General features: G+C 38.4%; 2 protein-coding genes across 3 annotated transcripts in view; both read left to right on the plus strand.

Moving 5' to 3' along the window:
- The first annotated feature begins 2,454 nt into the window (after positions 1–2,454).
- Positions 2,455–38,324, plus strand: LOC139143973 (uncharacterized). 2 transcript variants are annotated; one of them, XM_070714599.1, is made up of 2 exons: positions 2,455–2,555; positions 37,383–38,324. In XM_070714599.1, exons 1-2 carry the CDS (start codon positions 2,524–2,526, stop codon positions 37,684–37,686), a joined length of 336 nt encoding a protein of 111 aa, XP_070570700.1. In that variant the 5' UTR covers positions 2,455–2,523; the 3' UTR covers positions 37,687–38,324. The 2 variants fall into 2 exon arrangements, 1 of the variants encoding a protein (XP_070570700.1); XR_011554702.1 differs by lacking the exon at positions 2,455–2,555 and adding an exon at positions 22,353–22,526.
- Positions 38,325–62,935: 24,611 nt separating this feature from the next.
- The window catches only part of LOC139143974 (uncharacterized), a 23,645-nt gene continuing 14,491 nt past the window's right edge, over positions 62,936–72,089 (plus strand). The window contains exon 1 of the mRNA XM_070714601.1: positions 62,936–63,232. The gene's annotated coding sequence lies outside the window, so the exon portion shown is untranslated. The remainder of the gene's footprint in view (positions 63,233–72,089) is intronic.

A 72,089-nucleotide genomic window follows, 5' to 3' on the forward strand; every position in this document is an offset into this window, starting at 1 on the left:
CGATACGGCCTCTTAGATGATATCATCAGACTGAGACACAAGTGCACGAATGACATTACTGACGATTATGATGACCATCTGAATACCAGTCGTTGGCATTTAGCAAGGATCTCAAATACTTAAAATACTTAAAATAACTACAAATGCTTCATGTGAACGCTTTTTACATTGTTTTCTCCTTCTGAATTAAAAAGCGCCCAAGAAATTATGATAATTGTTCCTGCTTGTGACATCGCGATTAATCATTTATAGACTATACCAGGAAACGAACATTGTTTTGATGACAAGCATATTAATTGAATGGAGTTAATTTCACCAGAGCATATATACATCGCTTCTGATGAAAATGCTATCATCAATCAACGGCTCATTTAAAATTTGATGTTCTCGGAACAATGGCGTGATGTCAGCTGATATACTGGGCTTTGTAAGTTTGTCTGATCTGCCCTTTGTACTTCAGTGTCACACTCTTCGCGGAGTCCACGCCTGTGTTACTCGGCGATATATCGGTTTTTATCAGTTATCCCAATGCTGCTACTTTGTCTTGAATCCCAAGACGCCTGCCTAAACGATGACATTAACTTTACGATCGTTCTTTTTGGACAGCCAGTGCCATTGGCATCTTCCGCGCCCTCGATAGGAAAAATGGAAATTCTGTTCAGGGTCACGTGTTCTGGGCACGTTGAACAAGCTGTGCTCTCAACGCAAGAACTGGTGTCATGCTGATGACGTAGACGACGATTATTACAACGATGGAAATAACAACGACGAAGTGTGATGATGATGACGATGATGACGATGATAATGGTGATGATGATGATGATGATGATGATGATGATGATGATGATGATAACGTTGATGATGATGATGATGATGATGATGATGATGATGATGATGATGCAGATGATCATGACGATGATGACGACGGCAACGTTGATGATGATGATGATGATGATTATGATTGTTGATGTTGTTGTTGTTGTTTATAGAGGTTTTTGCCGATGCCGATGCCATCATCATCATCATCCTCATCCTCCTCCGCCTCATCATCATCATCATCATCGTCGTCGTCGGCACAGTGTTGTATTTGTAGTTGAATTGCCATTCCCACACACGTTGCTTCTAAACTAGAAAAACTCAAACCCTACGACAAGAGTTATACCATGTGAATTTCTTTATCAAGACCTTCAACATAAATTCTACAGAGAAGACAACGCTTTGTATTTTTAATCCAGCAGATTATCGTGCCAGAGATTATAACTCTCTGTCTTATCTTTAAATGAATCAAGGTGGAACTCTTCAATCTCTTGCGCCACTAAATGGCGATCTTCGACATTTAGATGTCTGAGTTGTAGACGAATAATATTACTATTGATAGCGCTTTACGCGTAGAATTTACGGTCTACAGATGTTATTAAAAGCCCACTCGAATTTTTACAAGATTTGAAAATCGATATCGCAACAGAACAAGCGTTTGTGGCCAGTGTTAAATTAACGTATTTCCTGTCTCTTTTGAAATCTCCTCGTAGCTTTTTTCTTTGTACAGTTTAACATTTTATCTTGGTGCATCGCCACACTGTAGGGACGGAAGAATCATGAACGACAAAACTTGACAAAGAAAATCGTGGGCCTTATCTGTGAAACACTGGATTCGATATAGATAGATGTGCATTCAAGTTTGAAGTCCTACGTGTATGATACTGTCGACTACACACATGTTAATCTGCTAACATCCTCTGTAGAATTGCTGGAGCATTGAGCTACGCCATCACTCAGCCGTTACAAACTTCCCCTCCTTTGGTGTCATGAACGAGGGTTTAAGTTCCTGGGACGCTTCGGTTTAATGGACTCGCAGAGTCTGCGTACACGCGGCGTCACACGTGTACCCTGGAAATCACAACACGCATACGGCGCAATGTCAAATAACCACCTTATCACCACATCCAGATACAGAAACTTGAAAACGAACGTGCAAGACCATTCAATTTACACGATTAGCAGTCGTAACGACGATTGCCAAAGTGGCCAATAACCCATCTCAGGTATAAACCGGAAGCTGATATAAGAGCAGGCGGACCACAGTACCCCAGCGTCAGCACGATTAATACGTGGCTTTTCGCCGACAATTTGTGCCCTGCTGTAACTCATCCAGCTCGTCGCCCCCGTTCAGGACGGCCAAATGCGATTATGTATTTGCCCAAGTTACTCACTTCTCAGTGTTAGTAGGACAACTGACAAACTTAGTGAGGAATGTAATAAACTAATGTGTAATAAATGTGTCTGGATAATGTTGTCACGCATTCTTTCCGGCTTTGCCTTCATCTATCATAGTTATATTCATACTGATAATGGTGGTCATCACTCATCCGGAGCTCAGTGTGCAGTAAGATTATGAAATATTACATCCATTCTAAATAGGAAAAAAAAAACCGCCCTGTGGTGAAAATAGTACGTGAACCGACAAACACAGACTGAACCTACAATCCTTTTAGTATCATGAAGCCAACTTGAAGTAAGTTTGCGATGAACTGTCAGCAAGCCAGACCACGAAGAAGGTAAGTTCTGCTCTGTTTGTCCTCAAGAAGCATTTTTGCTTCAACCAAAGTTAGTCACTATCCACAGATATCAGATATAACCGGTAATATTTATCAGTGAATTGGGCCCAGATCCTTAACAACTCTCTTCAGCATACCGTTATTTTCTCTGAAATAGGTTTAAGTTTGTTTGGCTTGATTGAACGGATGCTTAAAAGTTGGAGTATAGATATCATAATTGCATACGTTGTAAAAATATCTACACTTCAAAAGTCCACTTCTCCTATACAAAGCGCGTGTCCCGTGATTTATTTATCATCGATTGGGCGAGGGCACCGCTCCAAGCCAAGCGACACATTTTACTGAGAAGTAACAATTTTGTAAAGTGATAAAAAAGTATATTAAGCATTGTAATAATGCCATAGTTCACAATACCCGTTATCATGATATCAAAGGGACTTCCAAACAACCCTGAGCAATTTTCACCGTACTTCATCACAAGGGCTGTTGAAGTTTCGGATCCAGCGGGGCGCCATGTGAATAACAGCTCACGAAACACTTTACCATGTCACTTAAAACGACACACTTGGACGGACAAAGATATATGGACCTCGTACTTTCTAAGAAAGCACGCAGCGGAATCAATGACTAGAATAAGACTCTCAAAGGAACGAAATGTAGAAATCAAGGTCAAAGTACTGAAACAATAGTGAATGACAAACATGTGAAAGACTGTGTAATATTGCGCTAAAATAATAGTTTCGTGGATATCTCTTTAAGTTTTGTTGTGTAACACGGCTTTACCAAAGAAGCATTTACATATAGTATACAATTATCGATCGCAGATATATTCTTTTGTTTACTACAGTCCCTGTAAGTGAAGCTCACGGTGGTACATGCCACGAAATTAAAAGACTTTAACTTTTCATGAAACCTTCCTTGTGGAAATTTTACACCATAGTTTTCTCTTTCGAAATCTTGAAAAATAATCAGGGGTCACCATGCAAACTTTGGCACCAGAGAAACAAATTACCCAATATTTACTGTCATCGGAAATTCCAAATGGTTGCCATCTCTGTGTGAATTCAATGAAGGAATATAAAATTTTCGAATTTCACAAAAAATTAGCCGGTGAAAAAGTTAGTTACTCAATAAACTTCAAAATGAGCCCCTCTCATAAACAAAAACAAAATGCAAACATCAAAATAACCAAAAGTATTGTAAACATTTTGCTAATCCGAATCTGAGTCTCATTCTACCTTTACTGAGTTCACGGCAAACAACACTGACAGAACAAAAAAGTTCTCGAAAAGCGCCTGCTGCTACATGCACAGACTTTTCACGACTTCAAAAGTCTATCTTAATTTTAGAGTAATCATTTATCTCGAGCCTTGGGATATTCCAACCCTTCTGACGCAAGTTTAACGTAAACGTTTTGGAACGTTGCAACGCAGGGGCGGCGGCCTGTGTCATTAAATGTATAAGGCACGAACGATGCCGTCATCACACCATTTATCAAAGCGTATGTCCTGCATCACGAGTTCCTCTCCGATATCGGCGTCCACGCGGGACTGGGCTTCTCAAGGAATGCAGCGAAGTGCAGTCTGCAATATTAACCCGCAGAGAGCGAGGAAAGGCCGTTCCCGATTCTACCCTCTCTGGCGGCAGACCAAATTCCAGCCTGCTTTCGAAATTTCCCGTGCTGGCGTCAGAACCATATTTTGCCTACTTCTCAGGTTGAGTTGAGCGGCAATTGTCGTTCGTAGAAGGCGTATCATCAACGACACCTACGTCATACAAAGGCTTATTCCACGATGATGGAAGATTGTAACAACACTTGAAGACAAGATTTCATTCTATAGAGTAAATTTCAAAGTGATAAAAGGTTATACCCATGAAAGGCATCAAGAGCAATCGAAACCTGTAGGACCAGGCTGCGTGGAATAGAGCAGAGACACTCAGTTTTACGATGCAATCGTCACTCAATGTTTTATTCACTTTACTATTGGCGAATAACGATTTTTTATGCCTTATAAATCATTATTTGCCGAGCTAGGCGCTTCCAATCAAGCTCAATTTTGCATTATGGGTTATGGTGTTCTTCTTTCTTGTCCTCGTCTCGTTTATCATATACATCAAGCTACTTGAACCGAGCCCCAGGAGGCGGGCGCCCTCACAGTTCTTGCATCGTATTTAGACTGCGACAGATATCTTCAGGCCAGCTTGTAACAAAGAGATCAATCTAAACCGAAGCTGTTTTTTTCATTCAACAACGTCAATACCGGCAAATGATCGCTGATTTGTCGTTTGATGAGAGGTAAATTATTCAAGGTTGTAAGCAGGCACTGAGATATTTTGAAGTGAAGAAGGGTAGAATTAGTTTGCCATATCTTCTGTACGCTTTTGTCTGTCTTTTATTAAACGCATATCGCTAAAGTGGGTGTCAATGTTTCCTCGGCCTCCCTTTCATGTTTAATCTAGATAAATTGTAGTTTAAAGATGAGATGTTTCGGCGAGAATGTTGATTTCAAATCCATAACAAATGAAATATACAACAAGGCTGGATCAAATGGTTAGATGACGTGTACATATTTAGGTTTCAGGCACGTGACCTATGACTGACTTAATGCTCGTTTTGTGGATTATTTCTTTTACGTCTTACGTCATTCATTCATTCATTCGTTAGTTAGTCGTTCGTTCTATGTCAATCAATTAATTAATCCATTATTGATGTGTGACTCTATCTGCCTATCTAATCTATCTATCTATCTATCTATCTATCTATCTATCTATCTATCTATCTATCTATCTATCTATCTATCTATCTATCTATCTATCTATCTATCTATCTATCTATCTATCTATCTATCTCTCCCTCTCTCTATCTATCTATCTATCTATCTATCTATCTATCTATCTATCTATCTATCTATCTATCTATCTATCTATCTATCTATCATTTCCAATAGAAATTGCTTCCTCTGAGTGCGATAAGATTACAGTAATGTATGTATGTATGTATGTATGTATGTATGTATGTATGTATGTATGTATGTATGTATGTATGTATGTATGTATGTATGTATGTATGTATGTATGTGTGTGTGTGTGTGTGTGTGTGTGTGTATGTATGTATGTATGTATGTATGTATGTATGTATGTATGTATGTATGTATGTATGTATGTATGTATGTATGTATGTATGTGCTTGCGTGCGTGCGTGCGTGCGTGCGTGTATGTATGTATGTATGTATGTATGTATGTATGTATGTATGTATGTATGTATGTATGTATGTATGTATGTATGTATGTATGTATGTATGTATGTATGTGTGTGTGTGTGGTGTGTGTGTGTGTGTGTGTGTATGTATGTATGTATGTATGTATGTATGTATGTATGTATGTATGTATGTATGTATGTATGTATGTATGTATGTATGTATGTATTTACGGAAACGATAGACATGGATCTCATTCTGTTCATTCTTTCCTTTCCATTTTTTGTGTATTTTTTTCGTTTTTACCTGTTAGTGTCTGTTGTGTGTATGCCCCCTTTCCCCTGCACAAACAGGAATCCTTATTAATCCTTAATTTAATTCATCTTTGCCTCACGACCGGACCCTTAGAAGAATAACCAGAAAATCACTAGGTGTCCGTATTAGCCTGTACACGAACAATAACAGGCTGGTAGTAAGGTACTTGATGCCATAGAATGTTGAGATGCAAAATTTCGACAGAAACCAAACTGAATTATGAGATAGTTTTTACGTCTGTTTCATTCACTTCTCTAGTATACTCACTCCCCCCTGTATTTAACGTGTAGCGATGTTAAATCCTATTTAAGGTTTTATTTGGCGCCAACCGCGATACTTCGAGCGTCATTGATTTGTATGAGGTCAGTCGTAAATAGTGGTGTTTCCGAATCGCAATCTATCAGTTACTGAAATAATTACAGATATCGAGCTAAATCGCCTCCCCACTAACCTGGCCATAAATTAAATAATAGTATTTCCTTGTTTGTGGGTTGCTGTTTGATATGTGGTTAGTCTATTAAAGAGTTCGAATTTTGGACATCGTTGAAGATCACACCATATACATGTAACCGCCAGTTTTCTTGACTCGAAAGCAAAGAGTTTCAAATGCCCGCATTAAGTTTAGAAGATTCGCTTACGAAATTGCTTTAAAAGAAATTCAAGACGCGAATGGTATCAACATGGACAATTTGAATCTCGTTTCAGCGTTTCCTTAATGTGATATCTGCACTATATCACTATTAAGAACCATGTATTAAAATGGAAAAGACCAGATTAATGAGAGAACATCTTGCTCATCAGCTGTGCCAACAAACCGATGAACCATCGTTAAAAAAGGCGGACAAACTGTCGCAATTAGCATGGCGGTATGACGTGAACAGCCGCATCCGCTGACCGATGCTATCCCTTAAGTATCATTTCAATTCATCGGAGATCTCAAAGTAGGTTCAACCATGACGTTCAAATCGCCTTTGTCACGTGACTTTGTTTCCGGTGGTCATTTTCCACCTGTTTAACGTTTAGATACGTGACAACATCATGGCTTATCTTAATGACGTGATATATATATATATATGTGTATATATATATATATATATATATATATATATATATATATTTATAAATAATATATATATATTTATAATTTATATATATATATTTATAATTTATGTATATAAATATATATATATACATATAAATATGTATATATATATATATATATATATATACATATATATATATATATATATATACTTTAAGAGAAGTAAAATGAACATGTTTCTATTTGAATGCACCTCTTTGTGACACTGTGTATGTGTATTCAATTTCATTGCTAACTGTGACAAATGGGTCGTACTATCTGCCATTACCCTTTTTCGTAATTTCGATTTGGTTAAAACCCTGATTCAATATTCAAGACCCTAATGTTAAATGTAAAAGGTTAGCCCTCATGTGTGCTGTTTGATATATAATCTTTCTATAGGTTTTAAACGTTTCACAGTTTCGATCGGCATGACTATATTGTTCACACCTGTAAAAAGACTAAAACTTGTCGGCTAAAGACACACTTGTTCCATTGACATTATATGGGCGGGGTGGGGCGAGGACCTGTCTATGCTTGTTCCGACTGGCATGTTTTCCGCGGAAGTCTTCTTTCACGTTGACATTCTCTCTGAAAACAGAGTGTTAAGATAGGATGTTTTATAACCGACATTTAAATGATAAGAAAGTTTAGTAGCGCGAGATTACGGGTGAATTAACGATACAAGTACGCCGTAAAGAGGGATGCGTGTGTTATGCCATTCGCCAAGTGACAGGCAGCGACCTTTCAGCAGAAAACTTCCACCAGTATAAACTCTACTCAAATCTCAGGAAATAAGATCACAAGTCTACTAATCTTCAACAGATCAAGAAAGTGGCTGTTGTGATAGAGATATAAATGCATTTGTAAGGAAATCGACATGGGAACGCTTCGACGGAACGATAATTTTTCCTGCGTCAAGATTTCGGCCAGATAAATTGCGTGAAGGGACGATAAGAACTTTAGTATCCAAAAGAGTCGGCTAAAGGCTAAGCAGATTCAAGAGTTACAAGGGCATCGACTCTCTTCATCTTGTCTGTGTAAGCACAAACAGTGACTTATCATTCATTTGAAATTTGGTACAGGATTGTATCTCATTTCAAACGTTTCCGAGCTACACTGTATCGTGACCAACTTCAATCTATTAGCGTTAAGTGTGTGCATGACATTTCACACATTTGGCGGTATTATACACTACTATACATCACTTTTTAACTTAAATGTCTTCAACCGAGACTGGGACAAGCAGCCACCATATCAAAACACCCACCAAAAATAAACCAAAACAAAAAGCTCCACAAAGACCCCATCAACCAATAACAACAATCGTCTATACTTCAGGGCCTTAGTACACCGTAGATTATTAGCCAAGGCGTGTGTTAGTTACTTGCTGTTGAATGTGTGCCTGTCTAAAACCTGATTTGTAAAATTAACACGATTTGAACTAATTTGGGAGAATTGAATCTTCACATTGTTCACATTTCTCAACAGTGTAAGTAAGGTGCCTGTCACAGGGAACTGTTTTTGACTCATATTCGGCAATTCTAAACCACGTTCCAGTTGGCTAGGGCAGTCCGTACCATCTTGTGACAGTGCCATATAGCTTAATGTTTCAATATTACAAAGTACTCTAAAACTTAAAAGCAGGTGTGTTACGTAAAAAGAAAGCAGATGAACTTAAATTTTGCAGATTAAACAGACATTACTTCACTATCCAATTATCCTAAATTAGTTCCAATCGTGTTAAATGTAAGCTTACAAATGATATAAAATGTATTTGACCTCTTCTGTTATGAAGTGTTTTCTGTGGGGGCTGCCTTTCTCAGCCAGACAACAAGTCACTTAATAATTGTTGCAAAGTCAACATTAAAGCGGAAAAGTCGTGCAATTCTCTGTAAATTCTTAAAGGTATACAGTGACCTGTAATCTAAATGTGCCCATATATGGTCAAAAGGGCGTTCCTTTGTATTCAAAATGCCCATGTGAGGACACTTTTTAAAAAGCGGCCACCACTTAAAATCTGTGATTGGTTAGATTTTCTCTTTCCATGGTAACTGTGGCAAAATTGGAGCAGGTGATAGTATACCTTTAATGTAGACGTACTTCAGAGGCTTTTAACAATATTCCGTATTTTGCATAAAGAACTTCACAGTACCAATAATCAACATAACCAGCTATTTTGTGAAAAAACTGCATGCACTATTACAGGTAAAGTAAAGTTGATCAGTTTATAATAAGCAAAACACATGAATACCGTATCAGCAAATATTATTACTTCCTAAAAATCTTTGATCCTTTGGCATAAGCCAGCTCAACCTACCATTACCAAGAGATTACCAGCGGCATGTAATTTCTGAGACAATATATATTTCTTTCCATAAAACCTGTGTAAACCGGGTCAATTGTAATTGAATATAACTATTTAACATTGGACCGAACACGGCCGGAAAAACAAACTACAACGTCCTAAAGGTAAAAGTAATCTATTGATCTATCTTTTTCTTTACATCAGAGCGGGTAATCTTGAACATCGCAGAGAAAGTAATTCGTTGAAATTTAATCACAATTTTAGGCAGTGTGCACCCAGTATATGACACCTTTGACCGGTGATGCTGCAACAGTATATTCGTAGACATCTTTGAGCACGTAAACACGCTTACCCAAGATAGAAGTTGCCTCGGGGACATTGTTTTAGACACTGACATTTACACGTCTTTCCTAGTCTTCTTCTCGTTGGTTTGCCCAATTTGACGCTCATGAAGGAAAGTAACTTTTCCCATTTTGCTTTGCTTGGTCTATCGTTTTTAAATATACAAAAACAATCAAATTTCTGCATACATTAAAAAGGATATGGTAGTCATTTAGAATTTCAAATATCAGAAAATGTTTGATAATTTAATTTTCTTAACCCAAGAGTTACACGGTGACCCCTGATTTGTATTCTTGATAAACAGAGAATAATCTATAGTTACATGTACCTTAAGGAAACTCCGAGCAAAATTTTAAAACTTTCTGTTGAGCATTTATTCGACAGGGGAACACAGCGGGGTTTATACATGAATCTGCCACAAAACCTTGATTTTCTTAAGGTAGTTCGCCCTTCGTAATTGAAAGATTTAAACTGTTACTTAAATTTTACGTAAGGCAACTGTGAAATAATTTCATTTCAAAAGAAAGAATAGAACTCAGGGGTCACCGAGCCAAATTTTGTACTAGAAAAATAAATTACCCGACAAGCAAACACAAGGCATTCAAAATGGCTGCCAACGCTGTGGTAACTCAATTGGAAAAATCATGGTGTTTATTTAACAAAACAAAATAAGCCGGTGAAAACTTTATTTACTCAATGAGCTTCAAAACGAGACCCATCAAGTGCAGACCAAAATCTGTTGTAAAATTTTGAGAATCCGATAGAATATCTGTCCCCAGGACGCATTCTGCCTTAAGAGCAAAACCAGTCAGTGTGACATGAATTGCAATTTGTTTGCTCCTGTGGAACTTAAATTTTCTGACGCTAGTGCTAATCAGCACAGACTGACATACGTTACTGACTCGAAGAAATCCCCTCGAAATGAAAATCACACTCTTTCCTGATATATATTAAGTTGATGGTACATGTAAATGATGGTCTCAAGTCGTGGTGACCTGTAGTGACGGCATCTAACTGTCATCACTATCAGTCTCACAACCATTGAGACAGAACTCACAAATGGATATGGCAAGTGCAAGAATACCTCGAGGCATTAGTAACAGTCATTCTTAATTATGCGAATAAAAAAGAATAGCGAATTATAAACCATAATTTTGAAGGAGGCTAGAGAATTGTCAATAACCAATCGTGTCTAGTCCTCTGCATGTAATAATTCCTGACATAGGGCTTTATTCAAAACATTTAGCCTGGTTGTAATAAGCTACATCAATATAGATACAGAATATCATGATGTTATGCTTGTAAGGTACAATGTACATGTCAGCTAGGTTACTTCCATAAGATTATTTATAGCATTGAAAGGAGAGCACTTGGAGTCAAGACTGAAATTCGTTAGGTCCTAAACAATATATTTTTCATACGTAGTATCTATCACAATTTCAAAATCTACACCTAACAGAGAGTGTAGAATAACCAATGTTTGTATATCCGTTATCTACATCGTCATTATTGATGCCAAATGAATTTCTGTCCCATCTATCAAGATGATTGGACAATGAGCATGCATCCCACACCATGCTGAGTGTTTGACAAGCCAACTGCTGGCGTTACTACGAAATGTCTTGGGGAGTGCAACAAGACAGCGATGGTGATACACGGGATAAAGATATGACAATTGTAACAGTTCCTGTTACTCAGTCTTTGAAGCACAACAGTTCTAATACTACAGCCGGGCAAAGTCTTACGGAAAACCAAGGAAGTCTCTCGTCTAAAGCTTTTTTTCTAAACACCCAAAAAGGATGCTTTAAATTAAAATGATCGTGTATACTAGTAGATATATCCCTTGTGTCGTAGTGGAGAAAACATGCTCACTAAATGTGCAATCCATGCTGAATAAAGAAATTCAAAAGATACGAAGCAAACGCTATTGAAACGCTATTTATCAAAAGGCACATTTTTGTCCATAAATTTCACCCTACCTTGAAACGAAGTCTATTTAATATGCTCTTAACTCAGCCAGATTGCGATTAAACCTGTCATTTAATTTACTTCCTTTATAGCAGAAATTTGTTTCTTGACGATTGGGCTGACTAATGTTCAATTTTGCAGACGGTTGGCCTTCCACCCAAAGCATATTAACAGTTTACCATGATCGTACCTTGACCCTAGTGGGCGAGTCGGCAGGCTCGGTTCGCATTATTCTGTCCGCATCCGCAATGTCGTACAGTAATCGACAGAATCAAATTTTGCCAAACACCAAGTCGTTCAATCACTTCTCGTCGCATCTGTAACAATCTGGTTATACATTGCGGGTTAATATGCTAAGCGACGGTGTACTTATTTTGTTAGAGCCGGTGCAATCCGATTTGTAGCTGAATGGACCAATTATAGTCATCTGGGCGTCGCATTCGCTACAAGAAGTGCGTATACCATCTACACTGCGGCAGTAAACATACACATGCTATTGAAAACACAAAAGTGATCAGAAAACATTACCCAGAAATACGCAGTGCAACATAATACAAATGTAGGTTCATTTTTCGATATACATGATAAGTGTATTAGGTGAAAGGTAAATAAGGTCTTTGAAAATAACATGATTAAAGTTATCATATTCGCCATACCTAGAATCGCTAAACTGAAGTAAAACTGTATTTATCAATATGATATTGAATCTTAATCAGATTCTACTTATACACTCAGCAATATTAATATGAGAGCATCCATAGACACTGGGCAAAATGCTTGATATATGTTCAGTATATTTACGTATATTGACGTATATTGAACACAACAGTTTTGGTATACGTAACGTATATCTTCGTATATGGAACATTTCGATACATATCAAAACAGAACAAGAGTACACGTAATGCATATTTGCACACCAAGTGTACAATGTACTTCTGCATTTTGTTAATATACGTTCGTGTATAATTAACGTATTTGACAAATGTGCAGAATCAGTATGTGTGTATATATTTTTGTTTATCGAGCATTTTGCCCAGTGAGATAGATACATTGATACAGCCACATTTGTTGAGCACTCGCATATGATACAGACATACATGTGTACATACATGTAGATAGACACAGAGATACGAATACTTAAAGTAGAGATTAACCATCATGTTCGTATCTCATGTTTCACTTCGAGGCGATTACGTATTTGATCTATCCCATCTCAGTTTATATTTATAGACTCTCGATCTATTTTTTTATCAAGCGTCCATACTTATTCCTACAGAGATGTGCTAGCTCGCACATTAATTTTTTTTAGCCAGTACTGTTACATGGTATCGAATTGGTATAGTTGAACCCACAGCAGTCTGCCGAAATGATGCATAATACTTGATTATTGCGGATATAATAAGCCTGTTATATTTTGTACTTGAAGATGTGTTTAAGTTTGTAGCGCTTTGCAACTTTGCAACGCGCACTTTCCTTTTCTAAGACCACACGTGGAATCGCCTCGTAAGCGCATGTGCAAGAATAGTATATCGTGACAGACATTCGTATACTCATATATTTATGCCATTTAGCATTTCTCTTCCGGTAGAAGAAACCTGGTCACTTTTTATGACAACAAGTTTGCTGAACAGTGTGGCTTCGTGCAAAAGCTCCACCTATTTTGCTCACACGCCAGCGCTTTCTCCTAAACCGCATGCAAATTTAAGTTTAACTCTGTAAGCGATGGGTAACGACGTTGATACTGTCACTCGATAGCATCTTTACCGATGACATTTCCAAAAGGCTTTGGCGTTGCTCTTTTCTTAACTGTTGGGCCGATTCCATCTTAACTGCAAACAATTTGATTTGTTTCTTAAGGGAGCCTTTACTCAGATCTTCTTACCGTGTTTTCTAATTTAATTGCTTTTGTCGCATCCCTGCTGATGAAATGGACAAAAATTGAGTTATATGCCGTTTGGCGATGCCCAGCACGTCTCTGGGATCTGTAGGAGTTGTGAGAAGGTAAATTACCGCTACAAAAGACGTGTTGAAAGCGTCGCTGAGAGCAGCCGTCCAAGCCACTGATTTAAGTGTTAGCGATAGCACAATAAAATGGGGATAAAAAACAATCTTCTTTGAAGTAGCTGTTTACCGAGAAGAAGCGTCTTCGTGGGCAGCGACGCCTTATAGCGGCGTCAGTAGCCACATAACTGTTAAATATCTTAGGTAATTTTTAGTCACGCAGCAAGATTTAGATTATCGTTGCAATTCTGTTATATTGCAGGATGAGGCCGAGTCTTGGTTTAATGTTGTGTTACGTAAGTGAACACGGGAGGGGGATTGCACGCACCTTAAGCGAACAGTTAAGAACAGCGATAGATGTAAAACATGAGGATGCTGGGAGAGTACTATACGCTGCTGGAATATATCTTGTGCTAAGGAGGCAAAACAACACACACTGGAGTTTACAGAAGAAAGCCATAAAATTACTAATCTGGCTCTGAAAACAACCACAGACAAACCTAACTGCCAACAATAGCAAAGCCTGCAACCCAGCAATTTCAGTCGTTAGAATTTCAGTCGTTAGAATTGATCTACCAAAATTATTCCCATATGATTTCTAGCAGTGAAAAGGCTTACTAAGTCACATATCTGTGTTTGGTTTGGCCTAAATAGCGTCGCCTTATTCTCGACGGATGCCCGTGCAGTACAACTCTTGTTAACGTTCGCGCGCTGCACCATACAATGGCACAAGCGCACAACGAGCAGACTATAGTCAGATTTTGGAAAAGCGCGAAGATTGCTGTTGACAGTGTTTCTTTTTGGACAAGTCTTTTATATGTAGCAAAGGACTACAATGAGAAGTTCATGCCACCGTAATGAAGTAAATAACTTTGCATATCAACAGTCCCATGACACTATCCGCAGACCCTCATTTCCTTTTCCAGTGAATTCTGAACGCCACCTGTTTCGCTCTTCGGACCGCGGATGCAGAACAGTTATACTGCTTTGTGGAGCGTCTTTGTCTGATGTCCTCGTCGGAAGTTTGAATCAACCGTGATCGTTCGTCGACGCTTAATTTCCTTTGCACTCTTTACGATTATCGTAATAGGAAAAAATCTCTTTTCCTGTGCATGCAGGCTACCTTGTGTTTATTCCTGCGTGTGTATCTTGAGGTTTCATTGCCCTTTTAATTAGAAAGTAATTGAGTAAGTAAGTAAGTGAGTGCATGTAAACGACATTATTGCGACATCAGAGGCCCATACTCGACTAAAACAACGCGAAACATATCATGCCGACTGATTTAAAAGAATCGCCATCATCAACTGATTGAATCGATGTTCACCAGCTCATCGCAGGTCCTGAAACCTTGCTAGATTGTCTGTTGGCAGTGTGGTTGGAAGCCAGTAAGTTCGTAAGAATTGACTAGCCTTACGCTTGGTGTATCTGCTGAAGAGATATGAACACTGTCCTGTGATTTCAAACGACAGTTTAAATTCTAACAAAACTACATTTTGCATCAACTCCAAATCCTCTCCGAGTAAACTAAAAATAATTCCATGTGAACCTTTGTGGTAATTTATAGGTTATGTTCCCAAGAGAAGTGTTTGTTCTTCACCGAATATGCTTGTACTTTTCTACCTATACAGTAAGCAGCAAAGAAAAAGGAACACATAATCTGGAATCTTCACGCCGCCCCTTTGCCTGTCAGGTTCAAACTTAACTCGTCTTTCCTCTCCTTGCATGTCTACGCCCATGTAACAATCATATACTTCTCTGTCTGTAATCTTAATAATATTATAAAAGTTACAAGGGAACCCTGAACATACAGACAGAATGCCATTTCTATTCCGATATGAGAAATGAGCTAAGTCAGAAAGACTAATAAATAAAAAGAAGAACAGGAACAAGAGACTCGTTGGTATGGCAGACATGTCAGCCAACAGAACTCATAAAATGTCTCATACGGACAGACAGCGTCAAAACAAAGGGGAAGACACGATAAAAGCCAATATCATAATTGATGCATCACTTATCAATGGACAAAATCTATATTGTAATACAATATTTATTTCCGCCGTGGAGAAGTACATATCCGCGTTTCCATAATGCAACAACCACGGGACTTCGTTTCAGGGGAATCCCTTTTGTATCATAGGATATCGTCGTGATCGTAAAGACCGATCATTTTCAATGAACACAATAAAGTTAAGTGTAAGCTAAGTGTGTAACGATTAAAAATACATTCATTACACCCGCTAAACTGCGATCGATGTAAAATCATTTCAAAATAAATATATTTTTACACAACTGTCTAACTCATCCCCGGTTGTTTGTGATTCATTACCATCACACAATGTGCACCTACGTGCGTTGGATCACCATCTTGTACCCAAAGGATATGCGACGCCGATTATTAATACATCATGTTATGTGTTGAGAGTAATGCCGTCGGCCATGCGAAATGCAGCGTGAACGGAGAGCTATGCGATAGAGAAGCAATTTTCCATCACGGGGAGAATATATCGACCAAGACAGAGAGGTGCGATGTAATATTTCATCATCCCAGCACCAGTGGCGCTAACATGGAGTAGTAAGATTAAATGAACGGTTAAGTATACCCGTACGGTTTTCCAGCTCAGTTCATCAGCGTTAGCTAATCGCCACAGGGCGTTTTAACAGAACAGGGTGGTATTAGGACGGAGCATTCCATAAATTCATAGGTGTTGTGTATGGGTAACCGCCATTTTATGAAATATTTCCAAGGTAATACTTTTACTTATTGGACAGGGATTCCCTAACAGCCTTTCTACGTGTAAGAATTTCTTTGAATATTTGTAAATGGCGATCCATAATTTTGTCAGACCCACATTTCCATGCTCATTGCCTACTTAACAAAAATTATTTACCTACAACGTTCAACTTACACAAACATTTTTAGCTAGTTAAATTTACACACTACGCTGCGACATGTAAACGTACTATATTCAATATACTTACATACAACATATCAATTTCACCCAAACTTGTTTACCTACTGCACTTCAACATACTTACCTTTTCAATCAACTTACTTCCTTAAACTACTGCATATCTTCTTCACAACAACTCACCCACTTCGTAAGCCAACAACATAGTTACCCACTATGCGGCAATAAGTTAAACATATATTCTACTTCGCAACTACTAATTTAACCTATAACATTGCATAACAATTTAATTGTTTGTTGTACTACTGCCACATCCAGAAGAACAGTAACTCTTGCTCTTCAGTGCTACTACTATCGCTGCAGCTAATATTCGCTAGTGACAATAGTAACTGCGCATGGTACGTGCTCCTGCTGGACACAGAATATTATCCTTGTGAACTTAAAATCACAACTATGTCGTGTCATAGAAAGAAGCTGTGTTACCGGGAACGATGCCCGGATTCTCCACCATGTTGTACCATAGAAGCTTGCACTGACGACTATTGATGATGTAGAAAGATACAAAAGTACAAATTATCACTTGCCGTGTGTGGCATCCTACAATTATGTTATTTAAAACCCACGCGATGAACAAATCAAAATGATAAAAACAGCTCAATATTACAAGTGATTGAAATACAATAGAACATGGGGTAGTAGGCAAAATACCTGCATGAGGGATAATTTACAGGGTAAATTTCTAAATATGTAAACGAGTTAGACCATGTTGTCGATACCGTGATGGTAATTCGTGGCGCCACTATTGTTTTGTCCAAATAGAGTAGATTTGCAGCTTGATTTATCGCGTCAAAGGACGCTAATGGATTGTGAGCGTGAAATATTAATTTCTTTGCACCAATTTGGAATATTATGACAATTATGTCAACTGCATGCACTACAAAAATACTCTCATTGAAATTACAGATGCCATTATTACTAATACTACTACTACTGCTACTGCTACTTCTGGTACTAAATCTCACTACCGCCACTCCGTGCCTCGCCTACTAACCGCACCAATACACTGCTGCTAAAATCACAACTGACACCTACCGCATCCACTTTATATGACCATGAAATTTACATCCCATGCGAGTGTGACCAGTGCTGGCGACGACTTCTGATACTGTTTTCTGTCCGATGATGCAATAAAATCGGCTTGTATGTCACGTCGAGGTCCGTAAATTTCCAATTTGTCGAACTGTGCAGGTAAATGAAGACGATGTGTGCGGTGAGGGGTTATGAGAAGGAGGATATGATCAGGCAAGATTAGAATAAAGTAAACATGTAGGTTCAACTTGAGACTCAATAAATTTGTGCATGGAACTACAGTTTTTTTTCCTTAACGTTACACGTATACTGTATATTCTCGTAGGAGAACAATAACCTACTTTTAACATGGAGAACAATGTTCACCAGTATTTGCAAAGTCCATGCATTTGTGAATTTCACACATTAAGGTACTTCGGGCGTCGAAAATGAAAGACTTAATTTTTATTCAAACGACCGTGCGAACCATTCTCTTTCAAAATCAAGAATGAAATTCAGGGGTCACTTTGCAAATTTGGTACTAGAGAAACAAATTACCCAATACTTACCGATATTTGATATTCAAAATGGCCGCCATCATGTCTTTTCTCTATAGGAGAAAATGTAATTCCCGATTTTTTACAAAACCAAGTCCGATAATTGTTCGGTCTATAATCTTTAAAATGATCCCCTACGAGTAGTAGGCCCAAGGAAAATAGTGAAAGTTTGACAGTCCGGTTGAATATCTGTCCCCGAGGCTAATTCTCCCTTAATCAGAGCCTTTCCCGGTACTAGTTGAAGTTCAAGATCATTACGCACTGCATATGTAATGCACCTCCTTAATGTGTAAGATGCCTAGAGAAAGGTTTGCTTCTTAATTGGTATAATGAAGACATTGCCTTGAGGGTATTTGTGAATGTCACGTTTAAGGGAATTCAGGATAATTCAAAATGGTTGATACCCATAGACCGGTGATTCAATACACATGTGGACGTATCGTTGAGATAGGTGAACGTTCCATCACGTGAGCGATTGTCGTTCAACCCCCGTCGGTAAAACTTGTCAGACTGTAAATCAGTCCCATAATCTGTGAAACAATTTCAGACAGGATATCTTTATCTGTGACTCTTATCTTTAATTAATAGCGGTGAAGCCTACCCCGGAGAACGCGTACTTTGCGGTGCCAAAAACTATTAAAAGTCGCTTGCCGCGGTATTATAGGGTCGTTGATTTTACTCCTGATAGGATCATCTAGTTTTGTCCGCAAGCAAGCTTCACTGATTCGATGCTCTATAACAGCCCCCGAAAGTATTCAGAGCACACAAGGTAAGAGGGAGTATGCCAGCATTTCATTGGAACCGTCTTGTGACGACGCGGAGGAAAGTTTTTCCACTAGATAGCCTGTGTCAGTACGTTTGCTTATGTCGTGTTGCTGAAAAGGAAGGAAAATGAATAAATTCCTGGCTTGAACGACTAACCTTCCATATGATGAGGTGCCATTTTTTCCTTCTTTGATGAAGATTTGACAAGCGTACTTTCCAGTAAAAAAAAATGCACTTCGAACTGCATCGCGTGAAGGTTATAATTTTTAAAAGAGACGCCTGAATTTTATTCGCTTTGTTGAAGTATGACCCCAAGGTAAAGGGTTGTTCATTATGATTTGATCTGCATCTTATTCACACGCCATCGTTTGTATTAGCGAAGCACGTGTTTTAGGCGGCGCACAATATGGCATCACATTCAAAGGCTATTCTTTAGGGTAGAATAGGGCTGATGGACAGATATTCTTACACTAACATTTTTCAATACTTTTTTCATCGTCGATTTGTTAGGGCTCATTTTAACACCCTTTTCATCGTCTTAGTTTTACGAAAGTCGAAAATTGTACTTTCCCCACAGAGTTAACACATTTATTGCGGCCATTTTGAATTTTACACATAGGTCAGGGATCTTCGGTAATTTGTTTTTCTATTACCGAATTTTGCACTGTGATCCCAGATTTTTATTATTGCTTCGGTAACAGAATGGTTGAAGGTTTCATTGAGGAAAGTTCGAGCAAAACGTTAAGTATTTCGATTTCGAGACGCATATCACCTTAAGAGCCTTATACCGAATTAAACATGGATTACGTCTTGGTGTTCAGTCAAGCATGCCGAGAGTCGGAATTGACGTATGTCCATACAAAGCGTGTTTTTTTCATTTTTTTCTCGTTTGATGGCGTTGTGTTTGTCGGGAGGCAAAAAAGGGTTTATTTATTAATTTCATATATAATAAACATTCTGATGCATTCAATTTTATTGGACATTGATCCTGTTTAATAACTATCTTAGTCCACTTTTAATTGGAGAATAACTTAGAGTTCTGTATTACCGCGCCCATTGCTTGACAAATGACGTCTAGTTTTCAGACATGTAAGTTTGTCTAAAACCGTTACATCAGATTAGTTAGGGAATATAAAAACATGAGTGAAAATAAAAAGATAATTCCACTTGAAATTGGCATAAAATTCCTAAACTCAGGTACTATTTTACCGGCAATTCGATACGGAATCTTTCATTTTCTCGAAATGGGAATTTAAATGAATGTTACGAGGGCGATTTGCTCCGAACTCGGTAAAGATTAACACGCTGGAAAAGCTTAAGCCACACCCACAACGGTTCAATTAAATAAAAAATGAAACCAGGCGTCTATTTTTATTTGAAAGAAGGCAAGGATACGTTACACATTTTGAACTGTTAACAAGAGCGTATTTATTCAACCTTGCGTCAATCTCGACGCCTCTATGTCCGATATAATCAGAAATCTCTGCTGAGTGTAACTGAGCGGAGGAGTGACCTATTCCGCACTCCGGAGACATGACAGCATCTCGTGGACTGTTTGCCTGTTGAAGTTTCCAATTAAGTCACAAATAATTAATGGACTTGTCTTCCTAAATTCCCTTATCAATTACAATCGGAAGAGGTAATCCAATGCTTTGCAAGACAACGAGCGTGGGTCGCGGGGGTCAACACATAATTCCTGTAGAATTCCTCAATATTGAAGCTCAGATAGCAACGTGAAGGCAGATCTGACAGATTTACGAAGGCGCTCAAAACGTCGCGAAAGATAGGTTCCTAATCAAAACCAAGAAGACGTATTGCTCTTGTTTGATTTGGAGGCTCCTGGTGGATATTAATCTAAATAAGAAGTTTAATTTGCCCTGTCATGTCCAACCAGGATAATGGTAATGCGTGTGTGAAAACGGCAGTGTGGAAACAAAAGTAGCACAACTTTACACTGCATCACTTTGATCGCATTATTTGAAGAATTCCGTTATCACATCTCGCTTTATTTTTTCTCGCTGAATTGTTTGTGTAAAATGCCATTAATGACAGATTTTGAGTATATATTTGAATATTCCAACTTGGGAATTGAAAATCGCGGTGCCATGAGTAGGAATGAGGAGGCGTGGTAGTGTGAAGACCACTCGAGAATATGGAAAAAAACCCAGATATACAAAAGTCAAAAGGGCCTGTTACCAGATACTACAAAGATACGACAAAAACATGAATTAAATATGCCACAGTAGAAATAGCGATAGTATTATTACATGTGCACGTCTCTGTAAATTTCATCAAACACCGTCCCTTTGTTGAAATCTAAGATATATGCTGGCTTTGTGCCTATTTTGTTGAACTGAAATGCCTTGAGTGAATTGCAGAAACACAGCATTGTATAAATATCATACGTTTTCCCTCACAGTTCCATAAACCGTTGCATTGTTGGGAACAGCTAGAAAGTATGATATACAAGAAGTGTAGTTTAATAGAAACATTTCCACCTGAAATGTGTTTTGAGGAAGACATATATGAAGAGATGTACCGCTTAAAATGCAAGACAGTTAAATATAATAGCCTGCTTGGCTTAAGATGGACAGTGATCATACATCTCAATCGGCACAATGGGACAAAATATGAGCAATGATATAATATGCAGACTCCAATCCCTCATGTTGTAAAATATTATTAAGAACCCTTGAGAATATGCTTAAAGAGGCATTCGATCGTATTGAGTAGGCTGGAAATTTTTTTAGACAAATGAAATTCCATAACTCAAACAAAAGAGATACGGTATTGATGTTGTAATATGAAATGCTACCTATTCTGCATGCATTGCCATACAAACTACATGAAAGTGGCAAAAACTAGCACGGATTACGTGTAGAAGGAAGGAATGTTGAATAAGGTTTTATGTATCACTACAAAACAAAACAAATGAAGTTCTAATGATATTTAACCGTCTAAAACTATGACATCTAACGTTTTGACCCAGATGACAGGCTGATCGTACTACGACATGAGATCTTTCCTAGTTGTCTCTGCAGTGATTAGCGCATTCGAATATGTAGCGTTTCACTCATTTGATATACGTCAGTAGTCGTGCTGAAAGTTAATTAATCTGCGTAACGTGGACGGCACGGGGCCTTCATTCAATCTCGGCTTCTCTTCACGCTACCCCACAATGCAACTCGCAAGACGTCATTCGGAGTCTGGCCAATCACGCAAGAGAAAACGATAGCATCTTTTAATTTCTTCCTACGTAAAAGGCGGGATTTAAATGTGTGCGATGCCATAACCGAGCCGACAATTCTGTACTGCTTCGAGGGGGAGGACGTCCAAACAGAAGTCTGTGCATTGCATTGGAACCTGAAGAAAGTTAAAGTAAATCTTGAAGAAGAGGGAGAAAAGCAGAGAAAACGCAAGGACCTCCCCGAAACTTGTACACTGCATAAGTTACAAGGTAATTTGCTGCCTGTTGTTTTTCAAGAATTAGTACTTTTGCCATCGACGGAACATTTTACAATTATAGAGAATATCATCACTAAAATACTTCAATGATGACTTATCGGTGTATGTGACAGCAGCTTTGAAATATTAACATATAAGTGTCACCTCCTCGTGTTCATGAAGTTTGCCAGAGTTTGGAGTCAGTTTCAACTCAAATTTTAACCCTTAACTTGAACCTTTGAGCATAAATAAGCGCGGAAGTTTCTTTTGAAAAGCGGTCCAAAAAGGGCAGTGAATCGGAATGTGATAATTACCTGTGTGTACCCTTAATTTTCATTTCATTCTTCTCAGCTATATTAGCACCTTTTGCAGTCCTTTCAGTCTTCAAGACAGACATTAACCTGATCTCAGAAACTCGAGCTCAGACACACTTTGATCTGCCTCTGCGTGGATGTCTCGGGAGATGTTAATTTACAGTTTAACCACATTTCAAAGTTCTGCATTTTTATCAACCCGCTGCAAACGCTTTTCTTCAGAGAGCCAACAAATATCTCTCAGATGATTTCAACCTATCCCTAGCAAACGCTGTCGCGGCGACGGTGTAGGTTCTGAATAAATTTCGAGTACCTTCTCCATGTTTTTAATCCTCGAGAGACACGCGACAAATTGTTCAATTGACAGTGAGTTTAACGATTAATCTTCCGTCTCGAGAGATCCAAGCAATTTATCTCGATAATTCCCCAACAAGGTGCACTTTAATTTGTTTGCAGAGTTTAATCTCATTACTTTAGAAGGTACACACACAGCGCTGAATGCTGGGACTCCAACAATATGCCGTAATACGCTGGTTGATTTTAAGTAGAACAGACGCCGACGCTGTATTAGCAAGATACATTGGTGATCAAAAACCAAGTGATAAAATATGTTATTATATGCGTTTACATTATCCTACATAATTAATTAACTATTCATTTTGTTAATTGCCCAAAATTGGTAATGCGATGGAGAAATTCATTGGGAACACAAGCATAAAAAAGATAAAACTTCTCATAGTTCAAGAAATGTTTGTTTGCCAGCGAAATAGTTCCTCTGTGATTTTTTCAATTGAATCAACGTCTAGATTATCTTGTAAAGTGATAGAACTGCCGTCTAACATCCATTTTCTTCTTGTTGGTGTCCTAGTTTATATAAAACGTTTTCCATAATAATTCTGAGATACATATTGAATTAGACTAACTTCCCTGACGGTCATGCAGCCGTTTCACGTCAAATGTCTCTAAGCCAGGCTTCGCTTTCACCATTGATTCCTCATTGTTTTAGTACATTTATCTTAGCTGGCCTTGGAGTCTGAAAAGAAGAGAAGAAACCCATCTTCGATAGGTTCTCGGGATATTGTCCCATAGGCATAGCTTTTTCTGCATATTACGCAAAACGAGGCATCAATATGCTGCCATCGGGGGTAGGCATGGCAACGATAAATCAAGACTTATTATCTGTACTGGGATATATGGTTTCATGGCGAAGATGATTAATAATATTGATATTAGCGATTTGCGCCGCTCCACGCTAAATTGGAACCTCGAGTGCTACTTAGTTTGTGGAGCTTATGTGGTTTGGAGTTCGTCCTGGGAACAAAACAGCTCGCTCTAAATATTGTCAAGAACACCTTTCGCCATTTTGCCAAACCTGTCGCAGTACTCTTCCATCAATCAAAAATTCACTTCGCTATCATTCCTTCACTATTTGTTTGGATTGCGAATTTCCCGCCATGGAAGCATTGTTCAATAATTCATAACGTGTCGAAAAATGGGGTTTTGCGACCCGCCTCGCTCAATATGTAGACATATTTGAAAAATCATATATTGCCATGATTATTTCACCAGCATTCTTCCAATGTCTTCACAAAAAATGATAAATTGTTCAGATGTTGAGATGTTTGAATCATTTTTGCTTCACACACTCGTGTTCCGGACAGAAAATTGCTGTGCAATGAAATGACTTTAGTCACAGAACATTTGAGAAAATTCTCTTAATCGGTGATCGTTAATACCTTGTGCAGTATGTGCGAATCGTAGCTTCCGTTGCCTCTAGCTTCTGTTTAGATTGTAAACCTGTTTTTAATGCAGTATGCGCCTTTAAAGTAAAAGATTTATGGTTTTGCTCAAATTTTCCTCAATTAAACTTTCAACCACTATGATTCTATTTCAAAATCAAGAAATATTAATCAGGGGTCACAGTGCAAATATTATACTATGGAAACATGTTACCTTTATTTTAGCGATATTTGAAATTTTAAACGGCCACCACCTCTGTGTTTACTCTTCGGAGAAAAACATTTAATTTCAAATTTTCACAAAAATCAGATAATCTGTGAATTTCATGAGCTTCAAAATGAAAAGGGGTAGACCATAAAAAGTATTGTAAAAGTTCGAGAATCCGAACATCTGTCATCGAGAACGCTTTGCCTTAAGTTCATAACGGTATACGGACTTCACTAAGTTTCCTTTGTCGATGGAATGTTTAAGCCGCCAAAGAGGTGCAAGTTCCGCAAACGCTTAAAGATAATTGGAAGATTTTATATCGCTGTAATTTTGGCTTTACTGCGAAGGAGTGTGAATAAGTGGCGTAAATCTTCCTAAACAAGCTGATTGTCCATCCGTGGTTTTTACTTCCAATTAACGGCGCACGACGTAAACGCTAAATCGTTTGTAAGTAAGTGATTGCGCTCTCTGGCCTTTGGATGCTTCCCGAAAGACAAGGGTTAAGAAAACCAAATCGTCAATCTCAGACTATCTGCTAACTTTCGCTTTTAAGGCTGCCATTTCAAGTCATAAATTATGCTATAAATCAAATCGATCAGAGACTTGTGCCGCCGGCGAAATTGAGTTCTTCTCATGTGTAATTAAACGCTGATTTTGAAAGGACGAAAGAAAAGAATAGAGCCTCGGATAAAAATTGTCAACTCCAATTCAAATCGTATCTAATGTCAAATTTTCTCATAGTTCCAAATCTTTTTTCAGGTAAGGCGTGATAAATAAAATTCTTTGTTTGATGTCTACGTGCTGATAGGTTTTCAAAGAAAATTAAGAAAACAAACACAATTTTAACAATATCACAAATAAAGATATTCTTTTCCTAACGGAAACTAAGTAAAAAATGAACTTATGTTAACACACTTGCGGTTTTTTTTTGTCTATGTTCGTTTTTTCCCTGGCTGGCTGGCTGGCTGGCTGGCTAGTACAGCAAACAAAGAATTTTCTTTATATGGCCTAATTTGAATTTTCTTTCTAGTATTGTTTCTTCTTGTCCGTCTACTGTAAGATTCATACATCGCAATCAGAGTCTACAGAAGTTAATACTAAACCAAACAGTGATGTGTGTGTGTGTGTGTGTGTGTGTGTGTGTGTGTGTGTGTGTGTGTATATATATATATATATATATATATATATATATATATATATATATATATATATATATATATATATCTTTTTACGTAAAGCAGAAGAGTAACTTATGACTGCTGTTTCGATTTCTTCGCAAAACGTCATGTATCAAAAGTAACGAAAATGTCTCTGATCCGCGAGTCTTCTTAACTTATCCTTGCAATTCCGTCATTGCCACTGTCATTTAGTAAACATACATACAAAGATAGATAGACAAAGTTCAAAGTTTAATGAAGAGGGCGGTGTGACTTGTCCGATCTCCGAGCTGATTCTATTTGAGATAGTTTAATCCACACAAGCCGTCAGCTTTGACAACCCTTTCAATTATTCAGCGTCGGACAATTTGCAAGATAACGGGCCCCACCCAAACCCATCATTGTAAACCCTTCCATCAGTGAATAATGTATGTTTCTTCTCAGTCACAGCATAAAGTAGTGTTTCCAGTGTTATATTTCAATCTGTTTAATGGTGTTTTGTAGATTTAAGTTCTTCGGTGTAGTGGTTTTACCATTCATAATGCATGATGCCAGATTGCAGTGAACGCGATTCAAAAGAATTTAAAGTGTTCTGTAAATATTTCAATATCGGAGGCATGACCCCTCCATCCAGCCAAATATGTTCGCTATGTCGATTGTAGATATCACAAAAGCTTGTTATATAATAGTCCAAATTGCAGCAAGAAAGATTGTTAAGTGTGTTTGAGAGCTGTGAACTTTTCATATCAATCTGCCCCTCGATTGGGACACATCCATTCAGTTGATTATTCGCCAATGCTTTTTCAGTCACTCTCTTATCTGTCCGTATGTCTGTCTGTCTGTCTGTCTATGTCGGTCTGTCGATCTGTCTGTCTATCTGTTTGTTTGTCTGTCCGTCCGTCTGTCCGTCCGACTGCCTGCCTGTCTGTCTGTTTGTCTGTGTCTGTCTGTCTGCCGTGCGTCTGTCTGTTTAGCTGCAGTCTGTGTCTATCTATCTATCTATCTGTCTATTTGTCAGACTGTATGACTGTCTGTCTGTCTGACCTTTTTGTGAGCTTTCCGTCCTATCTGATTCAAATCAGCTGAACACATGTGCTCAGTCTGCGTATTGCGAAGGGAGGACCAACCTGAAATGAAAAAGTAGGGGCAAATAATGAGAAAGAAAACGCGCCAATCCCTATCTGATTTTTGTATTTCCAACCATCTCAGTCTGTCTGTCTGTTTATCTTTGTCTATTTTTTCGAATCGCCATCGGTGTGTTCGCAGTGGCAGGATGACAGATAATGTAACAGCCTATCGCTGAACAAGGTAGAGACCGCTACGATGATGATGCACGAGCAGTCAAAAGAAGCAAATAATGCGTTAAAACAGACATGCATCATAGGAAGCTAACAGAGATGTTGGTCAAACATGTTCGCTGCCGATTTCCGACGCTGGAGTGCAACAATTTCATTCCTTTGTTAGGTAGATGGGCAGCTTGAAAAGTCGGATACCATGGACTATGACTGGGTTGTTTTCGATGGTTCGAAGGTAAAATATGTTAGGGGGAGAGTGAGAGAGAGAGTGTGTGTGTGTGTGTGAGATTTCCAGCAAAGATGAGAGAGCAATACATTAATGGGTTGGGGATAAAACAACAATTCTCATCGTACTTCGTAGAGTAACTGGGAACAGGTTTCACCCCCTCACTCGTCAAAATACGATAGAGATAGCGTACTTAAATGTGAAAACGTTTTTTGCTTCATATTCTTAAAATCCGCTTGCCTCTAGACCACCATGCATTAAACGCCGGCGAAGCTGAGTTGCCTCAGTCCAACCAGACTAGCTTGTACTGAGTCCAGATAACAAACTAAAGATGATGAGAACAGCAATAAAGATAAAAAATTGAATAAAGAGACTTGCAAGGTGCAACAACGTATGTTTGTAACTATATCCCCAACCTTTACGGGACAATGTGTATAATTAGCCAGGGCGTAATGCATTATTTGGACATGTATACGATTTCGGGGCATATGTTCACGGTTAATATTTCAACAGACGATACTGTTTGCAATTCCGAAAGGATATCAGTTCTTTAGTCCGTGTTTGCAGTCTACTGGGGATATCTGCTCACCAGTATACTGGTTTTGCTTCTTAAATAGTTTCTCTTTGAAGAACAAATTTACACAGTTGTGCAAAAAATGGCCTGAGATGATGTGTATCGCACATGGGACATGTCGCAGCAACTGTCTTTTGATTTAAAAGACAGCCTGTCTTTTTCCATTTCATTGCGTTCGGTAATTTATTTATACAGTTGCATCGAAACCACGGGACATAAAAGAAAAATGCGTCCTGCGTTCCCACACAGCGATTGTTTTACTTTTGAAATGTGTTCTGTAAACTTCTAATAAACATTTAAGTCCTGTTTAGCTGAAGGCGAGAAAGCAATACCCAGTTCCCAGTACCGGCCCGCCACTTGGAATTAAAATCAGAAGGGAAAGACTATACGACCAAGAGCGAGGCTTCCTGTTAGCCTACAGCAAATGCGGTGTACATATCGTTGTCCCCTGAGCGACCAGGTACCAAACAGAGTGAAAGCTACTAAGTAAAAGTCATGCTAATTTATTTATAAATGCAATAATCCGATTATCTCTGACAAAAAAAATCTATGGCTTCTTATTCGAACTTTATTTCTATGAACAGACATATGCATTTTGCTTTAAGTTGTGTACTATCACCAATGACGAGCGCCGGACTGCTCGGACATGTAGTTAAAACAAGATCGAAAAGGAAGAAAAGCACGACTATAAAGGCCATTGTGATATGATATCTGTCATCCACCCATTCCCCCTAGGTTACAGAGCTTATGTCATTTATAACATTAGAAAACAATTAACGAATTTCAGAAAGAAAGATATCGCAGAAATGACTATTGGAAAATAGTAATAAAAAGCACAGAACGATTAAATCTCCATCGGCCGGGAATGAAATCATGTACGTCATTAATATACGCCACCATGCTCAGTTCACAGAAGCCTGAATCACAATTTCGAAAGTTCAAATATTCAATCCTTCATGCGGTAATGGTTGGCCTGTGACAGAAGACGCAAGCCTCGTTAACGAGCGCCACCTATGGCCAAAGTCTGAAATAATTTAAGATGGCTTGAAAGGGTGTTTACGTTTCAATTTCTTGGAAACACATCGGCAGCCCATAAGATTACAAAAACACATTTCCTAGGGACATAAATATTGTAAAGCGCCATTGGCGTCCGATAAAAGTTTTGTGAACATCTGGTAAAGGAAATGGCATGTTGAACAAGCAGGGCAGACTAACACAAGAATCGATCAGCGTCGTCATATTCTACAAAATACAGCCAAGGGACAAAATGTTCATCTTTTGCCAATCAATGAATGAATGCTGTATACTTATTATAAAACCCGTCGAAAAGACCTCTAATCGCCGGCCTATATCTTTTAATGAGTTATTACTTACCCCCCATTTAAACGTTCGGAATTATATGTCTAATCACAGACTCAAGACAGGTTTGCAAGTTAAAAGCCCCCCTGCGGCGGCAATTAATGTATTCCGAAGTGTTAGATATTAGAATGGAGGGAAATTATAGCAGGCTTTCGAAGGCGTTTTAATTAATCGTCCCGCAAAAGTCTACACATATTTGTAAGATCATAAGCTTTGCAAAAAAAATCACTACTCTCGCCGATGAAAATTAATCGCTTTCGCCACATACTCTCGTATGCGCAGCAGCGCTGACTGGAGAAACGACGGGACATGATTTATTCATTTTTGCGTCACTCGGCAAACGTTTTCCAACAAGTTAATTTCATGGATATTTTTCGGCTTTCGCACGTAATCATGCTAGGCTCCGACTCCGACAGCTTAACCGAGCGAAGTGAAACCTGGTCGTGGAATCTTCCAGCTTTGCTTTACTCAGACTCAGCTGATTGAGGTCTGCTGTTCCAATAAAACGCTCGTAAAAACACCCACGGACGTAAATCACCCTCACACACATACACACTCTTAAGATATTAGTATTTGCCGGAGGCCGCAGCAGTAATAGATTGTTGTCTGCGAGTTTCAGAAATTACAGCCGGTGGGGGATTGGCCAAGTAAAAAACCTACCCCGGTACACGAGATGGCGGGTTGTTTGGAGCCTGATTTCCGACGATAGCTGATGGCACACGTACAGTACCGATGGAAATGTTATCACGAGATCAGAGCAGCTGTAAAACAACACCAGGGACGAACCCAGCACACGTACTCGTTCGCCCTAATAGCGGTAGATTCATTCTTATTTACCGGCCATCAAACGAATCGGCATTTGATCGCCGTGCTATTTTCTTCAATATTGCAGCTAATGCCTGTCCCAAGGGTTGTCTTCTTAACGCGTGCGCACATACCATGCCCTTTTCACGTCCTGGCTGAAGTGATGATTTCAGAAAATCCAACTCCCAATGCTGTTTTTTACGACTGTATCAATTTGCCCCTTTTTGTGAGGAATCTAAAAAAATGATTTGTATTCAAGACGTGGCGTCGATTTCGCGACGAATAATAGTGGAGCTGATAGAGGCGTGCCGCAACCGCGATAAAACATGTTTCTAACATTCATGTCTTCGAGTGAAACTTGACTAAAGCTGAAGTTATTAGCTTACCATGCCAGCTAAAGTGATTTGCCCCGAGAGAACAAAAAGTACATACAGTTGATGCACCAAGGTTGAATATTATTACAATTTTTCAGCCCAGGGGGATTGTAATTAAACCCTGCCTCTCTTTATGGCTAATAATTCCTTATGTCCAAGTTAACTGAATCGCACCTCTTTCATAATGTTGAGTTGTCCGACTTACTAATTAGTGAACAGTGAAGAAAACGCAATTAGCTAGAAGTCTTTAACATTAAAGGGAGTCTGTTTTATTGATTATTTTACGCATATCACATGACTTCAATGCATGGATTAGTTTTCACATGAGCATCTTGGCCTGTTGTATAATGTATCTGCTGTAGACAAAGTCTCTCTCTCTCTCTCTCTCTCTCTCTCTCTCTCTCTCTCTCTCTCTCTCTCTCTCTCTCTCTCTCTCTCTCTCTCTCTCTCTCTCTCTCTACATGCTAGTTATATACAATTTCTATCGTTGGAAATTATTCGTCCTAAAAGCCCCATGCCAGTTACACTCCTATAATGCATTGCTTGGTTTTAACAGGCTGAATACAAAACATCATTTAGTATAGCATATGCGTTTTCACACTATCAATGGTATTTTCTGGTAATGTGCGAAGCTGCACTCTCGTATTCTTCTCGAATGAAGTGTTTCTTGTTATCGCGCTGTATCACTCTCTCCCGCTCTCATAAAACTCACCTGACGTGCAGAAGTGGAGGTAATGGCCGAGAGATTAGATGTGTATTTATTGACACCTTCGACATGGATCTTAAAGTTAAAACGTGAAGGGAGATTTAGAATGCTAATTTACTAATGACGTCAGTTTTTCGGATGCGACACGGACGAGTGAAAAGTTCAACAGCCCAGTAGAGAATACCCAGGGTTGACGTCTCATTTTACATTACGTGCGGGACATGCTTCTAAATATTTCACTCTGGAGTCGCTCACTTAACAGACATTAATTGATTTTGATTGAGTGTTTTGTTGTGACACTCACAGATCTACTGCCATCATGCTAAGTGATCATTTAACGATTAGATCAATCCGTGAACGTAGTCTACGGTTTGAGGTCTCAGTTATATGAATTAATAGATAGCCATTTAAATACTGACTGAAATTGTTAAATTATACAACAATGTGTGCTAACTGATGATAACTTTTCTTTGTTACACGCTGTTACCCGCTGTCATATAGATCTGAATATTTTTAAATTCAATAGCAGTTTAATTTTGCATAACTTTTTGAACACAGGTTAAACACTTGTAAATGGTGATCATTGGACGCCGAGGTCGTTGAAGCAAAAACCACAGTCATCGAGATGCATTTGCTGTAGAGTGAGGAACCGTGTATCATTATATTACATTGATCAAATATATCTTGTTGACTCTTCTGTATTCACAATACTGTAACAATTAACCAACTAACTGATTAATTAACTAATCAACAAAGAAAGAAGGGGAGGAAGAACTACGCCAAAAATTATGATGTTAGTCCTATCATAGAGAAAGATAGCTAGAGTGGCAACGGGTATTGTTTAAGGCGTGAAGCAGTTACGTAACTCATCCATGTTCGCCTCGCCTCAGGTTGCTCTCGCCTCTCTTTTCCGAAGAGTACCGACCATGAATCCTTCGGTAATTTTCGGATTTTCGCCAATTGCTAAGCGAAAGTATGTTCGGCAAAGTTTGTGTTGTTGTTGTCGTGTGGTGCTGAGCAGAATTGACGTGCTGGCGAAAACGGGAGTGTTTTGAGCTTCAGGAAAATGAGTTTTACCGTTTTAAAAATTCCTCTCATATTTTTATGAATATATAATGAGTGTATTTGAACCAAATTTGAAAGTCTTTTATCGATACTGTCTGGTTTTACTCAATGGTTTACGGTCAGTCATACCGTCTTTTACACGTGCGTCAAGGAAGGACATGTTTATAATACTGCTGGCGTGTTATGTTTTGATTGGCGTGAAGCAGTGTTTCTGGCCTGAGAGCTCACAAAGTAACTATGGTTGCTACGCGACTGGCAGTACGATGCCATCTCGTCGTATGTTTCGCATAATCTCGTGTAATTATCAACCACAATACAAACAAAGCCTCAAAAAAGTTTAACACCTTTGAAGCTCATTTTAATATGAAAAGCCAATAGTCTACCGAGACGACCATGGAACAAAAGGCATGCAAGTGTTGCCACTCTGTCTATATGTTTCTCTGTGGTCCTATCACGATTAATCACTAAAATAGGTCGTTGAAAAGGGCAGGTATTGGAAAGTAAAATTTAACAGTGTTTGAGTATCCCGCATTATTCACATGGTTCCATGGAGTAACCTTAGCACATGGTGCCAACTTGCAATGTGTGCAGTAATCGAAATAGAGAAAGTATCCCTGACCTCAAAACGTGATGAGTTTCGTTTGCCGTGCGCTTGATTTTAAATATTCGTGGCTCCTGGCGAAACCCTCTGGGAAGAAATGATAAAGCGATGACCTTTCCCAGGCGAGATTGTGTCGTACAGTTCAACTTTATGCTTGCAAGTTTTTATCATAATGATACATCAAAGTCAAGTCTCTTGCGAAAAAAGCGTCAATTATACTAACATCAATCGATCATTATCATTTGCATAATTGCATGATAAACTTGAGTATTTTTGAAAAATGGCTGTCCAGTGTAACGATGAAAGAGCATCGCACAGAATATATGCGCCAGATTGGGCATTGAAGAAAACGGAGGAGAAAAAAGCCCCGGAAATTTGGACATGTCAAATCAAATACTATTTCTCCATTGAGCAGTTAAGAATCAAAGTCATTGAGCAGTTAAGAATCAAAGTAAAATCATTCACAAATCAAGGCAAAGACCATCGGAGAAAATATCGGGAATATCCAACTTATCACGATTTCGTTTACGCGCTCTAAAACAACAGATATCTCGTAATTTTACCGACACGGTTTCATGGTTTCCGACTGTCTCCTTCAGAAATTGAAATCTGCTCAAGTTTTACTAATTAACTACATGTTGAAGGCCGACGACAGATAAATGTGTTAAGCAAGTGATATAAAATGATAGCAGGTTCCGTTACCTTTTCTCAGAAGTTTTATCTTTTTTTATACTTAAAATAATTTATGAAAATTCCAGGCATTATATTTCTTATCCACACAATGAAGCTTCCTTCTTTATATATTTATTTACACTATTAATGAGCGGCCGATATAAGTTAATATTCTTCAGGGCTCACAAAAAATTACAGTTACATATAGATACAAAGCAAATTGAACTTAACCACGGGAAAAACTATAAACAGAAAATACACACATGAATCTTTCAAAATGCACATTTTTCTGAAAGTGACATTTAAAATATACCGAAAAAATAATATAGTGGAATTCTTTTTTAATAAACTCTTTTAATAGAAATTTAAATCTTATTTCGTTTCTTGCGCATTTTATTTCTTGACTACTTTCATGACTGATTGGTATTTGACACGTAATTAATGTTAAAAAGTGTTGGCCGGACCGTTTTTTGATCTTGTCAGGATATTGTAACAGTCAAAACCCGGTCTCCTGTACTTCATTCTGTATTTGAATGAGAGTTTTGGCAGATTCATGTGTGGTTCATCTTGCTCTGCTGACGATCTGAAATTGGTATATCGATTCAAGAAATCCGATTGAAAATTTTTTATTACAGGTGGCAGAAGATCAAAAATGAAAGACATGTCATTCATTTCTCATGAAGTCCTTTAAACTTATATGGAAATGACAAATGTATATCAATTGTTACTTTCCCTTCTTCTTGGCATCTCTTAACACAATCGTCCTGAAGTAGCTGAAACGATATTAAGAGCGGTGACATTAGACATAAAATTAAGTTTTTCAACTCATGTAATAGTCATTTCTGATAGTTGAAGGCTTTTAGGCATGGTAAATGATTTTTACAAGGAGCTGTACACTGATGCTCTTATCATGATATATAATGCTTCGACCTGATCATGGACGTCGTTTTTGGAGGGTCTACGGCCAGATCGAAACTTAAATACACCTTAGTTGTTTTGAGCTAGGATGATTACTAACTTGAACGCAAACTAGTATCTGTAACCCAGAAGAAATTAATTTTAACATTCTTTGGTTGAAAATAAGATTTGATAAATGACCCCAAGTCGATCTTTCGAATTCTGTTAAATGAATTTTTACTGCATGGATATTTTATAGATCGATTGACGCTTTCCTATAAAATTAGTGAAAAATACGTTGTGTCCTGGTCAGAGCGTCACAGTACATTATCCGTATTCAAACAGTGCAAAAAAAATCGGCAGAGGAATGTTTGAGTGTTAAATCGAGAGGCGATAAAATCTTACAATATCGTTACATGATGTACTCACTGCACTTTATCATTAAACAAATTTTGCCTCGCTCTGATCAACTTGGTTTCGGTCTATCAGTGAGTGATGACCCTGAACACGAAACTTGATAGAATGGACTGTGACGCCCGGCAGCCATATTAGATCGTTTCACTACATATGGTATATACAAATAGGATATGTTCCTCGTGCAAACGTTGGATGAAACTCGTTTAGCTATTTCTCTGTAATAAAATTAGCTACGTGAACAAATAGTGACAAAGTGGCTGCCCAGCGGCCATTTTAGATCATATCGTGAAAAGTCGAGCAAAACAAGAATGGGCCATAGGTGGCGCTTTTCAACAGGTTCTCTTAATGAATGATGGAAATAGTCTATAATGGTACTCCCATCATCATGTGATAACATTCGAGTCTCGCTAACGGCATAATCATGCAAACGGAGTCATGATTTTTAAATATCCACAATGCAGACAAACAGGCCGACAGACAGACAGACAACAATATGGACCCCTGTGAGAAAGCGATAGCTTATGAACAGGTTATCCATTGAGCGCTGATTTCCCAACTTCAATTCACTTCTGCGCATCAGCCGATATTGTCTGGGGATCACCACAGTTCATTGTCATCACCTTTTACGGTGTCGCTACTGTCGCTTGTGATTCATGCACTTTTGTATTTCGTGAAGCGCGTAAACGATACCGTTTCAATTAAGTTGATCACAATCTACCTCCTTTTGAGGGAAAATATAATCTTTCTTCGTGCGCTGAAATATTGATACATCCCGCCGGCGATAAGTTCTAATTTCCAGCGAAACAATAATGTCTGACTGAAATACAGTCTATTCATAAGGTTCCAGGAAAAGATGTCAGAGCTGCAGGACAGCAATTTCAACGAAATGCTGATGAATTTAAAGATATTCAAAGGTTACAGCAGATCGAAGTGCCATGCTTAGCGGGAAATTACAGCGACTATCGAGCAAATCGATAAGAAAAGTAATAATACCGGTCGGGGACATAGCGTTGATAGGCGACAAAGAACGTCGCGCAGAAACTTGTACATTTTCTTCTGGCATAATATATCGTAATTTTACTGTACGAACGATCCAACTTGATATTGTGCAATCATACAAACAAATTTCTTGGCGGGAAAAAAGTAATACATCCTCTTAAACAGATAGGTAAAACACTGAGTAACACATTTGATTTTGCGCTGAGGACAATATGTAACGTTCATGTTGGCAAATGGTTTCTAGTGCGGACTTGGATTCAGTCGTCAACACTCACACTAGACACTTGACACATGCAGGTTGTGTTGCCAATTAAAACACAAGGCATTATGATTTTAGTAGAGGAACAAGCAACGGTTTTACACAGGCAGAAAAAAAAAACATTTAGAAAATACACTAAAAACTACAGCTATAATTGAACACTTAAAGAGGCAATCCTCAATCCCTGGTTCTCGCACTACTTATTGCCGACATTGAATATTTACATAGTGTTAGATCTTTGTTTTCCGTTTAAATTTTTATCATGATGGTCAATTTACTTTCAAATAAAGCTGATAAACAACTTGCTTCTTTTAACAATTCTGTATGTTCTGTCAGGCTTGATCTTATATATAACCCGGATGTGAACTGAAAATGCTCCCGAGTTTCAGTATATGCGGTTGTTTAAATTTACGCTTTTGTTTTCTCTAACATACCCTTACACTGGTCAAAAGTGTCGTTACTTTGCACTAAGTAACTTATGTGAACGTGCAAGATGTTTTTCAATAAGCTTATATCTTGTATTGTTGTGACCAACATTCAAGCAAAATGCATCAAATTTGATGAAACTTTTCCAGAGAATAAAACCAAATAAAAGATATTGAACATGCAAAAACTAATTGTCTGACATGAAATTGTAATATATGTTTCTATGTTGCTATAAGCAGTATATAAACAGTCTCGTCAAATTTGGTGCACTTCATCAACTTTTGTCTGGTTCTTGTAAAATGTTATGTATTCCCTAAGAGTCAAAGCTCATTAAACATGCAAGTGTGCAATGTCATTGGTATGAACCGCTTGGTGACTTTCAAATCTCTCATATAATTTCATGGTCTGTAGCAAAATTCATAAGATCATTCTGAGACGATCTGATTTCTTTGTTTAAACTTTTGCAGATTAGCGTTAATTATATACGCCATGCCAACCCAAATAGAATGCCGATGTATGTACTATATTTGATACCAATCCGATCAACTGTCCTTGAAATATTGCGCTAGCAGACAGAGACACAAATATACAGACTAAGTTACAGACGCAAGACAATATCTCACATCTGTAAACACGTGAGGTAAAACGGTGATTAAGTAGCTGTAGGTTACTTCAAAATGCATCATAATAGAGTTTTACATGCAAAATAGTTTTCAGACGTAATGGTGCACCAACCAAACTCGATACTAAGTTTTTGTTAATTCTTTTCTATTTCAGCATCTTACCAACAACACACAAGATGAGGAATTTGGCGATTATTGTCTTTACAGTTCTGAGCATGATTGTGTTAGCCAGCAGCGTGTCGGCAGACAGCGATGGTAAACTCAACAATTTCTCACAGCGTCTCAAAGCCGCCAGAGCGTTTCTGCTGAAAAATCTTCAAAGCGAGGCCAGCGACGACGCGGAGAAGAGGGGCGTCAAGGACGATTTCTACGGTTTTCCGTTGTCATTCGGCAAGAGAGGGAAACAGGACAACATCTATGGATGGACCATGTTCAAACGGGACCAGGAGAAGGAATGAATCGCAAGAAAAAGACAATAATTTTTATTTGCCGTGTACAATCTGATAAAAAGCTACAGTCCATTTCATGATAGTAAGGCTATTCTTATAGTTTTTTTTCAATCTGAGGAAAATTGCCACTTTTAATCACGAAACATAGACCGCGAAAAGTCTAATTTGTCTTTGCATTAGCCGTTAACAAACAGGACCAGTATCAATCGAATACATGAAGTTGATATCCGTCATCAGGTATTGAGGTACAAACTCTCTGATAAAAACTAAAGAAAACAAGAAAAGTACAGTGCCAAAATTCATCGGTAAAAACGACGCTGCTTGATTTACATTAACGCTTACAATTTTTAAACATGCGCAAAATCAACTCATGGTTTTATTGTGGTTCATACGGTCTTCATAAATAGAGAAGGGTATATTAAATCAATATTTTGCTTTGTATCCAGTCTTTGTGAAAATACCATTCATTCTGTACTTTATCATTCATCCTGTGTGCATGTAGGTGACGTTTTATTGCCTGGCGATTCCTTAGACACGAAAGAACTGATTACTGAACCTTATTTTCTCTTGTAAATGGAACATAGAGTTGTGAAATGTGAATAAGAAACAAACGAGGAAAATAAAACATATCTATTGACTTGTTATAACTTATGCATCCCAATCATTTTGAAGTGTCTGCATGATTTATGTCGATTGATTTGATTTTGTCTGTTTTGGTCCGTGAGGAAATGATGTTAAGGTTTGGGTCTGCTGAAAATTAAATGTATTGCAATTTTTATGATGTATGTTTGTATATGCTGTGCTCTGTTTAATTATAAAAACAACAATGAACAGAAAAAGGGGGAGGGAAGGGTGTCCCCTAATTGCTTTTTGAGTAAGTGGTCCTGAGTAACCCAACCCTTTTTCTGCCATAAAGTTTTTTTTTGCATTTTTTCCTATTTCGTCAAAGAAAACACAAAAAAACTTGTCACGGAATAAAAAAATTATGCATATGTTGTGCTCTGATTAATTATGTCGACAAAACAACAGGAAAAGGAAAGTTTCCGTCCTAATTTTTTGAGTACAGGGGTCCCAAATACCCCTATCCCATGCTATGTCTACCATAAACGAACCCCCTTTTGTCATCTCTTGCAACAATATCAACAAAATTACGAGACTTAACTGATGACGTCAAAGAAGTGAGTACTTATGGAAATGAAGTCAAAGGCTACTTTCGAGAAGGGGCGATAAAATATTTTGGGGGTAAGAGTTAGGAATGAGGGCTTGGAAATTTAGGGGAAAATAATGGAAAAGAAGGGTCTCAATTTTCACTATCTTCATGCCATTCCCTCTAAATGTAGTATCCTGATTGTATCCACGTCTTATTCAGCCATCCTGATACCTATGTGGAAGGAACAGATATAGATGATTGATGCTCGCGCTCACTCCGTTCCGAAAATTTGCTCAACTAACCCCAATTCCAGGCCCTCACTGTACTTCACCCAACACAAAAACTGAGCAGCGAAGGAAGTGGACATTTATTTTATTTAACGTTATTAGTTAGTCAGTGCCGTAATGACAAGGCGTCTGTGTTTCGTGTACGGCGATTTTGACGTCATCAGTTTGTGGCTATACCACTTGTAAAATGGTCCCGATTTCAGTAATAATGCACTTGTCTAAAACTTATTAGGAATACTCTTACTTTCTGATTTTTGCATCATGTTTTTCCTCGCTTTTTTGATAACAAAAATAAACAGGAACAAAAGGGGGCGTACCATCCTAATTTTTGAGTGGGGGCCCTGAGGTACCCCAACCAATCTCTGTTAATCATAGACAGCCATATTTGTTTCGTCATGTTGTTGACAATTTAAGCAAAGCAGATATCTGAGAATTGTAAGGGGATAACCAGTTTTCCTGATTTATTCATGAGCTGTGTGGGGTACAGTGGGTAGACAAGAACTTGAAAATGATGAAAATAAAATTATAGTAGTGTTCCTGTCTTGCCGTACTCCTTGATTTTATGCTGTTCACACTGCTTTAAGACAAATATAAGTCCTAAAACATATAAGGGAGGTGATTTAGACTAAAATATTGCTATTTTCTGTAGTCTAGGGTTGGAAAACATTGCTTTACAAATGAATTGTGGATTGAATTAGAAAAACTGTGTGTAAATGATGAAGTAACATGATGATATATATATCAAAATCACTGACAGAAAATGCCGAGTCAGCGTTTTTTGTAGATTCTTCTGCACAGAAAAGATTTATCCTGCCAATTTGTCTCGAAATCTAGCTCTTTCACACAACATTCTGAATACGATTTACATTCAAAGGCTCTTGTGAATTTTTCAAGAAAATTACAATTTAACAGGTTTCATGATGAAATTGAATAGACCACTGTGCAGTCCACTGTGCTATTCATTGGTAATCCCATACCTTAATTGCCATTTGGCTAATTCATTCAGCAATTCATTTAACCATACTACCTTTCCTCGTGTCTGTGTTAGAGAGAGAGAGAGAGAGAGAGAGAGAGAGAGAGAGAGAGAGAGAGAGAGAGAGAGAGAGAGAGAGAGAGAGAGAGAGAGAGAGAGAGAGAGAGAGAGAGAGAGAGAGAGAGAGAGACAGAGAGAGAGAGAGAGAGACAGAGAGACAGAGAGACAGAGAGAGACAGAGAGAGAGACAGAGAGACAGAGACAGAGACAGAGGACAGAGAGACAGACAAAGAGACAGAGAGACAGACAGAGAGGCGAGACAGAGAGACAGACAGAGACAGACTGACAGACAGAGACAGACAGACAGAAAGACTGAGAGGAGAGACAGACAGACAGACAGACAGACAGCGTGCTCTTGTCTGTCTGCGAGAGTGGGAGGGGAGAGCGAGAAGTATACAGAGAGAGAGATACAGAATGAGACACTGGAGAGGAGGGAACTGGCGGAAGGGACGAGAGTGCAACACACATGGACGTGGAGAACACGGTGGGCAGAGATGCAAAGAATTGGAACTCACGAAAGCAGACAGTAACACAGAACTTTAAAGAAATAGTGAATCCTACTTTTAAAAAATGACAACAAAAGCTATCATACTCTAATGTGCAACTTTTCTCATTGTTGCAATAAAAATGAATTCTACATTTAAATATATTCTTCCTGTTTTATGTTTATTTTTTGTATTTAGTATATGTATTTTGTATAAGTTATTCAAAAAGTCCAAAACAAAGGGATTAACGTCTATCATATTTGTATGTTATCTGTATTGTATACTTCAACTCCTGTTGAGGGCATGGTTTCTGCTCAAAATAATTCAAAAGATCGAATTCTAATCGACGAGAACTGCAGATCGTAGTAGCACTCCGAATCATTGTTACAGCATCTGCTATATGATGCATCGCGTAATGCAATCAGCGAACTGACTAACTATAATCTGATGACTTTGTTGTTTGTTTTTATAAAAGTTTCACTATAAAATTGTAATTTTTAAACCGAAACAATCTACCTTTCGACTAAGTTTATTAACAACCCATCCCTACCACACCAAAAAGTGTAACCTGACCAGCTGCAATAAAGTGAAGCACAAAGAATATATAAAAAACGAAAGTCGACCCAAACGCCTAACTTCCTGAAGAGGGCGCATTCTTCTATGATGATGACAGGAGCATACGCATACGATCGGCTCACGTGACATTGCGCATGAAACTAACATTGATACGACATTATGTTGTGTTTGAAACATTGTTAATATTGAAAAAACTTGGCCCACGCTCAAGTGTCGTTATATTAAAAGAATATCTTATTATAGGACGTATATTTACGCTTATTCACCGTTCGAGGCGCCCTACGAGGACGATGTTGCCCGGGTGTTCCTTAAGTCTGCAGAAAGAGTTATTAGTCGACGGATAATTTCAAAACGTAACGTCAGTTTTGCAAACCTGTCGAGAATTTGCGTTCATTCGCTCATACATGTCCTATAGGTCGGCCTGTCACAGTTTGCAACCGTATTCTGGCACAAGTACAAAATAAATGTAAAACCCTTTTCTGTGACTCGTTGTAAAGCCCAGGGGAAAATTCGATATGTTTACTTAGACTTTCTTTAACATACGCCATTAAATCAATCTATCCCATCATCTGTGTATAACAGTTGACGGCGCTTTCTCTAACGATGTTCTCAACAGTGGGAGTTTCTATAGCAATGAAAGAGTCAAAAATTGAAACAATAAAATGACAGATAAGAAGATAGCCAAAAAGTCTATATATAGGACTTGTTCGCTCTTTATTTTCCAATACTCATGTAATTCTGGTCATTAGCTATAGATAGATAGAAGGACAAGGATGAAAGATTGAGACAAAGAAACACAAAGACAGACGGGCAAACAGACAGATGGACGAACAGACGGGCAGTCAGACTGTGAGATGGACATGATAAACAGATGTCGGTTGACTGTACATACACCCAAACATTTCCCCACTCGTGCCTGCGCATTAGAGCATGTTCGTTATACGAGGGCAAATGAAACAGTCCCTCTCTTAAGTTTTGTATGTGTCATTACACTTTGATAAATCAATAGCATGATTAATGATTAGACAAAAGGAAATGAAATTGGGTGAGTTGTGGTTTTTCGATAGCCCGCAGCAAAACAGGCCTAGACTTACTCAGGTAGTGTGGTGACAAAGCTCGCGGCGCAGATTGCAGAGAATAATTTGCAAATAGATAACACAGTGTTGATTCCTCCTAGTTATTAAGGTTATCGATTATCATCTTAATGAACTCATATACTTGTAATTGCCTGCTCTGTCTAATTAATATTTCTTTCCGCGAGTCAATATTATGGAAGAGGGCGTCTCTCGCTCTTTCAACTCACTTTAATAATGCAGAGATCTGCTCTCAAAGCGGCTACCTAGGCAACTCTCGAAATTGACAAACATGACCTCGAGATCAAGTGTAAGACGCAATAGTATGCGGAAGGGCGTTGTTACCTATACTACGTACATCGAACCCGTCACATCGAGCGACGCGCATTTCCTGACCGCAAATTTCATATAGCTAACAGTCAAATGTACGTTAACACAGATTAATCGCCAGTACCCTTATCTATATCTCTTTAGAAAATTAAGTTAGAAAGCATGGACATAAAATCTTGGTGTGACATCAATACGATGCTTCCATCTTTATTACCTATCTCTGAGCAAGAATTTTTTATCTGACATGTGGGTGTGGAATGACAAGAAATGTTTTATCGCTCTGCAGTGCACGTATAAGACATCTATTTTCCGCAATTAAATAAATAAGACATATATATATATATATATATATATATATATATATATATATATATATATATATATATATAGATAGATAGATAGATAGATAGTTTTATTACATGTAGACAGTAGACCAGTAGACAATGCTACCTGTACGAGAAGGCTTGTAACACGTAGTGGCCTCTTCGATGTTGCAAGGTTTCGGAGACAGAAAAACATAGTTTTCAATATTGTGGATGAATCTAACGACTTATACTCCTAATCTGTAGACACGATTATTTTCATTGACGTTTTGACTCTTAGAAATGGATAAGACGTTGAGGTTACAAAACAAACACTTTGAGAAAATTGCACGAGAGTTTGTGAAGATCGTAATCCGCCCCGAAGGGTCGCGGTTGCAGATTTGAGTTCATGACTCCTTCTCCCCGGTATTGCCCCGTATGTAAGCCAGCTTTAAAAGAAATCTTTGCATTCATTGTATCAGAAAGGACTATACACTTTGCTTTTCTGTAACCTGACCAACTTGGAATGACTGGTAGAGTTAGTAACATACATGACATTGTTCACATTACTGTATTTGCAAAATGTTGCCTTTCCCATTGTACAGTAGTAGACAGAAAGTCGGGTGCCAACTTCATAAGAGACAAAACGGAATTATAACTAAAATGTAGATGACATCAGAAAAAAATTGTGCATCGACCTCTCTGTTTACTGACAGTGTCTAAATAACATAGCAGTTTGGTTAAGTCGTTGAACAATGTCAGCAAATGAGAGTAAATCTAACGGAACTCGCTTATCCCGTTTTAGCAGTTTACGTCACTATGAAAAATTTCCAAATTAGTTTAATCGATGACGTCATTACCGGTATTTGTTACCTCTTTCGTTACATTTCCTTATTCCTCATATATAACTACAAGAGACGAGCTTCTCAGAAATAAGCACATTGAACGCTGTGAACGAAACTGTATTTTCTAAATGTAGGAGGTTGCTAAATTTAGAAGTTGTATTTCTGATCGTATCGGTAGATTAAGTTTCAGAAAAATATGTTTGCATTTGTCAGGATCATGTAAAATATTGCATCTTCCACAAAGGTTAGACTGTGTTTTGTCAAGTTAGCGCTGTTACTCGCTTTGTGACATTCCGGTCAATCTATACAGGCGGTTACTATAAGTGACGTCAGACACAACTTCGGAAACCATTTTGTCTGTCATTCAGAGATTGCTCGGTACTTCCGATATTGAAAAGATGGGACACGCATGGTTGTTGTCATACTTTGTGCGTGACAGTGGTCACATTAGTATACTTTGGAGAGAGAGAGAGAGAGAGAGAGAGAGAGAGAGAGAGAGAGAGAGAGAGAGAGAGAGAGAGAGAGAGAGAGAGAGAGAGAGAGAGAGACTGCGAACATCAGTCCGAAATAAAGTTCGATATCTGCTGATCATCGCTCAAGTTTTACCCTGACTTGTTCATGACTATAAGACAAAAATCTAAATGGCATTTTCTTCCTCATCGTGGAGCAGTTGTACGGCACTGCTAAGGGGAGCATTGATTTATACCGTAAGACGAATGTATCGTTAACAGTCTCGACTCTGTTAAACGCTAGATTTATTTTTGTCTTTCGTCACTTTATTTATATGGTCGCCTTGAGAGTAGTACAGTTTAGTAAGGAAATGTAAGTGTTATATTTTATTCAGGCAAGTCCATTTCATACCCTGCGTCACTTATTACATGAAATATATTCAAACAAACACTTAACTTATGAAATTAGATGTAAGGGTATAGGAATAAACGAAATCGATCTTGAACATTAACATCCGCAATCGTCTTACGCTAAGTGATTTAAATCAGTTAATACTATGTAAAAGCTGGTATCACATTTCTGATTTTATACTCCCCTAGAAAGAACCGCCGAAATCGCCTTGTGACGTCATCGGCCAACACTTGACGCACATGGCATTAAGTGGCGTGCTTTCTATAACTAGAGGATTGCCCACGTGTTTGTTGGAATATAATATCATGCTTTGAGAAAAAAGAAGTAATTTCAGTGAACTCAAACTTGAAGCTCAAAAACTATTTCTAAATGTTGTTCTGACTGCCAGAAATCACACGCTGCAATTAACAGCTTAGATAACAGCTGTCTTGCGGCTGACCAGAGTGGTTTTAAGTTTGGCACCTGGCGCTGCTAGATCTTAAATTAGTTTTGTAAAGTTTACTTCATCATAATCTTTCAATTACAGCGTATATAGCTTTTAAATATTATTACTCGTTATGCACTTACTGCTAGTACTTCGAGAGAGATTTCAAGATTAGGGCAGATAGCATACGTCCGTAAACGGCCAATAAATTTTTTAAGGGAAGGTGTGAAATTGCAACTAAAATCCTGTCCTGTCGATTTGTTTTATCGAGGGGGGATTTACGTGTAGGTTTTACTGGCAATACTTTAAAATGCACTACCGCTTTACATTCCGCTTTCTCTGGCCTACCAAAATATTGGACTACCCAACCACCTCGCCATTACATATTAGGTTACCTCACACTGTTCAGATAATACTATTAAAATTTATTATCAAAGAGTACTCTGGCAATATCTAAGAGCACTTGCAGTTTAAAGGTCCGTGGAATATACTTCTTCTAAGCTGTGTTTGAGAGAGAGAGTTTGAGAGAGAGAGATTGAGAGAGAGAGAGAGTTTGAGAGAGAGAGAGAGAGAGAGAGAGAGAGAGGAGAGAGAGAGAGAGAGAGAGGAGAGAGAGAGAGAGAGAGAGAGAGAGAGAGAGAGAGAGAGAGAGAGGAGAGGGAGAGGGAGAAACAGAGACACAGAGACACAGAGACAGACAGAGACTTACACGGCGATATAGAAGAAGATACATATAGACGGTAGAGGATGGGTACTGGCTAGGGAGGGGGCGAAGGAGGGAAAGAAGGGATAGACAGACAGAGAGACAAACAAACAGAGAGACACAGATAGAGACATACAGATTAACAACAGAGAAACACACAGGCAGAGACAGAGACACGCAGACAGACGGATAGACAGACAGAGAGAAACAGAGGGAGAAGACAGTGCTAGACAGAGAGATAGAGAGACGGAGGGAGTGTATTTAACATTCTCTGTATGTATAAATTGTTTTATTTCTGTCCATAAACTACAATACTGCACCGAAAACGCCGTATAAATACTTGTTATCATATATCAGCAAGAAAAAAGTCGAATCTCTCGGTGATATTCACAATGTATCACGGAATTCAGATTAATTAAACAATATTAGCTAATCGAGTATATTAAGCCTCAGTTGTAATCACGACATCGTTAATCAGCGAGACAATATGTCCCTAGCGGATATCATAATTGCATTGTGTCCTGATAATTGTACACTTAATTTACTCGTTGCTAATCTAATTTGCAACCAATAGAAAGTTAATTCCATGGGAGGCATTGGTTATAGACTTAATCAAGGAGCCCAGTTTATTGCCTTACAAATTCATTATTTTTTTTGCATTTTATAGCACTACTTCGACCGACGAGTACATGTAGCTGATGGCAAAGACTTCGTCACCGGTTTTTTTTTGGTCGTGTGAAACCATGGTATTTTCATTCCAATTGAATTGTGTGTTATCACGCTTAGGCCATTGAAAGAAAATTCTTTGTTTGCTATTCTTGAATTTTTTAAAAACCTACCAGCCAGCCAGGGAAAAAAAACAAACACAGACAAAGAACACAAGTCTATAAACATAAGCTCAATTTTTATTTGCGTTCTTGCGGAAAAACATTATTTTTATTTGTAACAGCGTTAACATTGTGCTTGTTTTCTTAATTTTCTCTGAAAACCTACCAGCACGCGGACGGCAAACAAAGAATTTTATTTAAAGCGCCTGAGAGAGTAAGCAACCAACAGAATTAGAATACAAGTGAGAAAACAGATCCTTGCCCAACTCTCTTCGCCATAACACACAACAACGACCAAATACAGCTTCAACACAAACTGTAATAAAACAACATGTATCAGGACAGTTTACCGCCTTGACATTTCGCATGTGTGTGTATGTATGTATGTATGTATGTATGTATGTATGTATGTATGTATGTATGTATGTATGTATGTATGTATGTATGTATGTATGTATGTATGTATGTATGTATGTATGTATGTATGTAAATTTTCCCGTCAAACGATAAGCATTTTGCATGGGAAATTTAACTTATTAATCTAGCTGTCATAACGGCACCAGTCCCTTTTGATTCCACTTTCATGGATTTATACTGATTTATTTTTGACGGCGAGCATTCGTGTTAACGTTCTTAATTATCGTGAATAATTTAATATCAACATAATGAGTTTGTTTTTACTTTTTACATAATTCCCTCCCCGCAAAATATGGAAGGAAGAATTTCTTCCAGGAAGTCGAATTGATGACGTAAACAGCGAAGTCCTGTTCAAACTCCTTATATCTTTGAAAGTAAGAAGCTACGTTTATGTGCGTGGTCATAGCTTTGCTAGTTTAGCAGCTTTGTCAACAGAAATCTGTAACTTTACTTCGTTTTCACGCCTCGCTTACCATAATCTAATGACAGAGAACACGCTAGAGTTTAAAAATATCTGTGCATGCAGTCTCCACGCCGTGAGCTTATCGTAGCAAGGTCCAACTCATCTTAAAATCACACACACTGTGCAAAACAATTAAACTGCCATGATAATTCTTCGTCCTTTAGATCAAAGGACTCATGTGTATTCGCAAACACCGACAAGTTGACCAGAGTTTGTATTTATATTGAATGATGTCATTATAGACAGGGAACACGGCCTCCCCCGCAATAATGGATTGTTGTAAGTTAACTCAAAGTTATAAGTTTATTGCGATCGTGTAGCTCGGGGAAGGTCATATTTATAAGACTAGCTAACACGCAAACACGATGCAATAAATCTCAAAAAGCTTATATAGGATGTACAAATACGAACCGAGAAAAAGTTGCGTGGAAGTCAGAAATTTAGTCTCTATGTAGCTAGTTATCCGAACTTCTTCCTGTATAATCACATACATATTACGACATTAGAGACATTACATCTATGTCCCGGATGGTACCCGGCGAAGGGCGCTGTATGCATTAGAAATGTAGGAAGTTGGGAAACAGACGTTTCCTTTCTTACAACAGCTACGGTACATTGGCAAGTAACCGTGCTGTGATTGGTCATCTACTGTCAGTCCGCGATCGCCTGAAACATTGAAATTCGGGTATACTGATAATAGCCAATGAGTGTACGGCAGCTGTTGTTTGAAAGGGTCCCCTCGGAAATCGTACCCCAAAATGCACAGAAGATCCATGACTCAAAGAGGGTACTAGTATGAATTTAAAGATGTAATAGAAGCCATGGACGTTATACCTTCTTTTGAGGGAAATCCGTCTCTGAAGTCGGAGATAGCCATTTTGTTTCCGAACTTCCTCCCTTTCTAATACCTACAACGGCCTCAGGTGCGTGCAGCGTTGCTTGGATAGTCGACCGAAGGCCCGGAATCGAAGCGTGGCCTTCGATCGACTATCCAAGCAACGCTGCACGCACCTGTGACAGCGGCCGTCGCCATGTATCGAACCACAAGCGACTGTGGTTCGCATCTGTCATGGTTGCTGCCCTGCACTGCGTTTTGAACAATATCAGGAAGGTCAAAATGAACTTGAATGATGGGTTTTTTCATAACTTTCGCGGAAGTGCAGCAGATTTTCTAGAATTCAGTGAGGATGATGACAGAGAGCAGCGATAACTAACAGATGTTTAAGTCAACTTGAAGAGTGGTTCAACAATGTCATGAAATGGGTTGAGTACCAAATCTCAAGAAGCATTCAAGGACCGCAGCTCCCGTTAAGCACGTGCAACCCATGCTGACATTTGTTTTGAACATCTGTTGTGCTTGTGTGATGACAAAAATTGAGAGTTTCTTATCATGAAAAATGACGGCACGAAGTTTGAAGAACACCACTTGTCCAACAAATCGTTACAGATGGGACTACGTATCGCAGAGCACGGAAATTCACACAAGATTGTTTTGAAGACTTACGATATTCTTTCAGAGGAAGTAGGCAATTCAAGGTCGCTACATCATAAACTTTAATCCACAGCTGTAGGAAACTGATTTGTATGAAAGTGAACATTTTCGAGCGTTGCTTTCGTTCGTCTTTTTCAGATGATTAGAAGGTCTGGATTGGAAAATAAAACAGAAGCTTGGTCACGATAATAATTATAAACAGTTCCACCCGAACCATAATTTTTAAGTCACTGTTTCATCCATTACCCCCGGTTACTTTCAAAGCTGTCAGCATCCTGTGAGTGAGACGATTTACAAACGTTTCTTTCAATTTGAAAGATAACGGTCGCTGATTGTATCTGAATTTACACAATAATAGCAAAGATTACTTCTCTCCATTTCCAATTCACATTACAAAAAATCAGATGAAAGTTAATTTGCAAGTGTCTAACAGGTTTCCAAAGCAATTACGACGGGGAAGTGAGCACGGAGCGCGTAACGAATAACCAGTTTGCAGCAGTTGGACGACAATGGCCGAGCCACATAGCTCATTAGAAATATATATTTCTGAATTTTAAGGTAAATTAAACTTTCGAATCGGAGTATTTTATGTCGAAAAACAGAAGAAATCAGGGTTTTACCTGAACTTTTGATTATGCCTTTTCTCGTGTGACGAATCTCTAGATGTGTAATTTCCTAAAATTTATTCAATTTTCTCATGAAATTCGGCAATTGGAACAAGTACACATGTTCCAGATTAGCGACTACCGTTATCCTTATTGACAGGGCATATCGGTTCCGTCTGTGTCGTCACTCGCACTTGGACGACATCCGCTGCGTAAATCCCATTATCAACCGTTGATTGTTCACTGCGTGTTTCAAGATCATTGGGCATATCGCGGTCACGTGACAATGTGGGCATGCGAAAAAAGTAGCAGTGAACGTCGTAAAAGAAACTTTTTGCAAATCAGTAAAGATATATATTACCGAAAACATATAGTCATATTGAAACGCAGCGAGCCAAAGAGTTTCGTGAACTAGAACTAGAACCACGCTTGCAAGACCAACCGTGCCCAGATTAAACCCACACGAGGCTAGCTCGATCTCGTGAACATAACAAAGTGCTTCTCCGGCAAGAGATTTCAAGATAGGAAGGTGTTATAATATGCATCCTTTGAACTGTCTGTCGGCCTAATACCTCAATACTATGCCGATTTTCAGGTCGCGATATTCATCGAAGAGAATTGCGTTAAAGAAGAAACTTTTACTACGATTTTTTGAGGTATTTTAAATTCTAACGAGGAGCATGGACAGTAGCCACGGTCAGTGCGTGGAGTTGAATTGCGACGGTGATCACTAATAGGTAAACTTAGGCAATTCATGGATGTGCATCAGATGTTACGTAACACGATCCCGAGACCCTGTGCGTACCTACAGAATTTCCTCTCCCGATACCGCCGCCCCCCAAAAAAAATCACAACGAAAAAATAATTCACCCTTTACTCGACGATACTCCAGACCTTCGTGTCTGACTTGTAGTGTGCTGGACCAGGTTTCTGTGGAAGCCTACAACCTCCATGTTTCAATCATTTATAAACTTGCTGCTCTGAAATAAAAGCTACAATTCTTTTAAAATGAAAAGTAACTGTATAATCATGGTCGGAGTCTCTGAGCTGTCAGTAAAATAATGATCGATGTTGGTTATTTGAATGAGCGTGCTGGTTAATATTTTCCAGCTACCGGATAAGAGTGTGGCTGTCATGAAGTAACGCACAGCTTTCGAGTTGACATTTAAGATTCAATTTACGCGATGCCATAGCGTTCCTGACAGCTACACCGAAGAGTTAATGCTATAGGTAAACCCTCTAACTGAATCCGTCGACGTGATATCATCATAATCGCTTCCTTGACACTCCCATGTATACTGAACAATTAGTCAGTGTGCACACACTGTGCATTGCGGGGGAATATAGCTTCCAGAATAAACTCAGTGTTTTTTTCGCAATATTGCGACACGTCATGTTTGTTTTAGTCGGAGGGAATTATTAAGATGGGATCATTTTTTGGACTATTATTCCTTTGCGTTTATTACCCTAATACATTGTTTATGGCCATTCATTAGTAAAACTGCTTTTTTTCTGTGTTCGACATTTTGTCATGTACAGTCTATTCAAAAGTCTTGGAATGAATATATTTAACTTGAGAAGGTGTAAATTAAAGATCACCAGATTTTCACTGCTGTCTGTCAAGAGGTGATCTTTTAAATCTTGTCTTAGTTTTTCATTTTTTTTTCTGAAGATGAGTTATGGCGTCGATCAATTAGGAGATCGGCATTGTGGGAAAAATGGGGTGCTAAACTTTGTTGATTCTCTGTGGGGGAAACAAAACAAACTATGACCTTTAGAAGAAGGAATTCTGCAATTAAGCGTTGCCACCAAGACCATAAGCGCTTTCCGGTCTGACTTGTATTTTTTACGTCAATTTAACTAACTCTGCAACATCTTCAGTACAATCACGAGGAAAATTCATCGCTCATGAATTTTACTGATTGCATAGTAAAATTCATAAAAAATCTTTCAGCTGATATGAGACTTGGGTACAAATACAGAATTTGATGGCATACAACTCCGTTGAAAATAGGTCATGGCGAAAGCGGAAACTTTACTACCGTAAAGGATAAAGTTTCATTTTAAAGATTATTCTGTGATTCCTTTTTTTTCAATTTTAGAAAATCCTTGTGAAAGTTCTTACGTCAGAACTTATAAAACGTATTGAGCAAGTAGACGACAATCCTATCTTCAAACAACACAATTTTGTATTTCTTTCAGTCATCATCGGGGTATGATTGATGTGAAGAAAGTATATAACTTTTCATATCACGCAATTTTAAACAAGCGACAGAGAGACAAAGATTGTTTATTTCTTTCAGCTCAACTTATGTCGCGCACAGTTCGACGCACAAAGTCCGGAACGATTGAAGACGAACCGTTTGGAGGGAAGCCACCTGTGTACTAGGCAAATGTCATCGTTGAATAAAATCATCCACTAATCGTTAAACAAGTATTGAGGAGGCGTGTGTCAAATTAGACCTTTTGCAAATCTAAACATCAATCTTTAATGTGTTTTCCTGATAAGGGAAGAGCTCTGAGGAAAAAGGGACACCATAATGCTACTGTTTCTGGTAAAACTCTATCAACTGTAAGGTTTGTTGTATTTCCGTTATACTGTAGTCTGTTTGTAACGCACAACTTCCTTTAATTTTCCACCCCTGAAGATTTTTTTAAAAGTGGGAGTTAGAGTTGCCGATAAAAATTTTCTGCAATTTATGTTTCATGTTATTGTTGATAACCAATTTTTTGTCCGGAGTGCAACTCACTTTATAATTTCTTGCATGATATGTTCGTAATGCGTCTGGTTCATTGGGTTTACACTTCCGAGGTGAGAAGATGAAGCGCACTTGTTTTCAAGATCAAAAATGCTACTGAAAGAAGATATCACAGAATATCACAAAATGTCGTCACAAAAATATCGTCCATTTATGATCCTATTCTAGTCTTCTTTTGTGTGTTGTGACGTGCCTGCACGTATGTCTAACTATCGATATCGATGCGATTTTGTAATATATGTTTATTTGTTTGTTTGTTTGTTTTTGCAAACCTATGTTTTTTATACACCGCAAGCATATTAAAACGTATTTTACTACGATTTATAACATGTGAGAAATTCGATTTTGTCTTTACGACCATGACTAACGCACAGTAATGATGGCAAAATTTGCAATCATTAGGCTACATAGAAAATTTTGTTCGTAAGGCCAGAGGAAAAAAAAATATTTGTTCAATGGGCCCGACCCACCAAGATTTGGTCTATTGCATAACTTTCTTTTTTTCCCTTCATTTTTTCTTGCCGGTGCGTTCGATTAGTAACTTACCCTTGCTTGCTTTGGGTCATCAGGCAATCAAACGCATCGATATGAGAGACGCAACATAGTGATGAAACTTAGTGGAATGCGTGACACAGTGACGGATAGAAAAAAAAGTCTTTTTAATGCTAAGATAAGACCAAGACACCCAACGTAGGTAGTATAAATCTTATTAGCAATATCATAGTTCAGCGTATTGAAATAAAATAAACAATGGCATCAAGAAACCTGTGATAAGACCAAGACACCAGTACCCCTGCCCACACACCTGGAGACCGACATTCACGCTACCCCCTATGCCTTAACTCTGTTGAATCCATTAAATGATTTTACAAATATTGCAGAATGAAAAGGAAAATCAGTCCGATCAAATACCAATTTGATTTCATTGATAATATTCATGTTTCATAACAATTATATATTGGGTTTCGATGATAAATGCATTCTCCGTGTCTGTGACACTTGCAATGAAACAAAAGTATTTTAGAATTTGTACACTGTTTCATGGGCATCAATACCGTCTTTAAGGTAGAACGCGCCCTGTACACAGAAATTCGGACTTTCAAACCTTATTCATTCTATTCTGATCTACCACTTGTGGGGTTCATTTTAAAGCTCTTGGTGAAAGGAAACCTTTTACCGCATTAGTTTGTCGAAAATCGAAAATTTTATTTTTCTCCTAAGAGTTAACACAGGGATGGCGGCCATTTTGAATTTCAAATATCTGTAATTCTTGGGATATTTCTTTCCCTAGTACCAAATTTTGCACAGTGACCCGAGATTTTTATTTTTGATTTTGAAAGAAAATGGTTGAAAGATTCATTGAGGAAAGTTTGGGCAAAAGTTTAAGTTTTTCACTTTCGAGGCGCATATCACCTTAAAGCGACAGAAATGTTACAACAGTTAGCAATAAAGTAACGGACTACATGGTTTTTGGTAAGAAAAACATGTATAAAATGCTCATATGTTAAAAGCTCTGTGCTACATGTTACTTCTAATGTGAGGGAAAAATACAGTACAAATGGTATTTTGCAAAGGAACCCTGAAACACAAAGAAAGAAAAAAGTGATACCGACCTACTCAGGCTTACCAAAGTTTGAAACAGTCCCAAACAGTTTTTTTCCCTCGCAGAATGTTAACTTTGAACATGTTTGTAGCTAGGTCGTTAAAAACAGCTGAAGATGTTACATTCAAGCCTCTGACAGATGAAGACTAGGTATCAGTCAGTCAGTGCCTGGTTCATTTATTGGATTTTTATCATCAATCACTGTCGGAGAAACAGAGCAATATGTTTCAGTTAAACTTCAATCGAAAGAAGGTCATTTGCAATTACCATAGAAAACCCACCCCAAGAACTATATGTTCCTGCATCCACTCAGTTTGTTGCATAACAGTTGTAGATCTATGTTTGACAAAATATAATACAATGTAGGTTTTCGTCTGCGATAGTCAACATTATTTTGATCTTCGTCATCTAAATTCGATTTAGTGAGGCGAGAAGAAAACGTCCTTGACTAATACTTAAATCTCGTTTTACACAAACTTCCCTCTCTCGAGCAAATCGCATTCTAGTTTAGCCACAGTACGATTTCCGTAAACGTAAATATATTTTCTCAGAGCGATGTGATGGGTAACCAACGAGCAGTCTATGATACCGTGGGGACACACTCTAAATAATCCTTGAATCATGGGATTTCTCAGATCAAGGGACATTCTCTCACCCGTTCCTGTAGGTACAATCCGATTAATAATATGACTTCATGACCCTGGTCTTGGTTAAGAGGCGTTTGCCACAATTTATTGTCCACCCGAAAACCGAAAACACAAGTCAAGTTAAAACTCATTGTGAAATGCTGAAAGATATATGGCTGCTCACTAAGATCTTAATCCTTATCTGAATGTGCAAACGCGACTTTTTTTTTTGCAGAATCGAGATATTTTCTTGTCAAGATATGAAATCTCGAAAAGACGTTGCGGATCGCAAACTCATCTTTCAGCAACAAATATATCAGGAGTAAGATATCGCAGAAATGTATGTAATAAAAACGTGTTAAAATGGCCCCGTGACATTTCATTGCTGATAGAATCACCCCGCTGCCCTGGAGAGATACACCGACACCCACTAAGTCTTGCAAACATCAACGATATCCCATAGGTTGCATTACATCCCAAGTTTACGCGATTGGCTCGTAAGACTTTTTTCAAGGAGGTAGGTATAAACTGCAAACCCTGCAGTTTTAAAGAACAGTCATGCATTCTATACTCGTTGTTTCACCAATAAACGGCAGCAACTAAACGTTATATTAGTCACACCCACGGGCCCTTTGCGTATTGCAGTGTTTACCTGTCATGGATTTATTTCTTGTTTACACAGGAGGTGAAGAGTTCCTCAGCTCTTTGCCGAGTCGGTTCGTTGGCCGGCGTTAATGCCGTTGAGATTCTTGATTTATCGATGTTTGTGGAGCTTCATTTTCCTTAGCATTCCGATAATCATTGTGATATGAGTTCAAATCACAAGCGTCATTGTAAGTTGAACGCCGTGTAACCCCCGAACAGGAGTGAAAATTAGTCTAGCGAGCTTCGGAGAAACGGACAAGCTGACATACGAACATGAATTTTCTCCACAAACACGGGTGTCACTTTGCAAATTTAAAGAAGAATTGATTCTAATGATGAACAACGAGCTCTGTCAAGGGCAAGCGCAAAGTTGATAACAAGGTCACTATATTAACATAGCACATTTTTCACGCCTGCAAAGACAAGTATTATAAATAAAGGATTATAAAATTCCTCACACCCATCAATAAATTGACTTTTATGTTTACTGATTCGCACACCAATCGAAAAATAATAAAAGGAAATCGATTTTACACTGTTGATAAAAATGTGATCGAATTCGTCTATAAATGGTTGAATTCATCAATGCGACTTTACGTTTGCGCAGTGAGTTGCTAGTAATCATGTCAAGTCGTCTATAGCATCTTGTTAAAAGCGCTCATTTAATATATGATTGGAATCAAAAATCCCAGGGCAGGCTTTCAAGGTCATGAAGCTATTGAGCAGGAGATAAATATTGATAAATAGTTCGGGAAAGATATGACTGGGACTTGTTTTCTTGTGTACTTTCGGCTTCTAGGGACCACCAGCTACTTGCTTGATCCTGGATAAAAGTAGGAAAAATGTAGCAAGGCATAAATCGGTCGATGGGAGAATGATAAGAGCTGCGGTTTATTTCTCTGTTAGCTTTCCTTTTAGGTATATTTGATGTGCTTTTACATTCAAGTGTCATCTTAGTATAGCACACAGTGTCGCCTCAAAAATTAAACCGGTAATTACACCAAGAAGATTTTAGTCATTGATTTTTAGTTTTTGACACTTTTCAGTGTCACATAATGGTTGACGAGTTTCATTGTAAAACGCGCCATCTCCGATCATTCACAGAGCTCATGATTTTCTCAATGACCGATCTCAATGTGCAAGAGAGAACCAATTCACGATAATCACCACAAACAATAGTGCCCCTCAAGGCCGTGCTTCCAGCCAATAACACATTATTCTGTGCACAAGCTTTCTTCCGATGCACCCACACTTGCAGCTACTTCAAGATGCTGAAAGTTGAAAACGGTTTATATGAAGTCGGTTTATTTTTTTCTGACGTGTTGTTCCATTTTTGAGCGCGCTGTTTCGAAGACGAAGGAGTTGACTCGAAACACGATTCTCAACGCTGAACTCCAACGAGAGCATCCGGAGCATTGATGGAGTACCCGTAATACAAGGGTCGTGTGAATATTCATCAAACCTATTCCAGCGTTATTCTTGATAACAAACTCTACTTTTGTAATCATACAACAGCAGTTCAAAAAAGATGTCAACCGAGATTCACTTGATTCGGATTTGCTGGACTACAGAACATCTGCTACGCTATCGCAAAAGTTATATAGAGTATATTCCAGGTCTTTCCGATGTGAAGTGAGAAACAATGGAATACCTGCGGCGCAAAGTACAAGCATTCCCTGCATATTCAAATGTTACCGTCCAACCGAGCAAGAGTTTCGTACCACTAAACACAAGGACGCTCAACTTCTAACTTGAACCCGGCCCATAAACTACAATAAAAGTATTGTTCACTTTTACACCAGATGACTGTTTTCATCGTGCTATTGTGTTCCTGTGCCTGTCTGTTTGTGCCTTTTATTTTCGCAAACCTGAACGATGAATATCCTTGGAACAACTGACTTTCTTTGAACTGAACTTACAATGTGACACGTCAAAGACCTGGTCCTCACCGACAACACGTTTAAGACACCTTTAATAGTTTCGTAGCAAAAAGTATAGTACTGAACGATTAAAGTTTTATTTGGTCTCTCAAAAACATGTACCAGTTCTTTTGCGCCTCGTGGTCAATTATTGACAAAGCATCGAGTTACTCTAACATAAGCAAGCGATGTCATCTTTGCTACCACTGGTTAAAATACTCGATATACGTTCAGTATATTTACGTATATTGTCGTATATCGAAGACAACATATACTTAACGTATATCTTGATATAGGGGAACATTTCAATACGTTGATATACGTAGCGTATATCTATGCGGAACAAGAGTATACAGATCTTTGCACACCAAGTGTACACTGTACTTGTGCATTTTATTAGTATACATACGCGTATACTTTGCGTATTTGACAAATGTACAGAATCAGTATATGTATATATATTGATGTACAGAATTAGTATATGTGTTTATTACATGCCTTGATGTGTGTGCAAATCAGTGCATTGATTTGAATAGGAACATCCGGGGAGTTAGAGGGCCGATGAACGATGTACTGACCGGTTTCGATGTTTACCTGGTCCGGTGAAGCCCTTCGACGTTTTCGACGTCATAGTAGACGCTTAAAGCTAGATGTAAAATATCCAGGCGCGCACTGCTATTTTGAATTTCCTTCAAATCTGTTTGATGCTGGTTGATAATGGTAAAATTGTTTGAAAATGCCCTGCATATAACTAAATGTCACATAGCATTAACTGTTAGGAGGCATGTAATAAAAATGTTATTGCCTAAATACATGGGTTTATGTGCCCTCGCAGCAGGAGACAATTTGCCCTCCTGGCGTTGGACAAATTGTCACTTGCTCTCAGGCGCATAAACCTATGTATTCAGGCAATAATATATATTGTAAATTGTTGTATTTTGCCTAGAGTACACACAATCAATGCTGACAAATCTACGCTGCTAAACTAAGATCTGAGTTGGTCTCAAAGTGTCGTCATCAAAACAAATATCTTTTATCGAATTTCAACACCACATAGAGCTATATAATAGTACAATGATACGTCCCCATTCTATAAAAGACCATCATCCTAAGGGTGAAAGTAGTCTGTTGAATGCAAGATGCATGAACTTAAGTAACAGATATTATTACTTTTTAGTTGAAGTAATTTGTGTTATAGATACTAGTAGTACTTTATACTTAAAGTAATTTATGTTATATATATATATATATATATATATATAATATATATATATATATATACATACATATACATACATACATACATACATACATACATACACACACACATACATACATACATACATACATACATACATACATACATACATACATACATACATACATACATACATACATACATACATACATACATACATACATACATACATACATACATACATACATACATACATACATACATACATACATACATACATACATACATACATACTAGTAGTATTACTTTAATATGAAATATATAATACACACTCACACACACTGTATACATATGTATATACAACATGCGCAAGCTAATTGTTTCGTGTACTGGATTTGTCACTTATGGCTGTATATTACCTTTTGATGGCACAGATAATATAGAACGTGACTATAAAGACATAAAAATATATTACTCACATCAATAAGCTTAACTCTAATATATGTATCATTCAGAAAATAATGAACGCTGTTGTAATAATTAACGGGATCTCACCAGCTGGTGCTAAAAGCTGTGGTATTGGCCGCAAATCGTATTTTAACAACTAAACTGTCGCACACGGAAGTCAACCACGAGCTTGCATACCGTAACGCAGTATTCTTTGTAATCCCATGCTTGCAATTGGCGTGAAATGAAGAGGTTTAAAATAGGGACCAAATAATCTTACGAGCAATCATACGGAACACAAGTGCCGGCTAATTTGGATGATATATTACTGATACCATCCTGATTTGTCTCAATTTCGAAAGCTGTGACCGACACAGCGATGGGATGCATTTGTCACATTAACTAATTTCATCACAGCACATTTTCTACGGCATAGCCTACAATATGGTTTGACATATCGATGTTATCGAATGAAAAACATTACCAACAAATATGTATCATTTGAATATATCGATTTTATTAGATGCTGAACAAGATTGTTGTGTTTTAGAACACCAGTCTGATAAGGCCATCCCAATAATACAAATGGTTGATGTCAGCCTCAATCATACATATTCATATTTCTCTAATCCGAACCGAATCTTATCCAAACAGAAGATCACGTGTCCTTACAATTCCATTAAGATCGATGGAAAACTGGATAACTCGCAATACGATTCGCGCAAAAAAAAACATCTCAACGCAGTATATGCTTTTACTGTGGCATAATGCTCTTTGTTGTAAGTGCGTCTCCTCGCGTGGGTGATTTCACTACAGTTTACTTATTTTGCTTTAGTAAACTCCTAGCAACTAACTATTCATTAATACACAATTTTTGTCTTATAGCCATTACAGTCTTAAAGACATGCGGTATCCTGTATTTAACAATATGTCCATCACCAATTTTCACTAGATTTAGCTGCCATGCAAAAAGGAGTCATGACCCCGTCAAGTATGTGTACAGTGTTACGGATTACCTGAGTGTGCGCATGCGTGACACGCCTCTTTCACCATGTATGGCTATGGGCAAGTTGCAGTGATTAAGAAATTAGATCTCTGCATGGCTTTTGTACCGTCTTAACAACGGACCTTTGCCGTGCATATAGTTTCTGCCAAAGAACTTTTCAGAGTCCAAGTCAAAACAGTACAAACATGTTATAGTGTTTCTTTATACTGTATGTTCGATAATTTACAATACATAACAGTGTTCTTTGAGTTGTTCTGTAAAATGTTTATAGAATAATTAAAAACCGTGACATGTCTAGGCTTTGCTTTAATGGCCCTCGATAACAGATATTTTGACGCCCAAATTTTAACAGCACTTTTCTGGTCTATCGCTTGTTTGGCTCATTTTAAAGCGCTTGGCGTAAACAAAGTTTTAACCTCCTAAAGTCTTGAAAATAAATAAAAACGCAACAGTTACTAAATTATCCACGGTAGTGTTTACTCAGGAATCATTCTATCTATCTATCTATCTATCTATCTATCTATCTATCTATCTATCTATCTATCTATATCTATATCTATCTATCTATCTATCTATCTATCTATCTATCTATCTATCTATCTATCTATAGTGTATATATATATATATATATATATATATATATATATATACATACAATATGAAATGAAAAATCTATTCTGTAGTTAGCTGATTTGTTGTGGAAGTAAAACAAATCGCAACAGTAAATGACGTCAATTACGATGTATGTAGGACGACGCTGAGCCTCGAGGCAATTCAATTGAATGGCCGACATCTAAAGGCGAGGGCACGTTGGCAGGACGTTAAACAGCGCTTTTATAACGGTCAACAACCGTGTAGGATCACTCTGGAGTTACAGAAGTCAACAAAATTGAGGATGTTGCAGTCTTGGCCACCATAACAACAAAAACCGCCAGCCATTCCACGTGTTCCGCATAATTGAGTTCTGACTCAATACGAACGATGCTCCAGGCAGTTTGATAGCATTGCGGGTTAATTGCGCTGGGTTTGGATAGAACTTATCATGAGGACATACACGCTTACTTTCAATTTTGCTGCAGGTGTTTGGAGTCGTTGCCCATTCTCTCTACCCTCCAGGGATTGTAATACTTGTTAAAATTCGACGCTGGTATGTTTTCCAATAACATCTTTGGATTTTTATTTTATGGGACTTCTTTTCCCTCAATAAAGCCAACTCAAATAAATCAAACAAGGCTATTGTTCAGACAATAGAAGCCACAACTCTTGCTTCCCATAGATCTTCCGCCTCGTTATGGGATATTCTTCCGTCGGCGGACAAGAATAACTAATTCCATCCTGGAATTTACAACACGTGGATGTTGCACATATAGTTCTTAGTCACACATCCCTTTCAATGAATCTAGCACACTGACCCTGATCACGTTGTCATCTTGGCCATTTGTGTCTATCATAATTTGATATGGCATATTAATACACAGCTATGGGGCACTTACTTCATTGAATGTCGTGATATCGATCAATGTCAAGTGCGCCGCCTGCTAATCACCAGTTTAAAAGGGTCGTACGGTAGAAAAAGCAAGAGACTTTCTCGCATTGGATAGACTGAGACTAGGGTAGTGTTATTTTTTAGCGTTAAAATACAAAGAATATTTACTAGATTTTTGCACCTTCTGTCCTATTGAAAATCGCAACTACTGTTTCAGATAATGGAAAAAGAAATTAAGTGCTTTTTCATATCGTCAAAAGTATCAAAAAATAATATTGTAATTAATTACACAGTTAATTGACACGGAGGATGTTGATCAAAATGAATTTTGAATGCTACCCGTAAAGTCTGGGGAATTTAGTTTTATTTTCATGACATTTTGCATTGTAATTTTCCAAAGATCCCTAACTAAGTTCAACAAAATATTCGACACACTGTTTATTAATGAACATTATGAATAATCACATGGTTTGTGACGATGAGAGAGGGAAATTCGTTTCATACTAAATCAGTAAAAATTGAGAAGTATTTTTCTTACGAATAATGCGGGTTACCTATTTTGCCACAAAGTAATGGCGTCATAATATAATACGTCATGTGCACAAGAACAACGAACCTGACTAAAATCAGTTTTGCTGAAAACATAGTAATAGATACTGAGTTCTGTTGGCTGGGATTGTATGTGCCGTATCGATGTGTAACTTTTGAAATACGTCTACACGTATCCCCCATGGCTTGATATCATCAAAAGAACGAAAAAATAAAACTTCATATGCGACGTCCCAGACGTTAAATCATAAGAACGGGGTAGGTCAAAGGTCACTTATAGAGTTCCGAACTTACCTCTGTGAGTGTCCAGTAACATTCTCAGCCAACGGGCGTGAAGTTATTTCGGTGCAGGCGGTCATTTCTGAGAGACGGAAAGACGAGTGATGGTGATAATAATTAATACATTATTTAAAGCCACGCAAGAATGCCTTTCAGTTTTACTCAGTTTTTTCTGAATTTTTCTCTATTCTTCTCACGATCCACAGGTCAAGAGTCAACGCCAATGACAGACGTGTGAAGGTCTACGAGCGCCGTGGTACGGTCCCGTGGACATGGCGACACATACAAAACGTCAAAAATCATCCACTTGAGCGATTTCTCAGAAAAAAGAAACATTTCTACCACTTCCTTCACGACAGTGACGATTGTTTACAGGCCATGGTTTCTTTTGACGCTAGCGTGGCCGAAACTGCGCAATCGCGTGACGTCATCTCACATCCATCCTCTATATCACCTGTGGGATTGGCGGTAACCAGTTTATTCACCCGCCTACAAAACCAATTGACTTCTCACACGTCCTGGTTGTTTCAAGTGTTGATTTTGGCTCTATTATGGATGATTCAAACTCACCAAAAAGGAATTTATTGTCACCAAAATTAATTTCCTCTCTGGAGGAGTGAAGTTTCGATTGAGGAAGCCGTCGGGGAAAGAACACCGAGCCGCGGTCAAAGGTTAATGATCGATATTTGCATAATACAAGCAAAGATGGGTATGTCATTGCTATGTGCAGCCGATGTAATCAATCACTCATTTTTTTAGCTTTAAGCCTTTTCGTGAATTTTTTTTCACAAAAAGCGATGATGCAGAGCAATAGTTTTATTTTAAGCGATCTTTTCAAGGAATATAGAGGAATATACAGAGAGTTATCGATTTGTAACGAGTTGAGCCGAACCACTTGACGGTTGCAAGAAACCATTTTACCAAGCTGAGCATTAAGTCATTCAAGTGTTTGCCTTCCTGATATCATTTATCCGAAACACCCACCATCAATTTAGCAACCCATCTAATTATGCGTGCTGCGCCATTCATATTCACTATATAAAGTCGGCGGTTGGAGGCTCAACGTTATAAGGCGTATCGGACACCTAGCGAGGGGAGATTTCTTTTTTCGGTGCCAAACTATTTTTTTGACGCGACTGGCGGATACCGAACACTGCTGTCACTGGTAAGATCCTACTTAAACAGTTATCTGTACGTGTTCTTATACATGGCATTAGCAGGGGAAAGCTTTATGGCGTGTTTGCACAGCATATCGGAGTGGCTGGCCCCAATCGGAGTGTGATCATTAGCATACACATTAGCCCATATTGAGCGCACTTTCCATTTGAAACACTAGATGCAGTTGTTTTTCGGTCAACAAGTGAAATACAGTTCTAATTTTGGTGGTAGTGATATTACACCACTACGCTGATTTTCTTACACGACAACCCGAAACTGGTGAAGTTTTACAATTATAGTTTTTTTTCTTTCTTTTTTGCGAGACATTTCCATCGGGGATTAGGCCTACTTGTATTTTTGATTGGATGTAAAACAAATACTGGCAAGCCATTTGTCAAAAGCGCAACCCCAAACATTTGATAGCTATCAGTTATGGACCATAATCTGATACAAAGTCTAGGTATTGTGACATTTTGTGTATCTTAATGACAATCGTAGAAAAAAACCAGGGGTATGGTTCGTCTTGCCATTTATCATGCAGGCATCTCAAGCCATTTCGTGCAAAAAAGAACATCAACTTGGTAAGAACACTGCTAAATTGTCGCGCTGCTAAGTCACATAATGCTGCGACCTTTCGAAGTAGAGCTCAGAATCGCACCTCTCTAGCCGACATCATTCTGATACGTAACCTGATTCTAAGACGGTACTTAACCATACGTGTAGCGCTCTTGAGAAGGTCAGAGATCTGGCAGCGGAATATTCACCCCATACCTGCTGTTTGCAACTCCAAACGAAGTGTCATTTTGGCGGGTCATGTGCAGCTTTGCCAAATAATCGGCGAATGTGCCCGAAAATGGTCACATTCATGTCTGTTACGGGGGATACGCGTCGTTAGTTCAACTTTAAGCGGTGGTTCATTGGTGCGTATAGATAGATATTATATTTTGAGAGATTACATTATGCAGAAATCAGAAAAAACAGTTCCTATACCGCTCTGCCACTTTGCAAGCGAGCTCATCAATCATTCCCGGGTTACAGCGACGGTATTAAGAATATACTGACGATGAACACCGTTAATTGTGAGTGTTGTTCAAGTATGCGGACAGTTACTTTCTGATCAGATTACGTGCCTCTTCCGCTGCCGATTCAAAATTTGTAAATCTAATCGGCGGAATGTCGACTTCTGAAGAAAAATGTGATTTTGAGAACCGAGGAAAAAACACTCTAAATCGATTTGGACTTCACGGATTTCCTTATGGTCTCGGCGGGACAAAGTGTATTCAACGCGTAAACACTGCAAAGCCCCCGGGTGCAGGATGACTGTCCCCGTGATTAGAGTCGGTAGCTCGAATCTTGCGAATTTATCAGGAGCGCTGTGACGACTTAGTTATGCACTTGATTTGGTCTAATGCAATTTTTGTAACTGTAATTTGTCAAAGGTATGGATCACAGATCTAACTAGCTACGTAATGTGCTTAGAGAGCTTGGCTTAACTCATTAGAGGCGCGTGCCCAGACAAACTCATTGAAAGGAGATTGTCACCTGGTTAGGCCAAAATTTGATTCTGTTACGTCTCCGTACGGATGCATACACACGTGAAGAGCTGACACATTCTAACACACCTGCATTAATTAAATTGAAGAAAATTCATGCCTCATATAAGTCATGCACACCCCTCATTTCAATTGTGCAGGCGTTTTTCAAGGGTCACCACATGCGTATAATGAGAATACTCGGGGCCTGTTTGAAGATGTACCAACGTATGCAAGAAGGAGCTTTAACCCTTTGAGCGCCAACGTTTGTCGCCTTTATAAAATGTACAGTTGTCAATTTTTTTTCAGAATTTTGCCAAAATTTTGATGAAAACCTGTAGCCAATGAAACGTGTACTGATGTCCATTTGGTCCAAAATACTAAAAAATTACAGAAAATTGTTAGAATGTTGCACTAAAGTTTTGATGGGAAAAATTACAGCACTAAAAAGGTTAAAGGGGATGTTCAGCTGGCACGTTTAGACGGCCCTGTCACGTCGTTTCCCTAACAATGGTATGTGCATCGTGAGCCTAACCTTTAGTCTCAGTTCCTATCCATCATGCGAGATCGCTCTAGCTGTTCTGCCCAGCGTGGCTCGGCCATAATTAAATTTGTTGTTGTGATTTGTATCAATTATGGAACACACTCGTTATGACACGGAGGGCCACGCTATAAAAATAATTGATCGCCTCAAGTCAGTGAAATATGTGGTCTGTAATTGCTGCACAGGCAAAAAAAAATACAGTCTTTGATAAAACTGGGCTGGTACGATGAATATTGTGATATTGAAGAAATATTTTTTACGAGTCGTTTTGATAATACATGTGTATAGTGTGCCGAGACAGTGTCCATGCTAAGGGCTTGACAACGTATTTGGAGATTGTTAGAATACAAATCGTTGAATCGCGGGAGTTTCAACTCGGGCCTTGCATTTTGTTTTCTATAAGCGGAGAGAGTATTGGCCAACGCTTCGACCACAGAGGGCTCAGGTATTCCAAATTGGGTCATTGTGATGACGCTACGCAGTCCATCCCGTCAGCGATACGCGACTTATTTTTTGTTTTGGGTTCGAATTCAAGAAAGGGTGAATGTTTTATGTGTGAACGAGCCAAGTGATTGAAAACATTCTGACGCAGACGACCTGATGAAATGTCGCCCAAGCGATTCACACGAAAGATTGCATCTATATCGCTCACAGAAGTGGAGCCAACCGGATATCAGGCCGTGCCTTCGGGTCGTGTGTCATCGGTATTTATCGTAATTAAAATTCGAACTTGCCGCCCTGGGCCGAACAGCGACGCGTAGAACTCAGACGAAATTAGAAACCGTTTCCCGCCTTTCTGGAGAGGAAATATGTGACAGGCTTCGCGGTTTCATGTCTCGACCGTTTTTCTTCAGCGAAGCTATAGGTCGCCAACACTACTTGGCCAACTACGGTCAAGTACTATTCATAATGTGAATTGAGGGTATTATAGTAGGCGCCCATCGATATAAAATTGATATACGCTTTTTTAATTATTTGAGCGTGATATGTATTCTCTATGGTATGCATATTTACAAAACGCGTTTGTATTTAGGATTTCCGTCGACGGGAAATGTAATAACCCCGTCGCTGTGTGTATTTCAAATCTTTTCTTTACAAAAAAGGAAAATTACTGCTTTGTTTAAAACATAATGTACACAAGCAGCGTCACTGCAAAGACACAAGTACACACCCCGTAGGGATCCTATATTTGCTCTGTCTTATAGAGACTCTTGTTCCGGGTTTAATAACCTGCTCTTTAGTGCCCGTTGTGACTTCAAATTGAAGTGCAATTATTCAGTAAACTTGCTTATCTCATCAGTTTGCGTCATTTATTAATAGACCCCCCCCCTGACAATTAAGAAATGAACAGCTCCGTTACAGATATTACATAGATAGTGTCGACTGATTCTTCGTTCGAGATTAGCAATGTAGTTTAACGAAAGCTGTGTTCCATACACAATCTATCGACGGTTGTCTTCAGGTCTCTGATATGAGTCTGACTCGAATTTTCCCAGGCTGATTACAATTAGAACTTCTCTCTCCAACTGACGAGCTTTTAACCCTAAGCAAGACTAGTAGAAAATTAAAATCTACAAAGTTTTCGCGCATGTTGAATTAAGTGAAAGCAGAACCTAGATCTCTTGTGCCTTCTTCAACTCATCTTAGCATATACTAACGGGCAGCCAATTTACAAAAACCTGGCATTAGTAATGCATACGACGTAACGACTTCTGCTTGGGGTGCCCACTCAGATACAGTAAGGGCAGTTCGCGTAAGTCCCGATACAAACATATCGACTCTCTAAATCGCAAATCGCAAATCCAGACACATAATCATCTTGTTATAATCATGCGAGCTTATTGAAACCTACCGAGAAGTTAAATTTTTACAAAAAAAAACCTTTTCCGTCAAAAAGTTAGCACAGAATGGCGGCCATGTTGAATTTCGAATTCTAATAACTTCTGAATAAGTTGCTTATCCAATGCAAAATCTAATGGAGTATAACTCCTGCCTTTATTTTTTTTCTTCCGTGAAAGTAAACAGCGCAATGTTTCCTTGGTAAAGTATGAGTAAAGTACACTTAAACGCTTTCATTTTCGAGTTTGGCATATCCCCCGCAAAGTGTAATGGCCTCGGTAAAGTGTCTGAGCAAAAACGAAAGGTGCTTTCAACATCATACCTTTAATTTTCCCCATGATCTTAGAGATGTTGCATGGACACTCAAAGAACAAAGATTTTAAAGAATGATAATTGCCTTCACTTGTACGCTGGCGCCAATAAACCAAATGCGTTTATAAAAAATTGAAGTATTATCCGTCATCCACAAGTGTATTGATGAGGCAAATAATTGTTTGAGGGAGAAAGCGACCTGAGGACTTTACAATACCCTTCTGGTCTGCTTTTTGTGAGAACCCTTTTGAACATTGTGGATTAAACGAAGTTTTCGTCGTTGAAATCGAAAAATTAATTTTCCCTAAAGAGTTAATACGCGTAAGCTTATAGCTCGGCCATTTTGAATTTCAAACAGTAAATGTTCGGTAATTTGTTACTCCAATTCTACTATTTTGAGGTGATCCCCGATTTTCATTCTTGATTTTGAAGAAAAAAGAATTTAATGTTTAAGATTCTTTAGGAAAAGTTTCAACAAAGTATCAGATTTTCTGCAAAGGTTCCGAGGGGCGTATCACCGTAAACGCACACATAAAGTATTCATGTAAGTGGACACAATAAAATATGAAATATCTGTACTGTACGACATAAGTCATACATTTCACGCTCTTTTTTACGACCAGGGCTTAACACGCTTAGCAATCCCAACGATGGTATATGACTGGCATAAATAAGTCAACGCTAATAAAATTATTCTGAGATATTCAAAGATATGAACCTTAAGCATTGAAATAAAGTGTAAATTCTACACTAAACGAGACAGGTGAAAAGTGATAGTGCTGTAATTGATGACGTCTTCCGTAGATAACGGTTCAACAGTTTACTTATATATTCCGTGTACGGCCAATAGATGATGAGCTTTTGTTATATGAAAGCTAGATTAGTCTGAGGGCATAATTATGAACTATGGATGTCTCCGAATACAGTACTGCAACGTTAACGACATCCGAAAAGTGTCCGTAAATCTAATGATTAGAAAGTGACACGAAACAAACAGCAACTGTAGAAGACAGCCACAAGCTCGACAGTGTGAGATCGAGGCTGTGGCAGGGTTATTACTAACCGTACGTCCATGCGTGATGGCACGTTCGCACGCCGCAAATATTGCAAAACTGGCGGCGATCACGTGACTCCTGATCGAATACGAAGCCCCTTAGTACTTGCGACTATCGTTGAGAACCTATAAAGATGTCTGGAATGATGGATATGCTATTCTGGTATACCCGTTTGCGAGATCCATATCTCCAACTGGAATCTAAAGCTGAAAATCGACCTGGAAAAGGAATAGAAACGAAATTTCAACAGGCTTAACATTACTTAAAATGTCCAGTGAATAGAAAATATATTCTTTATGTGAAAGATCCGGAAACCTTGGTTCAGCATTAAAATTTTATATGTGTGCATGTACATTAACGGTTAGGATATCTTACAACACACCCTGTCATTCTAGTGACCTGTATTTCGTGTTTCAAAAGTTGCGGAGAATAAATTCAATGACTTAGGTCTTTGTATTAACATGTACTTTCATTATTTGAGCCAAAATGATCAAACATGATGCTCTGACCTAAGCCATTCGGATTGACGGCGGTTCATAAAACCCCTTCCTAGAAATGTGCAACATTTATTTTCTGACAATGGCGACGAATCGTGAAAATTTTTTTCAATGCATCAAAGTTATTGCTCCAAACGTTTTGCTGCCACATAGTTTTTCCTGGTAAGATTTACAAAAGTGATAATAATAATAACCATATAAAGTAGGAATGAAATAGGAAATGTTACTGAAATAGTGTATCTATTGTTTTGAGGCCAAGATTACTCCTGGAATGTTAAAATTATTTAAAGAAAGAAACAGGTAACATTTTTTACGTTAGATTTAGAAACAGGTCAGACGTATCGCCACGGCGAAAACTAAATCTCTCCTTATCAGTGGCAACGAGCAAAATGCTAAGTGTCCATTCGAGCATTTAGTAATTCGCGCCTGTCATCATCATTTATGAGACTGCTTGAAGTTTATCTTGGTAATTTCACACTTTTCTGAACAACGTGCTCCATTATAGTTTTCTTTCAACAGATTGAGTCTCGTCTGCCAAATATCTGTCTTTAATCGCGCGCCGTTTCCCGCAGGACATTAAAATGCACACTTGTAAGAAGGGCGCTTAGTCGGGTGCTAAATCACTTACATCGTTTGTCAAGACGGCGCACTGTTCGATTCCTTCAAACAAAACACTACCCGTGGCGAAGGCGTGTTATTTATTTGTGATAAAAAATATTTACGGCGGAGTTTGCTAAAAGTAGCAAGATCAGATCTTGTACATACTTCCATTTTATTCAGTCTCCGACAATTCTTATGCCTTGACGCGTTTCATCATGGGCGACTTATTGAATTAATGTAGACGCTGCTCGAATAAACAGTATCTACATACGGTAGGATAGAACAGCCCCTCTGAACTACAGCCACGCGCACGGTACGAAATGTACTGCTTGCATTAAACATGCATGTAGCTTTGTGTTCATCGAGGGAAAATTAAAATGGACTTACGAGGATATTGGTACAAATACATGTCTTTTCTTCTTACTTTCTGTATCGTATTCCATTCGCTTTGTTTTTCTCCCGACGTACTATTTCCGTTATATCGTCAAAAGCTTTGAAAATGAAGAGGATCAAAAATTAAACTTCGTTTTGATATTGTAGGAAAACCCACAGGCAGGTCCATTTCCTTAAGATCGTCGGTAATTTGTTATATTTTGACAACCTCATATTCTTTCGCAAAAAATACATCTTCCGTTTAACTCGTTGCCACCCGGATGTTAAAATGTCAAACTTCCTATTTGAGGAAGGGCAATGTGATTACCCTATCGATGAGCAGTGGTCACGTGATTTAACGGACTCTGGAAAGGGGTCAGTTGTTACGTCATTGAAGATATGACACATAGAGAGATTTCCTGATTTTTTAACCTAGTATAATTTATGAAAGTGATTTTAATCTCTAGGAAGCGTTTGATTGAAATGAAGCGTCATATCGATATATCTGTAGAACTCCCATCCTACAAGAACCAACCGCAGGAGGTCATGGCGGCGTAAAACGCTTTTTTCGACTCCTCAGTCAGCTTTCACAATATCGTAGTGAAGTCGATACTCCTTGGAAATGTAAAATCACAGAAAATATACAGGCTGCAATATCTCTTAGTCAAACATCACACAAGTTTCTAGAAACACGTATGCCAAGAGAAGGGAATGCTGAACTCAGAGAAACATATCCCAGAAGGTCAATACTCGTCGGGAAGATTGATAGAACGACCGAGGAAAAAATCACATGGTCATGCATCCTGCTCTTTGATTGAGTAAAATAGCAGGGCTAAGATACAGAGATTAAAATTTTGCAAATAAAATTTATACAAGATATCATCGACGTCTTGAAGATTACCTGTTTCGCCTCAGAGCGACTGCTGATCATACACGTCTACGTCTGAACTGGGTATTACACTATCTCGCCACCGCATGCTATAAACGACTGCCTTCGGCCCAGTGACCGATAATAGTCACGGGCAGACATTTGTTTGTAAAAATAGGAAGTCGTTGGTGACAAATGGGCTGAAGCTTTGGGTGCTCGCCTGTTCGCCTAAAGAGGTGGTTTTAAGAGAACGAGAATCAATTAATAGCATCGTAGCTTGAGCGCGCAACGTGCAATTTGAACAACGGGCCGGCTGTCGTAAATGTTAGAGCCACATAGAATTGAGCAGTTGATAAATTTTCAGAGGGATTACGGGGAATTTACTGGGTTGTCATCAAGAGCCAGAGGTTGGAGTGTTATTTTGGAAACTGGCTGCCACACGATTTTACGACACAGCCGCTCTCACAAAATCTAAAATTCAAAGCACTTCAGTCGTTTACAAGCTGTGGCGATCTTAAAAGCAGAAACAAAACGTAGTTCTTATTGTCGGGTATTTTTCGGCTGAAAGGTTGCTAGAAAGAAGGGAACTGTCTCTCTTTCGAGGTTTCCAAAAATTCCACCTTGTACTTGGCACTGCATTTCTGCAAAATGAAACCATAATCCCCCTGAAGGTGTACATATCGTTTTAGATAAGGCTCAAACACGGCCTATCGTAGTGCGAGGAACGAAAGTTATCATTAGATATGTGTCTGACTGTATGATTGGGCGATAGCAAGCACGGCAATGTCGACTGTATCTGCAGTAATAAAAATCCTGGAATCGAGCGATTCCTTATCAAGAAATGTGTGTGTAATGTGAAAACGGCGATGTTGATCTACAACGCTACGGCGTGCGAAGAGACAAGATAACAATATATTGGTGCACGCCAAGAAATCAAGCCGTTCCTTGATTCTGAAGATGCATTCGCGGATCGCGCACACTCTCAGATAGCAAAGTCTCCTGGTTGTGACATTGGTGTTTCTGTTGAATTACTTCTGTGAAAACAATGGCGAGTCACTGATATTTCGTGTGTATATATATATATATATATATATATATATATATATATATATATTATATATATATATATATATATATATATATATATAATCATGTGATTTAAACATGTGACCAAGCATTATACATATCTTTGTGCATATATTTACGGGGCAGTTAATGTGGCTACCCTCGAAAGCCATGCCAAAT

The sequence above is a fragment of the Ptychodera flava genome, chromosome 11 (assembly GCF_041260155.1).
Source record: "Ptychodera flava strain L36383 chromosome 11, AS_Pfla_20210202, whole genome shotgun sequence".
Classification (NCBI taxonomy): Eukaryota; Metazoa; Hemichordata; class Enteropneusta; family Ptychoderidae; genus Ptychodera; species Ptychodera flava.

What these genes read in the sequence shown, in the direction of transcription:
- LOC139143973 (XM_070714599.1), top strand. Translation starts at nt 2,524, where the DNA reads ATGAACTGTCAGCAAGCCAGACCACGAAGAAG. An exon ending in CAAGCCAGACCACGAAGAAG is followed by an intron (nt 2,556 to 37,382) that starts GTAAGTTCTGCT and finishes TTTCTATTTCAG; the next exon opens with CATCTTACCAACAACACACA.